Source organism: Bidens hawaiensis, unplaced genomic scaffold (assembly GCF_021521415.1).
Source record: "Bidens hawaiensis isolate Kalapana, Puna unplaced genomic scaffold, B.hawaiensis_p1.1 tig00001511_1, whole genome shotgun sequence".
In the NCBI taxonomy this organism is placed as follows: Eukaryota; Viridiplantae; Streptophyta; class Magnoliopsida; order Asterales; family Asteraceae; genus Bidens; species Bidens hawaiensis.
Genome location: NW_027491085.1, coordinates 149124 through 221212, shown reverse-complemented (window position 1 = coordinate 221212; position 72089 = coordinate 149124). Strand labels below are relative to the sequence as shown.

Here is a 72089-nt window from a genome sequence, read left to right as displayed (position 1 = left end):
GGATTGTGTTCCCTAGGGTTTGCCTATTTATACCCAGCCTTTTCTTTAACATTTCACACACAGACACTTAATCTCTTCTCCTTCTCCCTGCTGAAGACCTTCGCAGCGTAGCCGTCAACATAACTCCAGCTCTCCTTGCCTCTGTTTTTCTTTCTTTTCTTTTCTGCCCAGATCTCGGTTAGTAAATGTTTATAATTTGTTTAAGTAACTCGATGCATATTACCTATGGTTAGTTATAATCAAGACACTAAAACCAATCGTTAAACCGATAATCTTTACTTATAGGTTAACTTGCTTGTTTGGTTCTTGCTTTATTTATCTTCATCGCACCGTTTATCATGTGAGTTATCTCGTATCTAATCCCTTTTTATTTTTAATGTTTTGGGATGTTCATGTGTTTATACATACTTAGAGTCTTAAACTGTTTATGAACTTTAGTCGCGCAGTGTCCCATGTGTTGAGGATGTTTACTTGGCTGTTATTTGTATGTGTGTATCATTAACCGCTTTGTTCGGCCTATTCCGAAGTTTTCATGGATCCATTGGATGAACACGGGAGACCAATCGTTTACGGTTTTCTTTGTTTACACTTGCACAGTATGTTTTCTCGTTTTTGTGCTCAAATGGGAGCACGGATTGAACTATGAGCTATGATCTATCTTAGGCTTGATCACAATCTGATTACACCCTTGTTAAACTCTAGACATACACGTGTTGCGCGCAGTTTTACTGTATTGCATTAAACTTGATTTCTCACCAACACGCAAGTGTTTGACGTTTATTTTAACACATGTTCAGGTTTGCAGTAGCTGTTTTGGAGCTTGTGGACACGTAGGAAGTTTTCTTTTATTTTGGACCTAGATTAAAATGTATCAAGACAAGTTTATGTTGATCGAATACTTTGCTTTATAATATAATGATTTATGTTTGATTTATGTTCTTTGTTTTCCTCGCTGCGCGTGCGCGATAAAATGTGTATTAATAAATATTGACACCAATAGTGTCACGGGTAATGAAACAAAATGTGGCGCCCCGATGTATAATCCGCCTTTGGTCGGGGTGTGACAATTAGCCACCCAAGATTGATATTTATCCCTGCTAAGACAAGATTTTCAACTTCTTGGCAGGCTGCCAAGCTTCGTTCAGGAGCCAGGCTCCGTTTCTTTTGGACAACAGGCTTGACATCAGGTGGTATTTTTAGCTCATTCTCTGCAATGCTTCGAGGGATGCCGGTCATGTCTTCCGGGCACCACGCAAAGACATTATTGTAGCATATCAAGAGCTTATCAAGGTGTGAGAGTGTTTCTTTAAAAAGGCTCGTGTTTACCGGTACATTTTGTTCAGGATACTTTGGGTTTATGATCAAGCTTTGCTCTTCGTTTTCGCTTTTTGAACTTTCCCCTTCAACCGTGTAAACCTCTTGTGTGGGTTGAAGGGTTGCAATTCCCCTGTCGGTTGGGAACTTCACAACACCTTGACCAACTGAGACAGCCATGTTGAACGCACATTGTCCTGGCCTTCCTATGATTACATTATAGTTGGAAGCTCTCAATCCCCGCTTCTCCCATATTGATTGCTATGCTGATAACCACAAAAGTGAGTGGTTTGGTTCCCTTCATCTTGCCTTCACTAAAACAGACATCAAGGGTTAGTTGGCCTAAAGGCTTCAAGGGTACATCGGCGATACCTTTTATAGAAGACCCGGAGGGTTGAAGCCTTAAACGTTCCTCGCTACTCAGACGATTGAAGAACCTTTCATACATGATCTCTGTGGCCGCCCCTGTGTCGATGTAGGCTTTGCTTGTTTTGAGTGTTCCCACGTTTGCCTCTACCACCAAAGGGTTTGAGAGTAAGTTACTTTAGGGTGGTGGGAAGCAGACACATTGAAGCTCCCAAGCCTCCAAGCGTTGTCGTTTGTGGGAGACACCATCGTCTATATTCACCATTGTCACACCCCAACCTACGGCGGAAATGCCGGGGCGGACTGATTGCTCACAGCTTTTCAAAGGTTACTATCATGCAATATTTAAATGACAATATCTATTAATTGAATTCAATTATCAAATAAATCGAAATACAAACAAGTACATCATTTATACAACAGTACAAATTTTATACTTCTTGATTAAAATATTCTTCTAACTAAAGTCTTCACTAAGTCTTCACCAACATGCATATGCATATAAAATAGAATTTTGTCAACAACACATGTTGAGTGAGCAACACACCAGTTTAAGTGTACATATAGTATAGTATAAAAATAAATATTTGTAACAAGTCATATGAGAATAACAAATTAACCAAATGAGAAAGTATAACTGAGATGTCGAGAAGCACAAAGGCAAATGACTGGCGTATGATCATACTAGATTGAGATTATGTTGTACCTCTCCGAATGCGAAAGCATACAAAGCAAATAAGCACATAAACAAATAAGGTATAAGTTGTTAACACATAAGACAAAGTTGCAGTTTTGTGTATAAGTATATATGAAAAGTATATTTACGCATATGTCCCCAAAACGTGAGAAAATAAGTAAAAAATAGGGGAATGTGGTACTCACCTTAGCAAGAGATAAACTAATGCGGTAAGAACGGTCGTAAACAAGAGTCACGCTATTCGGAAGTTAACGACGAGAAATCCTAAGTAATAATAGTCGTGAAATAAATACATAATGAATAAAGAGTCTAAAACTAAATAGAGGTTCAGGATTTGATGATCTGATGGGTTCTCGCGAAAGCTACTTATTTCTTTAAATTTATTAGCAAAGCTTTATTGTTCATAATATGATTTAATTATATTAAATACATTTAAATACTCAGATAAACGTTTATAAAGATTTTTGATAAATCATATAAAGAGATTTGTTTTAAATAAATAATTTAAGCTACAAGAAAATACATTTAATTTATATATATATATATATATATATATATATATATATATATATATATATACTCACCATTAGAAAAGATTTCTTTGTTTAAAAACCTTGTAAATAATAAAGGATTAATAAATAATTTATATAAAATATGATCTTTCAAAAATACTTAAACTCATACTTTTAATATCAATTAACATGATTATAATAAATATATATGATATATTTAAACTCTTTTAAATAATAAAACTTTTAACAAATTTTCATAACTAATATACACACACATATATTTTTATATATATATATAACTTTAACTAAGATATAAAAGAAATGGCTAGTTTAAGTGTCGGTTTCGATAAAGATGTTTATCTAATAACAAATATGATTTTTTCATTATTAAGATTAATAATAATAATTAATTAAAAAAATAATAAAGAAAAAATAAAAACTAACAATCAGGGTGGCCGGGTTCGAACCCGCGACCACCTGATTTAAACCAACAGACAACACCAATTGCCCTACCGAATCATTTATGATATAATTGGAAAACAATTATTAATATCAAGCTGAAACAGAAACCCCTAAATACCCAAGAACTCAGATCTCGTTCAATTCGTTAATGTTAATTCAGTTGATGTTAGGGCTTTGGTTCGTAATCATAACTCGAACAAAACCATGATTTTTATTACCTCGTGCAATGATCAGAACATAGCTAATGATGCTCAACAGTGGACGACTAATACTTGCGACGAACGGCTAATCAAACGCGTATGAGAGACCAATTTATTAGAGGGGTTTTGATTATGAGTGTATAAATATGGTGCAGAAGGATTTAATTGAGTTATAATGATCTGTAAATATGATATCTAGAACTAGGGCATGTCGGTTAGTTAAATAAGTCAATTCGTATATGATTTGATCGATATTTCCTAATTATCTGAGTCGGTTAGGTCGTTTAAGGCAAGAAGATCAAGATACACAAATCAATTTCCAAGTTAAGGCCGATAATTGAGGTGCAAGGTATAAACTGGTCAACTGGGTTCGTTAAACGGGTCAACGGGTTCGGGTTTGGGTTTTGGGTAATAAGTTGGTGGGTTATAATTACAAAAATTGCAATGTGGTCCCTGTAGTTTGAAGGTGGAATTTATTTGGGGAAAGTTTAAGTTTGGGTCAATTTTGCCAAAATATGAAAGTTGTAAATATGTATTATATAATATAATAGTTTAATTAATCCAATAAAAGCGATAAAATTTCCCGAACACCGAAATAGGTCGGGTTTATAATAAGAATATGGATTTTGAAAAGTCCGAGTTGTTACAACAATGTTCACTTCTTTGCTTTTCCTTTCGGCCATCTTGTCTTTGACCCTTTTACCAAATGAGCCAATTCTCCAGACTTGACAGCTTCCTCAATTCTTCTCTTTAGTTGAAAGCAATCGTTTGTGTGGTGACCTTTTTCTTCAAGAAAATCACAGAACTGGGTGGAGTTTTCGTTCTTCTTACTCTTGGGCAAGGGTCGAGGAGGTCGGAAGTTGTGTTTCACCTCTTCAGTGGCAAGGATCTCCTGAGGTGTTTTGGTTAAGGCTGTGAAGTTCACAGTCTTTTCCCTGCTTGGAGGGTTCCGACCTTCAGGCCTTCGTTGATCTGAGCTTCTTGAATATTTGTCATGGGGGTTGTAGTTACCTTTCTTTCGGTTGGGGCTATTGCCTCGCCAACTAGAAGCCCTTTTTCTTTGTTCTTTGAAATCAACAGCCACTTCGCCTCGGATATGAGCTTCAGCCCGCTCAAGAGCTTCTTCAAGGGTTCTAGGTAGGCACTTGTTAAAGTCCATTGTGAGGTATTTGGAGGTGATGGCGTTCATGAAGCCTGCCACCCTCATTTTTTCGTCAGCCCCCACATATTGTAACCCTTCTTTTTTGTACCTTTCGATGAAGTCTCGAAGGCTTTCATCATCCTTCTGCTTTATCTGGAAAATGACCGTGGCATCCTTGACATACCTCCTTTGTTGTGAAAAGTGGGCCAGAAATCCTTTGCTCAAATCATCGAAGCTTCGAACGCTTTGAGCAGGAAGGTCGTTGAACAATATCCTGGCTGATCCGACAAGTGTTTGCATGAACATTAAGCAACATTCAGCGTGGGACCATTTTTCGATTCTGGCTGCCCTAGTGAAGACCTGGAGGTGGTCTTCGGGATCCTCGGTTCCATCATATGTTTTTATATGGGGTGGAATCTTGATCTTTACTTGGGAGTCATAATCGGAAATTTGTTGGGAGAAACAAGAAAGGTTGCCGGGCTTGTAAGGTTTCGCAAGGTCTTCATCTACCCTTGTATTATGACTCGTTGTTCCTTGGTGAGTACCCAGTGCTTGGTTGATGAGCTGGGTCCAAGGGAGGTGTGCCATCATTTGAGCTATCATCTGAGGCATGAGGTTGAAGCCTTGAAGGCTTTCAGGGGTTGCTGCTGCTTGGCTTGTTCCCATGGGAGTGCTCATCGTTGCATTCCGAGCCAAGGGTAGGACCGACATGGTTTGTTCCCACGTGGAGGCTGTAGGAGGGGGAACACTTGAAGCTGGTGACTGCCATATTTGGTTGAGAGTGGTCTCGTGCCCAAGGGGTTGTGAAGTATACAAAGGGAAAGCCGTTGGGCTTGGCCTTGCATAGGTATAAGGAGATGGGTTAAAAGTTTGGCAGGTTACACTTGGACCAGCCTCTAAACTAGAAGCAGCAGGTCGTGAGCCGGTTAAAGGGGAAGGCGGACGTCCAAGTGACAGTGAGGGTTCTTCGTCGCCATACTCCAGTTTTAGTCTTATCCCTTTTCTCTTTCTTGGCTCACGTGTTGGTTAAGAAGATGTCTTAGTTGCAAAAAATGCCGTGATACACCTTCCATTGTCAAGTCGACACGTTCTGGGGTGTTCGTGACTCCTGCATGAGGAGAAGGAACCCCAGATCGTGAAGGAGTCGGAGTTCGAAAAAGTGACAACTCGAGGAACAAAGGTCACGTCGAGGTTCCTCCCGGAGTGGAGAAAATCAAGGTTGTCGCCGGAGTTTATTGACCAGCGCTTGGTGTCGGTGTTCTTGACACTTGGTTAACTTTTTCGGGAGATTCACCTTCTGCCATAATGATTTTAGTGAAAATGGAGCTACACTACTGGTCTTTAAGATAAAGTAAGCGGCGTAGCCCCACGGCAGGCGCCAACTTGTTGCTACAACAAAGATAAGACCATTGATAGTGAATGGACTGGTTAGGCTAAAATGCTTCAAGGGCTCAGGTTAGCCTAACGCAGGTCGTGGTGTCCCTCTACGTTTGCAAAACGTAGAAGGAGGTTCACTAGTTAGTTGTTTGTTGTTATGGCTCACCGAAGATCAAGAACCGTGATGTTAGGAATCGGTTCCTGGATGAAGCTATGATATTTGTGAAGTAAGAAAGAAATAAGCAAAGTGTATATTTCTTAAGAGAGAAGAGAAGATTAGGGAGATGATGTTATCTGCTCAAATATGGTGTGTTCTTGTTTGTGACTAAACATCTCTTATATAGGTGAAGAGATATAAGCCTTTTAGTCAAGTTAACTAAACTAGTTAGCCTCTTGTTTGCATAGAGAGTTGACCTCTATGGGCGGGAAGGTTTGGACCGATGGTCCATAGATAAAGTAATAATACTTTATCTGAATATGTCCTTTGCTCAGAGGGGACAAGGATGTGAACAGTGATGTGACATCGTACTGTAGCACGTGGGTACTTATTTACATAAGTTTGGGCGAGAATTTAAGCTTTTAACATTTTAACCCTTTTAGCGTTAATATGTTCCAGCCATTTTATTATTTCCTTGAGCTACCCCCGTCATCAATCATCATTGTCTCCTTCTGTAAAACTATGTGTAATGATAATGTTCCTTTTATCATTATCATTTTAGACATATAAATGCTTTATTGTAAAAACCTAATGCCCGTATAAAGCTCTAATGCTTCACCGAATGATGCAAGAAGATTATTCACCCATATAATACCTCATTACACCTCGTTACAATTTACACATGGCTTTACTGGTTTTCTCTCAATATATATCAACACGAAGGTTACTTGAAATCAATCTTTTTTCTTCATTTAATTTAATTCCTAATCTAGTCAATAAAGTTAAAAGGAAGATATCAATTCCCTCCCATTCTTTTGGCAATCACACCAAACCCAAACCTACAAATTGTCAGAAATATAAAAATGACAATTCAAAATATTCCTTTTTCAAGTAAAACATTTTGAGCACTTCATTAATTAATTAAGTTCTAGTTTACGTATATAGAGGAAACTACAATCCTTTTGCCCTTCAAATAAAATATCTCACGTGACATGTTTTTTGGAATTTTTATTTACTGAATTATTAAAATCCGATACAAATGTTTACTAACACCGATTTACACACACACGTGAACCAAACCGTAAATTCAACTAGTTTTTGTCATTTGTATTTAATTAAAACTCATTATAAATTAACATGTGATCCAAAGTTTGTTTCTCTTTTTAATTATACTGATTTGCATATATATTTTTTTTTGTATCAATAAAAAGATATAATTTACTATAAAACGATTACAATAAAGTGGCAGGCAAACGGGCAACAAGTTGCGCCGCAACCCCCTTTTGAACAGCAAAGCCAATCCTGCTAAAAACGAAGCTTTGGGACCTAGAAGCTGAAGAGGTTCCGTGTACGACGCGCTGAACCCTACTCAAAAATTTCACAGCCTCTGGAGCCAGAAAACCAAATGTATCAAAGGCAAATGGTAGAAAGACATGTTGATTATCTAAAAAAGCTTTCTCGTGTTTAACAACTTTGCCCGATTCAGCCTTCAACGCAGCCTGACCCACAGCATATTATTATGTATAAAGTATAAGCATGATTAACATTTCGTTCATACAAGAACCACTGTTAATCGACGTATGAACCTTGTTAGTTCACAACTAAAACTACACATCTAAAAGCTCTTTGAGCACTCCATTTTAAGTTGTTTAAATGGAAAACCACAATAAGTTCATTAAATTAATACACGATAGATTAATAAACATTCAATTTATGGATTAATTAAATAATAATGAAATTTATAATACTTTTTTATTGATTCTAACCAAATATCAATTGTTCAAATACTTCGACACATATAAAACCTAAGGCTTTTGAGTACGAGCTAGTATTTAAATGATCATCGTCAAGTGACAGATAATCTAAATAGCCAATTTTTGGGGTAATTCCCAAAATTGTCCTTTTGAAAGGGAGATTCTCAAAATAGCTCATTTAAAGAGAGTGATTCTCAAAATAGTCCATACAAACATATCTTTAATGTGACATTGGTAATCGTGACGTGAGATTTGTTAACCACTCATATTCTGACACATGTAAAGGTAATGGTGAAAGTTACTCCCAAATCTGTCTGCGCCGATAGTTTTTTAGCCAAAATTTTTTTTCCTGAAAAACCATGGTTTTCGAATTAAAGTTATCGGCCCCGTGAGTTTTCAAAAAAGACGAAATTTGCGTTTTTTTTAAATATATCGCCTCTGACGCATTTCAGGTGAATTCTGTCTTCTACGTGAAACTTTGAAAAAAAAAAGATACCATTGTAGTGAAGTTAGTTATGTCATGATTTTCAAAAAAGTTAAAAAAACGATAAATTTGCAAAAAATTTCAAAAAACGATAATTTATCTCTGAATTTTATCTCCTCCGTTGATTTTCATTAAAGTTTTATAAATCCGGATAATGTGTATAACCTTGTTATATTATGAAACAGGTTCTTCCATTTCAACAAAAATATATTGTAAAATAATGAAATTTAAGAGAGGTGATAGGATTGAAGTTGTTGATATGGGTTCCGGGTTCGTCGGTTCGTTTTATGATGGCAACATACTGTCATGGGTTGGGAAGAAGACCTATATCGTTCAAAAGTTGTCGGATCTGACACATGGGCCCATTTCTCAAGAAAAAGTTTAGTTTCACTTCAAAACTCATTAGATCTAACAACGTGGGCCTCCCGAAAAAGATAACCTACATATTAAAACCATCGAAGAAGATTAGTTTCATATCAAAACTCAACGAAAAAGATTAGTTTCATATCAAAACTTATCGAATCTAACAACTCTAATTCCAATGTAAAAAAACACAAGTTTCATATCAAAATTTACCATTTTTTGACAACTATTATTTTTATGCAAAAAAAAAATAATTTTCATCTAAAAACCGTCGAATTTAAATACTTTGTATAAAAATCTATCTTTTCTGACAACTATTCTTTTTATGCAAAAAAGGATGAAATTCACCTGAAATGCGTCGGAGGCGATGAATTTCAAAAAAACGTGGAAATCGATAGCTTTAAAAACTCACGGGGCTAGTAACTTTAATTCGAAAACCATGGTTTTTCAGAAAAATATTTTGGCTAGAAAACTATCGGCGCAGACAGATTGGGAGTAACTTTCACGTTACCTTTACACGTGTCAGAATATGAGTGGTTAACAAATCTCACGTCACGATTACCAATGTCACGTTAGAGATAAGTTCACATGGACTATTTTGAGAATCTCTCTATTCAAATGGACTATTTTAGGAATCTCTCTCTTTAAAATGAATATTTTGGGTATTACCCGTCAATTTTTAGATAGGGAAGTCCTAAATAACCTAAATTTTGAAATATTTCATAAATGTTTATCCAAAACATTGAAAAGGATAAGTTTTCAATCAAATTCGACTTCATCGACGGGTATTGTTTGAGCCAATCAAAACTAGTCAGATGTTCCAAATATGTTAGCGCAGACAAGTTTTGTACCAAACCCTTCGTTTTTTAAATCTCTTAAGCAATGTTTGCACCAAATCTGTCTTGTGAAAACTTCTCTCCCTCAACACCCACAACTTCTCCACCATTTCTCTTCAAGCTCCTCCCGCGACACAAAGTTTTTCAATCACCTGCAACTTTCGGCGACACCATTTTTTCCGGCACTATTTAAACTCAGATTCATACGCACCAGGACGTACTCTCAACGTTTTATACGGATCTGACGTAATTAGACTGGTTGAAACAAATGTAACCACAAATTCAGTAGCACCATACTCAATGTTTTAGAGAGAATTACCAAACTAGCCATTTTTTTACCATAATTTTCCATAAATAGCCCAAGACCAAACAAAATACCCTAAATATCCAAAAATTTTACGCCGGATCCGACGGAAACTGTTTCTAATTCGACAAAATTGTGGACCTTCGTCAACGTATTAATAGATCCGGCGGAATTTCGTAAACTTCCGTCAGATCCCGCGGAATTTTAGCTGGTTCGACAGAATTCTTCACCTTCTACCTCTTAAACGCTAAATCTCCATAACCAACATCCATCTCCATATTTCTTGTTACTCCATCAAATCAAGCAAATCAACAGTGTTAGTCACTTAGTTTTCGAGGAGAACACAACCATAGTGTTTAGTTTCTCTCTTGAACTGAAAATCAAAAACCCCCCGAATTGAAAAGCAAGGTTCGTCGGACAAATTAAACAGTCAGATCTGACGGAAGCATGAACTAAACCATCAGATCAGACTGTTTTTTATTACGACGTTTTTTTTTCATTAATCCGTCGAACAAACCGTAAACCGTCGGATCCGACGGAATAGTATGCCACATGGCTTGTCGGGATAGGGTAAAATTCTGTCAGATCATAAATGGTTTCCGTCATATCCGACATGAATTATTGGCTAGTTTAGGTATTTTGTTTGGTCTTAGGCTAATTCTAGAAAACCATGGTAAAAAATTCCTAGTTTGGAAATTTCCCAATGTATTATGGTGTTCGCCGGAAGTTACATGAGGTCGGAAAAAACGGTGTCACCAAAGGAGCTTAAAGAGAAATGGTGGAGAGTTGGTTTGGTGCAAACCTTGTCTTTTACGGATTTTAAAACGACATGTTTAGTTCAAAAGTTGTCCGAGCCAACATGTTTGGAACGCGTGGTTGGTTTTAATTATCTCAAACGAAGCCCATCGGCAAAGACGGATTTGACGAAAAACTTGTCTTTCCCAATGGTTTTGAAAAAACGTTTACAAAATAATTTGATAATTTTCTTTTATAAATACTCAATTACAATCATTTAGTAGCCAGCCAAACACCAACAAAATATATTTGTCAATGTATTTTTCGGCTAGTGGACAGGGCGTTGGGGACGTGGTCACCAATTCACAACTCACAAGGCAACTTTATCAACATCCAAATTTATTATATTATAATAGTATCGTCACCGTCTGCAAGTGGACGATTCTTCAAACCAAAGCAAAATATATACCTGGTGAAATATGATTGAACCCTCCTAACCTTTCTAACTTAATTTAATCTACCATTGTTAGGCTGAGGGGTGTGGAGCGCTAGGAAGGGCGCAAGAGGCCATACGCTCGCGCCCCGGGGCGCGAGCACCACACCACCGAGGCGCGAGAGGGGCGCGAGAGGGGCGCGAGAGCGGAAAACGAGGCAGGCGCAAGCAGGGTAGCGGGAGCTGGTGAGCGTGAGGGGACTTGGGGAATGGTGAAAGAGCTGTTGGATTTGTAAAATGAGCCGTTGGCTCTTAATTTAATAAAAAACACGCCGGAAAACTTCATGTGCGCCGGAATATTAGAGGGCCGGAGATGACGAAGGCACATGTGAAAGATGTAATTTGTTTCAAATAGTTAAGGGGTATGGCAAAACTGGTCCCTGATCTATTTTAAAATTTCAGTATTATAATATATTGTCATCTATAATCTTAACATACTGTATTTTCTTTTTTTTTTTACATATAGTAAATACTAATTTCTAATCTTGACATACAGTAAATATTAATTAAACCAAAAAAGTGTTAACCTTCAAATTAATGTGTGTTTTTTTAAATAATTTCTTGTTTTTTTAATAATACGTTTTTTTAATACATTTATAAAAAAATAAAAAAATAAACCGCTCGCGCCCCCTCTCGCGCCCCTCCACACCATGGCCCGGGGCGCTATCACCACTACCAACACCCATCTTATCAAGTTTCTCTCTCTGCCATACGTCACAATATTATTGGCTGGCGCCCCCACTCACGCCCCCTCTCGCGCCCCCCACACCCCTCAGCCTTACTCAATACTCATAAGTCATTTTATCGTTCTACTTTTATACCATTATTATACGAATTTATTTTCGTTTACATTATTTTATTAGTATATTTTGTATTAATTAATATTTTTTTATAATATATGCTTGACCCTCATATTTATTTATCGAACTTAAATAGGCTCACCAGTCTCATAGTATTGGAATGATTCTAAACGAATTCCATTAACTACGAGAACTCAAGAAACCACTTTTAAACAAATTTAATTTAATATTATATATATGTGACATAATAAACAATAAAAGTTTGTACTTAGCGGGATTAAAATATGTAACCATGCCATATCACACACAATAGATATGTATTATGTGAATCCATAATTACTTTCTGACATACAAAACAATAGAAAAAAATTTGTTAACTGGATTAAACATGTAAACTAGATAAGTAAATTCGTAAGGTTACACATGTAATCTTGTGAGCTTAGCTCAAAACATTTACTAAACTAGTCTTAGCTTAGAATACACTTTGAATAACTAAACCTTTCGAATAAGTGAACCTTTTGACCAAATGAAGTTTTCAAGGTTTTCAACCTTCTCACATTCACATGGCAGTCTCCATGGGTCAAAATTTTAACATAAAACACAAAGAAGGCGATAGAAATTAAGTAAAACTAGCTTCATAAACCATCAAACTAAGCCCCAAAATACATAAGAGTGAGTCAAATTACAACATAAGAAAGTGATAATCCTAATGATCAAACTATCATTAACCAAAATATGAAAGATTCTACCTTTCTAGCAAACTACCTCTATTCTTCTACAAAAGAGACCATCTTGCACTTGCATTGAAAATAAGCTAGAAATTAGACGGTGATGACCGCGGTGGAGTCGCCCAAAACATGTCCTGATGCATTTGACCATTTGGCAATAGTTTAGGGGGCTGATTGTAAACTGGCATTGAAGAAGATGGAATGTTTTCCCCTTGAGGAGCACCCCCTCCAGATTGGGGACTAGTTCCAGCATTCACCCCTGAATTTTGCTGAATTTGCATTTCACCCCCTTCCTCTTCGTCCTCCAACGGCAGCCTCTCGTAAGTCGCGTTAGTAAACGTGGCCGCAATAACCATCACCGGCCCAGACGCGACTAATTGCCCAACCACCAATCCACCCACCACCTGCCCTTGACCCCCAGCTAAATACACCGTCAGCCCAGTGGCCCCAGGCGGGGACGGGGGCGGGAGAAACGCCCCAGACAAGGACAGTATTTCAAACCGTCCTTGCAAACTCAAAACCCCGTCTGGGGCCGCGGGCTGACGGAGTGTCACATTAGTAACAATCCCCGTTCCACTCAGCACCGACACCCCACGGTGTCGGCGCTGAGCGAACGTGGCGATACATTCGGAAACATCACTCCCACTAGTGATTTCCAACACATGGCTCCGGAGAGCATTAGGGTTCTCCTTAGTTATCACAATCGGGGGCTTCGGCTTGTTTTTCGAGCCGGGCGGCCTTCCACGAGGCCGCCTGCCCCCACCCGAGCTCGTAGGATCGGGACCCTCCAAAGAAACCCCTCCCACAATATTATTATTATTATGCTCTTGTTCACCAAACTCTTCATCTTCTTCATCGTTAGGGTTTGCACCATTTCCGGTGATATCCAACGCCGTCTTCTCATCCTCCAGCACTGGCGTATGCCTTAAATGAATCCCAGCAGTCTGGCCCACATTCCCAGCCCACCATCGGTTCGCCATGTTCAAAACTTTGGTTAAATCAAACCCAAATAATAATAATAACAATTTGCATGAAAACCCTAGATCTGTAAGTAAGCAAAAAAGGTAAAGATTCAAATATTTGAAAGCTGCTATATTAAACCAGGTACAGGTATAGATGTACAGAGCAAAGGTGATAATAGGAGCATAGAGTAGCAGTCTAGGTACAAGTTTGAAGAATGTATAGGTGATGATGGTTTTTTAGAAGAGAGTGTGAGTGGGGTGTACGTTTAGCAGGGAAGGGCAGAGAGGCGTACGATAAGGGAGAGCAGTAGTATTTGGAATATAGAAAGAAAGTTAGATTTAGATTTAGATTTAGATTTAGATTTAGATTATCTATCTTGTGTTGTGGTGGTCTCTAGAATGAGCCAATAGTGTGTTGTCGAACACGAAGTACAGCTGTTGCTGCTATATCATAAATAAATAATAATAAATTATTTAATGTTAAAACATTTTTTTTTGTTTCTTGGCTAAAGGTTGACTGGCAGGTTATTTCATTTTTGACCAAACATTTGCATTTTGTTACCTTTGTTTCACACACTAACGTGAGAATGAGATCTAAATGTTTATTAGAGCAATTGAAATGGGTGGGTGAAACACCCTCTTTCGGTCATGTATGCGTCACGTTAGTTTTCATGTACTCATTTCACATGCACATATTTCACTGTAAATGGATTGTGTGAAATAAAGGGTGAAACCATTATTATATTAATTTTTTTAATATTTTTATAAAATTAAATTTTTTGAAATAACACATTAAGAGCTACATTAAATAAATAAAAATAAACTAAATAAAAAAGTGCATAAAATAAAAACTACATTACTTATTAAAAAACCTACATTACTTGTTAAAAAAAACTCCTAAACCCACTCGTTTTTCTCGACTATCTCCTTTTGTTTTTTTCTCATACCACCTCCTTTTGAAGCCCGTTAACGTGTCAAGGTCGACAGCCATGATCTCCATCTCCTCCTTCTCGATCCTCCGCCTCCCCCTCTCATCCTCCCTAAGGTTGAACACTCGCATCTGTTCAACCATTAGTTTGCCAACTTCCTCGGCTCCGGAAGCAGACCCCGACGCAGACCCCGAAGCAGTGGATTTTGCTTTCTTCCTTCCAATCGGGCGCTGAATGTGGTCCTCGTCGGCCAAGTCGTCTAGGTTTACATGAGTCCTAAACCTTTCGTCGGATGCGCCGGGACGGGCGTCAATGTCGGCGTCGGTCGAGGATCGTTTGTTTGACCCCGACGCCCTCTCGTCTAATCGTAGTTGCTGCCACTTCGGAGAGGCGGTCAAAACCTCCCATAACTCCAAAGGGATATTTCCGGTGTGGCCATCGTCTTGGTAGCGAGCGACCACTTTCTTATGAAGATCGACGTCGCTCGTGCCACTTTTTGCGTTTCTGGCACACTCCTCGTACACGCCGATGTACTTGTTCACCTTCTTGTTGATGTGAGTCCATTTCCCCATGATTTTATCCCTCTTTCGGTAGTCGGGACCCTTTCCCATAGCTTCAAAAAACTTCACCTCGACCCGATCCCATAAATCATCGATAGTTTGTTCGTTACCTATTAATAAGAAAGTAAAAAAAAATAAACATTTTTAAAAAAAATACACATATAAACATTTTAAAACTATTTAAAATAAATACCAACGATCGGATGCTCGGAGACGTCAACCCACGCCTGCGCCAAAGCAAGCTCTTCCTGCACCGACCACTTTTGAATCGATCGAGCCGCCTCGGTCATCGGCGTTTGCTTCTTGTGAGTTTTACGACGTACGGATTTCTTGCGTTGGGCGGTTTCGGGTATTTCATTATCCGCCACATGTGGTTGGGTTTCCGGAACTGAATCCGGGTCCCCAAAATTGACCGGCGGGGTTTGAGTTTGGGTTGGGATGTTTTGGAATAGAGGTGGTTGGGGAATACTTTGTTGTTGTGTGTTGGCGTTTGGTGCGGGAATATGACCGAAATATTGGGAGAGCCACAACGCGTATTACTCCGGAGTTAGACGAGGCATGTTGGGATCCATGAAAATTTTTTTTATAAAAGTTGAGAAAGTTTATAAAAAGTAGAGAGAAATGTGTGAGTTTGGTATCTTTTTTGTATAAAATAGTGGGGTATTTATAGATAAAAAAAACTACTTTTTAATTATATAGCCTCCAATGGCTATATAGCCGTTTGAAATTAAGTGGGCCCCCTTCAACAATGCCGTGAAAGAAGTGACAATGGTATGGTCGTGCCCCCTTCACAGAGGAAGGGGTGGTGTTTCACGCCCTCACGGCGCCAAAAGCCCTCTCACGGTGCCACGTGAGAGACATTTCCATTGCTCTGACCAAATTAAAGTTTAGGTTTTAAAATTATTAAATTATTTTAAAAGCTGGTTGTGTTCAATATATTATAATTATACTAAAGAGAGCATAGAAAAGGACCGGCTTAAAATAAGTAAAACTTCACTTTTTGGTACGTTTTAAGATTATAATTTATCATTTTTTTCTGGCCCACTAAATAAATTATTGTTTTTGGTACCTAGTATTTGGTTACGAGGTAATGTTTTATATTATTAGGCTGAGGGGTGTGGGGCTTCAACGGGGGCGCTAGAGCCCCTCCGCTCGCGCCCCCAGGCGCTAACACCACACCACCGGGGCGCTAGCGGGGGCGCTAGCGCGAAAAAACATGCAGGCGTGATGGGGTTAGCGGCAGAAGAGAGAGATAAAGGTGTCTTGGTAATGGAAAAGAGCCGTTGGGCTCTTATTTAATTAAAAAAAATTATTTTTTCCTATATAATACCCCATTTCATCCCATTTTTATACCACAACTTCAAACCTTCACCAAAAATCAATTCATCTTCTCAACTTTTTTTAAAAAAAAAATGTCGTGGTACTCGTCTGATTCCGACTCCTCCGAAGAGGATGATTTGCTTCTTCATGTAGGGGGAGTTTTGACCGCAACCGTGGTGGATCTCTTGCAAAATCAAGCCCATCAACCTCGAGTCCCGAGAATTAGAGCACCACCTCGTGATCGTGATCGATCGGGTGCTAACGATACTTTGATTAGACATTATTTTAGCCCTCAACCGGTATACGAGGAGTCGGATTTTCGAACTCATTTCCGAATGAGCAGACAATTGTTCATGCGTATAGCAAGTGATTTAGAGGCACGGTATCCCTTTTTTCAACAAAGGGAGGATGCTAGGGGTCTCCCCGGTTTTACCCCTCTTCAAAAATGCACGGCTGCTATCCGTCAATTAGCGTACGGCATCTCGTCGGACGCTTTAGATGAGTATTTACAGATGTCGAAAAGGGTTGCACGCGAATCCCTTCATTTTTTCTGCCAATGTAAAAAACATTAATTTTAGTTTTTATTAAATATTTATTACATTTTGTAATATATATTATATGTTTATAGATTATTTTATATACGTATGAGTCATATCGATTTACTCTCGGAGATATCTGCGTAAACCTACAATGTATGACATCCAACGCATATACGAGGTGCACGCAGAAAAACATGGTTTTCCTAGGATGCTAGGTAGCATCGATTGTACGCATGTTGGATGGGCTATGTGTCAAACGGCCTGGCGAGGTCAGTTCCACCGTGGTGATCATGAAGGGCCGACCCTTATACTTGAGGCGGGGTGTCACAGGATCTTTGGTTTTGGCATGCTTTTTTTGGTGTTGTTGGGTCAACTAACGACCTTAATGTTATCGATCAGTCACATTTGATCAACGACCTTATCGACGGGGTTGAACCACCTCAATCTTTTGTTGCAAATGGAGAACTCTTCAAGTACGGGTACTATCTGGTCGATGGTATTTACAACGAATGGGCTTTGTTAGTTCAAGCTTTTACAGATCCAATCGCCGACAAACGGAAGTATTTGACGAAGAAGCAAGAGTCTGCTAGAAAAGATATTGAAAGAGCTTTTGGAGCTCTGAAAAAACAATATTATGTACTGGCGAACCCGATACGTTATTGGACTCGGGAGAGGATAACGGACGTCGTCTACACGTGTCTGATCCTACACAACATGACGTTAGAAGACGAGGGCAAAGCTATCTGCCAAAACTACCAAGGTGACATTCCGCCACAACCGTCCACAATCAGTGATCAACAAAGACTTCATAACATTGCAAATATCAAGAGCCGTGAGATACACGGGAATCTTCGACATGAGTTGGTTGAATATTTGTGGGCGAGGCGACCCGATGATCTTGTATTAGATTAGTGTTATTATTAAGTATTATCGTTTGTTTAATTTTTAGTATGTTTTTTTTTGTAATTTGAATTTTAGATATTAATGTGTTTTTTCTATTAATGTGTGTTTTTTTAATAATTTATGAGTTTTTTTAATAATACGTTGTTTGAATATATTTATAAAAAAATTAAAAAAAAAATTTCGCTGGAGCCCCTGTTGGAGCCCCTCCACACCAGGGGCCAGGGCTCCAACGGGGGCTCCAACAACCTCCTTATCCAGTTTCTCTCTCTGCCACACGTCATAATATTATTGGTTGGAGCCCCCACTAAAGCCCCCAGTAGAACCCCCCCACCCCTCAGCCTTAGGTAAATAGCAAATAAAAAATGTAAAGGTACCCCCATCTTTTTAACTTGGATTACCGTTGATAGATTGCAAACGTCAATCATCTATCTATTTAAATAAATAAAGAATCTCTATGCATACTATTTAACAAACTACTACTATTTTACATAGCCATATAAAATGACTTCTTTACTTTTTATTTTAATATAAAAAGGCTAATATGTTATTAGCCATTCTTCTGACTAAAGACTGTTTCTACCTTTCCTGCTCATGATTCTTTATGAGAGACTTAGCTTTCAGTTTTATGTAGGCAAGAATAGAAAAGCACATACAAAATAAAAGGAGTTTCTATTCTACAACATTTTTATCTTTCTTTTTACGTTTTTTTGGCTCTTAGCTACTGATTAGGAGGTTCCAGTCTTGGTTTTTATTATATATATTCGGCCTTTAAAAAAAAGTACTTTGGGTTGTGATGCTAGCACAACTTGAATCTTCACTTGCTAAGTGCGAAGCAGTGTGATAAAACACCCATTTTCATTGTTATCCACTTTCATTATCGCTTAGAGAACGCAAAGAGAGTTGTAGTTTCGAAACACCTCATTATTGTTATTATTTTTTGTTTCTTATGTTCAATGCAAAAAAGGATATTGAATGGAGTTTTTTAAAGTGTTCAATTTTACAAAATTACTCAAATTCTTTGTACAACCACAATAACCATGTTTAGTGGTTGCATCTATCATTAGTATTTCGTTTTTTAGCTGGGTATGGGTTGCTTGTAATATTTGCTTCTTTTTGTTTTGGTTTAGCTTATAAAGGTAGATTTTTGTTTCATCGATTTCAAATTTGTGGACGGGTTTTACGGACATAATATTGGATATGTCCTTAAAGCATTCACAACGCATATCTGTTGTCCACCTCTTTTCCTATCTCATCCTCCCTTATCACAAAATCCGTCCGGAATTCAACACAACCTCCACCCTCTCTCTTCCTTTTAGCCTCTTTCGCTCTTCTAGCTAACCAGGTAAAATATTTAAACTTTTACACACTTTAATAACCTGATTGGAATAAAAAAAACTTTATAAATGACCTCGTCATAATAAATTAATTATCTATGTTGATACATATTTCACCCTCACTTGTTTACCATATCAGCTTTCGGTTGATTTTCTATTAAATTATAAAACTTTGTGATTTGTCGAGGAATCATTATTCTACTTTAAAAACTCATCGTTTATGTAAAAAAAGGAAAAAAAAACAGCTTATTGGTGAAAATGTTTACACACGTTTCAAACCGGCCCATTAGTGAATAATAAAAATAAAGGCCACCTCAAAGCCCAAATAGATTTTAGGCTTTGCAAAAAGCAACAATCTTATGGGCCACCTCAAAACCCAACTCCCTCTCTAGGGAGAAGTTACCAAAAATTATCTATCTGAAAAAGAGAGACTGTATTTTCGGCGAACCAACAAGAATCTCAACACACCCTATTTATGTATGTATTTGATCGTGTTTGTGGGTTAGCATGCCTAACTAATAAAATTGCCACAAACTTGAACTTAAAAATCATTTAAGATCAGTGGCGGACCATGAAGTTTTTTCAGGGGGGGGGGGATGTCTAAGGATCTTATAAGTGCTGCTATATAATATTTTTTTTCAATTTGTACCATGTTAATCCGGTGACAATGAAAATATAAAACCAAATTAAAGTTCACATACAAGTTAAAAACGTATCAATAGTCATTAAAAATGGCATAAATGTTTATTTTTTCTCTCCAAATCACTTAGTCTGACTAAGGTTACAAGTTTACCGTTTTTAAGGGGGCAATCAAGATTTTTACCAAAAAATTACATTACAAATATTTTTTTAAGGAACTACATACTTTAGTCCGCCAACCCCACTTAAACACTGTATTTATAATTCTTATTCTTATTATAAACCCCCAAACAAAATCAAATTAACAGCAACAACAATAATAATAATGGCTGCAATTCCATACAAAATAATAATAATAATAATGTTGAAGATGATGAAACAATGAAAACAATGCAAGATTTCTCTGGATACCCCAACCCTTCTCCTCACCATTTTCAATCCATTTCAGTCGATTCTTTAAAGGGAAAATTCCTAATAGCCCATTTAAAGAATATGTTTTCAAAATTATCCTTAATAATTCAAGTTTCCAACTTTGTCCCTTTGTTATCTCGTCGCCGACGACATGATGGCGTACACCAACGATGCGTTACTGAAACAAATAGGATAACGACACGTGGCCGGAATAGGTCGTCGACGATGCGTTAGTGGATAACGCATCGCTGCTACCCTACGTTAGCAACATAACGCATCGCTGCTACCCTACGTTACGTATAACATAGGGTTGACGATGTGTTATGTTGCTAACGTAGGGTAGCGGCAATGCGTTATGTTGCTGCTTCCTTGTTATGACAACACAAGGGTTCCACGATGCGTTAGTGATAACGCATCGCTGCTACCCTACGTTAGCAACATAACGCATCACCGCTACCCTACGTTAGCAACATAACACATCGTCAACACAAATTCCGGCGACGTGTCGTTATCCTATTTGTTTCAGTAACGCATCGTCGGTGTTCGATATCATGTCGTCGGCGACGAGATAACAAAGGGACAAAGTTGGAAACTTGAATTAGTGGTGATACTTGGAAACACATTCTATGAATGAGCCATTTTGGGAATTTTCGCTTCTTTAAATCTTCAAAAACAGGTTGCTTATTATTATTATTATTATTATTATTATTATTATTATTATTTTGCTTCAATTTCTGGTTCAATCAGTTACTTATATGTTGAAAATGTCCACACAATAGCTGGATATTATTATTATTATTATTATTATTATTATTATTATTATTATTTTTACTACAAAGTTATAAACCTTATCCTGAAATTGGATTTTAGGTTCAACGTACTGTTGATAATTTATAACCAAATAAGCAGCAGCAGCATGAGTCATATATATGATATGTTTGTTTGATGTCTTACTTTGGATGGTTGATTGATCAACTCTCAAGTTTCTCCATTCATCGCCTCCTTCCCTTACAAGAATCTTGTGTAGTCATAATGATGTAGTCGCAACAAGGTATGTATAATGTATGTATGTATGCATGTACTTACTTAATCATGATAATAACAATAATAATTATGAGGTAATTGTTATACTCTTTGCATACTGTTTCTGGAAAGAAAATGTTTTTTTAATCATAAGTCGTCATTTTTGCAGGTTTATCAAAAACTTGATGGGAGGCGCCGGTGGTCTTTCTGTGAGGGAGGACAACATATTTGGTCGCTGGTGTGTTTTTGTTTCGTATGTATACCTTTAGTTTGTGGAGCCTGTCATTTTAGTTTCTAAAGTTAAGTTTTGATAGTATGCAAGTGAACCGGATGCACCTGCGGTTTCAACGGGATCTCACATTGATGCTCTGGGAAATATGACGGAGTCGTTGGTGTGTTGGGTGCAATTGAAGCCATAAATGTACTAAAGAGGTACTTGTAACAAATTATTATACATTTTGAAAAATTTGAGTTTGTATTGATTTGGGTTGTTACTTATTTTAAGTTGTTACGTTTTTTAATGTACAGATCTGGATTTAAACCTAAAAGATCATGGAAGTAATAATGTTTACCTGCCTACATGATATGGAATCAGCTGTTTGGGAAGGTAGGTCTCTATGTCCATTTCACTGTGACAACTAGGGCTGGCAAAACATATCTAAACGGGTCAGACACAGACACAATTAACATAGGTACACGATTCCAACATGACACGATCAACTAATCGTGTCATTTCCTCAAACACGAACGTGTTCAGCCTGCATAATAAACATGTAACACGACACGGGTCTGTTTAACACGAGAAGCATAACTTGTTCTGTAACATGACATGACCCAATAAGAATATAAATTCTGCGACGCAGCTAACAAAATGTCAAAAAGCTAGGTTTTGTACTTTTGTTTGTAGTATATATTTTATATTAATATATTTAATTATTTTAAAAGGTTATATAATTAGATACTTAAATGGTTTTAACCGGGTTAGGCAGGTTTTAACCTGTTTGGACACGATTTTAATCGGTTCATAAAACAAATCGACACGAAACCTGTATAACCCAAACCCAAACATGTTTAACTCCATGTCGTAAACATCTTGTTAACAAGTCCATGTGGTTATGCAGACGATAAGGATTTTTCCAACGTGTTTTTAGATGAAAAATGCTATTCAGCCTTTGTAGAGCTGCACATAGAACAAGGTCCTATTTTGGAAAACGAAGGTATTTCTATCGGTATTGTGAGCGCTATTGCAGCACCAGCAAGCATCAAAGTTGATTTTGGAGGAAACGGAGGACATGCGGGCGCCGTCTTAATGCCACAAAGGTAATAAACATAACTTTCATAGAAAATCAAATAATGACTAAATGGAATGATTTGGAACAGAAATGATTTGATGCGGGACTGGCTGCTGCTGAGTTGGCATTAGCCGTTGGGACAGTTGGTTACCCCTTTCTTCTCTTATATAATGGCCCTTGCGGTTTGGCCAAAGTAACTAACATGTAACGTTTTCAAGTAACAAATTTGGGGTCTAAGGCTAACTTCCGTTTAGTTTGGGTAGATTATCCTTTTGAGGAACTATTTGAGTTTTTTTAAGACCATGCGTAGTTGAGCTTTATGGCCGGCGTTTTAGGTTATAACGCCGGGGGCACATCCCCCCCCCCCCCCCGCGTTTTGGTTTATTTTTTTTTCCGGCGTTTTGTAGATAACGCGATGGAAGGCACAAAAATTTTAAAAAAAAATTCTTCTTCGTTGGTGGCAGGAATGATGGATCCGGTGGTGGGAATAATGGATCTCGTGGTTTTCATGGTGGCTGGAATAATGGATCCGGTGGGTTTCATGGTGGCCGGAATGATTGGATCCGGTGGTGGGTTTTCATGGTGGCCGGAATAATGGATCCGGTGGGTTTCATGGTGGCCGGAATGATTGGATCCGGTGGTGGGTTTTCATGGTGGCCGGAATAATTTCAGGATCCTTGGAGAGAACCGCAATGGCAGGAGATTGTTCCTCTTTCGTTTCGGCGATTGGTTTCGGATGGGAGGCATCGAGAATAGGAATAGGAATAGGAATAGGAATAATCGAAGTTTTATATAATTTACTATAAAACGATTACAATAAAGTGGCAGGCAAACGGGCAACAAGCTGCGCCGCAACCCCCTTTTGAACAGCAAAGCCAATCCTGCTAAAAACGAAGCTTTGAGACCTAGAAGCTGAAGAGGTTCCGTGTACGACACGCTGAACCCTACTAAAAAATTTCACAGCCTCTGGATCCAGAAAACCAAATGTATCAAAGGCAAATGGTAGAAAGACATGTTGATTATCTAAACAAGCTTTCTCGTGTTTAACAACTTTGCCCGATTCAGCCTTCAACGCAGCCTGACCCACAACAAACCCACGGTCCCTGAGCCCAACAAGAGGAGACACTCCTGTAAGATCCACACAAGCGTGTTTCCCCCTTGCCCACCCGAACACAAGAATATCAGCTGGTCGTAAAGTAGACCTCCCTTCAATAGGATCCGTGAGAAAGTTAACAGGGGCCTCCTTTTTAGCAGAAATCCCTGCCCGTTTAAGAACATCACACAGAACATCCCTAACCAGATCATGTCTGTATTTAAAGCCAGGCAATTCTTTGCAATGCACCGCATGGTCACCAAAAGAATCCAAACAGACCTTGCGACAAATTGGGCAAGGTTCATCCGTCGGGAACATAGGGATCATTAACCGGTACTTAAGGATAGCCCGATACTCCAAACCCGACATACGTTGGCCTAATCCTTCAATGGGGATAGCCGTTAGAAAATCCTGAGCCCGAGGAGCCCGAAGGCATTCAAACACTGCCTTTTGGCGAGGGGATAGATCAAACTTCACTTCTAAACTCTTGACGATTTCACTAAATAAGGCACTCGCCACAACATGTTGGGCTTTAGGGGGGGCGGTGTCCTTATTAGAGAACCCGCTAAGATCAAAATCTGGAAGTGAAGTACGTAAACGATCCATCGCACACCCATAATCAGAGTCCAACCTATGAATATCACAACCCCGAAGAATATGGTCTTGCAAACACCACGACTGTGCTCTCGAAGCCACAAAAGCATATGTAGATACATCCTCGGCCGAACAGAGACCCAACCCCCCATAACGGATCGGAAGTGACGCCAACCTCCATTGGAGATCCCCAAAGAACGGACCTCCACAAACCACGATGTCCTCAATCGCCCTTCGAAGACCATTGTCAAATATAGAAACAGCTTCCCCCACATACATAGGTTGGCATGTTCTCAAACCGAACAAAAGCTTGGCGACTCCCATACATGAGCGAAGCAAAAGAAGCTCGCATTGAGGATCCCGAAGTCTTGGGAGACAGCTCATCAGTTCCACAGCGCTAGATGCCCTTTTCATAGCCAAACTGCTGATAAACCCCGCATCCTGGCTTACAGCACCACCAAGGAGTTTCACGCCAAGCACCGGCCTTCCAATCCCGCAAGGGAACAACCCCTCCTGTGCCTTCACCCCATTGCATGTTGGCCAAAATAACTTTGTTTTCTTAACGTTTAATTCAAGACCCAAACGAGGCCCCTCGGACCTGATAATATCTAATGCTTTGGCTACCTCTCTAGTATCCCCGATAATCGTGCCATCATCCAAGTACCAAGCATGAAAGAGAAGCTTGCACCGATCTCTGATTTGGTGAACAAGTGGGTGCAAAGCTAAGGCAAAAAGGAGAGGCCCAAGAGGGTCCCCCTGTTGAACCCCAGTGGTGGATTTAATGAAAGTATCACCCACATATAACCTAGCCGACTGCCCATATAAAAAATCCACCCAAAGAGAAATGGAAGGACATCGACTCCGAACCTCATGTAGAAGGGTCGTCCTATCTACTAAGTTGAAGGCATTGGAGAAATCAACAGTAAGCATAGCCAATGACCCATCCGAATGAAACTGATTTAGAAACCTGTTCGCGCTTTGAAGCACGGCCTCTGCCCCACTGGGGACTCCCACCCCAAATTGAAAGTCACCGAGGTATTTAACAATCTCCTTCCCGACACCCCTCATAGCCACCTTAGAGACCAACCGCCTCCAAATGGCCCCAACGGCAATAGGTCTAATCCCATTGTCCGGTTTAAGCAACGGCGTAAGTGGGGCAGACGCAACAAACTCTGCCAACACCTTAAGACACCTTCCCCCCAAAAATAAATTAACCACCGCAGAGATAGCCTTGAGTAAAACATCCGCAATCGGAGACCCCTCTCCGCACAACGCATCTAAAATGTGTTGGGCTCGCAAACCGTCCCGCCCACACGAAGTCCCTTTAGGGAAAGACTTAATGCACCCAAGCACACTATCAACGTCCACGACAAGGGGAGACTCAGAAAGCAAGGAAGCAGGCATAATCGGAGGTGCCATGATGGGATGCTTAGACAACAAAGCGTTCAAAGTATCCTTACCGAAAGGTGCAACCCCTGAAGAGCATAATACCTTGACCGCAGCAGTAAAATGCCCGTCCGCAACTTTTCGCAAACATTGTTTAACATTGGCGCCCAACCCGGCGTTGTCAGACTCGGGTACAAACGCATCACCACCCGGGGCATCTCCTAGGGGTTGGTTAAAAAGCGATATAAGGAGCTCAAAGAAACCGTCACGGTCACCCCAAGCGGATAGCGACCGTTGAATAATTCGGCATTGCTCAGACTTTCTATTGCCAGACCTGCGTTGCTGACGATTAGAAGGTCTGAAAACTCGTAAGGTGCAACGTGGTAACAACAACAGTTTCACCCACGCCTCAACAGACTCTGGCATAGCCGCCACCTTACCCAGAGCACCCACTAAGGCTTGGGAAAAAGCCATACGACAACTATGAGGAATGTTTTTAACAGTCGTAATAGGAAGAGTGAAGACACGCTCAAGGAGAGCTACATCCACCTCCACCCTTCCCACTGCGACAACTTCCCTCCCAACATGTGGCTTCACAATCCCCACTATATATTCCTCCACATCTCCCGTGACACACTTGTACCAGACCGACCCGTCATCATGATGGCACCCCCGACGGAGAGCATGTGACTCCATACACGCTCCACACATCCACCTACGCGAGACCTTTAAAGCCTCACCAACCGAAATAAACAAATCCAAATTTGTCGAGATCGCCTCCCGTAAGGTCTCTTTCTTGTCATCCGATGACAAATGAAGCCGCTTAATATGTGCGGCCAATCGAACCCCCTTGGACCCCGGTAATCCATCCGGGCAACAGTGGAAGCCTCTAAACGGACACGGCCAAACAACCTCTTCAGTAGCCCCGGTCATACCACCCCCGACCCACAAAACACCCCGGTAGCCAAGTACCACACCAAGAAAAATAATAATAAAACAGAACTCGAGTTGAGTTTGAGGAATGAACACCCGAACCAAAGAGGAAGGAGGAGAGCAACCACCCGTTGCCCTCCCCTCCTCAAAACACCAAAAACAAAGATTATTTCATTGAGGCGTTTTGTCAAACACCTGGCGGGCAAACTATTTTCTTCAAAATTTTAGTTGATGATTCCTTTTTAAATGTACAAAGTGAAAATGGGATTTGATGAAGTATGGATGATTGAGTGTGCTATAAGCTAAAATAAAAAAAATGTATGGTTGAAGATATTGGGTAACCAGACGAGTATCGTATATAAATAATATATAAACTTTACTTCAAGCTCAAAAACCTAATGTGAAAACAAACATATTAAACGACGACGTATATTAATATTAATACTATTAGAGATATATGTATATAAGAATATTATTATTACTTTTGAAATCGGATACAGTGTGAGAACCGGAAACTGTGGTAACCAGACGAGTATCGACGCTGGTGGCGATGAATACGGTGGTCCGATTGGCATCTCCGTCGTTGTTTCCGGCAGCCGGAGCCATAGTTTCCGGCTTATTTTGTAATAATATTAATATTTGGCTGCTCAGTGCTCATAATGATCGGAGGAGCGGTGGCAATGGTGGAATCAGTGGCGTCCATAATGATCAGTGATGATGATGATGCGTTGAAAGGTGATATGATGAATAATGATGGTTAGTTGATGTATTGATTATATCGATCATCATTTCAGTTATATCAATCCATTTTTTCGGTGGTGGGTTTTCATGGTGGCCGGTAGGGGTGTGCATAATTAGGTCCGACCCGAAAGAACCCGAACAACCGACCCGAAATAACCCGATCCCGACCCGACCCGAATTAAAGGCTCATAAAATCGGTCCTCCATATATTGAACAAATCGGGGTCGGGTCGGGTCTTTAGCCCATGAAGACCGGAAAAACCCGAAGACCGATATTGATATATATTTCTAAAAAAATTGCATTATAGAGCACGGCTCACCGCATTTTATTCAACTCAAAATCTGGCCCATAATTGCATAACCCTAAAAAAACATACAAGTGATTAACCAGTGGCTGCAAATGAGAGGCAGATTAACCGAGGTCGATTAACCAGTGGCTGCAAATGTCTTATAATAACTTTGTTGACTGTGGATGTCTTAAAACTACTGAATTAGTTCATTAGTGTTCTTCTTTATAAAATTAAGTGATTAAGTCCAAGTCTAATGACATTATTTATGTTTTCATGCTGTGTTTAAAAATTAGTTGACGTATAACAATTAGTCAACGCGAGGTAGATTAACCGAGGTCGATTAACCAGTGGCTGCAAATGTCTTATAATAACTTTGTTGACTGTGGATGTGTTAAAATTACTGAATTAGTTCATTAGTTCAGGAAACAACAATAATTAAACGAATGTTCATTGAGACATTTCATCAAACAGTTGGAGGGTGTAGTGAATCTAACAATAAGTTAAGCCAATATTGATCAATTAAACACCAAAATTGAGAAATCAAACTGTTCTAATCAGTCATAGAAGATGAATCTTGAAGAACATTCAACATATACTTTAAATTAAAAAAAAAATTGTAATCTTGCATGAAGGATTGAAGGTAAATGTACCTGATGAAGACTATGTTTATGGATCGATACTTGCAATTGAATCCATCATTGCCTTGATTCATACATAACTAATTCAAATATTGAAGATTAACTGTCGGGTTCGGTCGTATATGCGAAGCACCGATTAACCGTTTGGTTGACTGATACCCGATAATTCCCATAGGTTCAGGCGTCGATTTTTTATTCTCAGTTGGGTCGGTCCTCGGGTCGGGTCGGTCTTCAGTCGGGTCGGGACGGATTACTCACTTTGCACACCCCTGGTGGCCGGAATAATTGTATCCGGTAGGTTTCATGGTGGCCGGAATAATTGGATCCGGTGGTGGGTGCAAAAAAGTGTAAACGTGACTAGACGCCACGTGTCGCATAACGCCCAGAGGTGAGACATTATGACTACACCTTCTTTTTGCAGAAAATCATAACTCTGACTGGACGCAACGTGACCTATAATACCTGAGTGAGGGGCATTATAACTACACATGGTCTAAGGACTATTTGGGTCAAATAAGGGGCCCACCATTATTTTACACACATATATTAATATTAAAATTAGGTATTTAATTACTCCATCCATCCCATTTTAAATGTCATGAACCTAAAACACACAAATTAAAAAATGTTTGATCATTTTGTTTTATGAGCTATAAGATGACAATAATGTCCTTTAAGTTATTATGACAAAAAAACCATTTTTCGTCGTTGACTAAAAAATCCACTACTATTTTGCTCTATTTTTCATTGAATTATTTGTAAAAGTGGCGCCAATTTTTGCCTCCACTTTTTCATGAAATCAATTATGGAGTATTTAAATAATGTTGCCTTCTACTCCATTTAGAACTTCCACATTTTCAAAAATTTTGTTTATTCCATCTAGACATGGAACACCCAACCAACTCACATAAAAAGCCAAACTTGACCAATGATCAACGACAAAGCATTTACCAAATGTTATTGCAACAAAGTGTCAATGGAGAATTAAAAGGTGAAACTACACGGGATGTGGCGACACTCTTCTCTGTATCTACCCGAACTATAAGTCGCATTTTGCACGACGTTAAATTTCAACTTCAACATGGAGTATTTTGTTTCTTACACAAAAATGTTAGGTTTGACAAAGTGTTTTGAGTTAATTACACACACAATCCCTCAAAAGGGTAGTTTGGTCATTTTATCTAAAGTTAACAGAAATTTAAACGGCTTTAGTTACGGTACCGTCGCAAACCTAATCGAATTTACGACAACTTGTAGCCGCGAGGAGAGAGTTTTACCAACTTTCTAATTTATTTTTTCTTAAATGTTAATTTTTGTTATTTGGACATACACGAATGTAGGCTTTAGTAATGGTACCATCACGAACCTAACTAATAGACCATATTTGTGACGACTTGCATCCACAACGAGCAGGTTTTACCAACCGAATACATATAGTTTTAAATTGTTATAAGTTATACAAGTACCAATGGCGTTTACGTTGTGTTGTTAGTGTAACACACCTAACCAATACGCGACGGGTTTTGATGCCTGTTTTTGTATAATAAATAAATCGCATGCATGCGTCTTTGAAGATATACTGGAGGTGCATCCGGGAGCAATCAACGGCATCCCCCGCAAATCACACATTGAAATAGGTATAATATCTTGTTAACGTTTTGTATTATGTTAAAAATGTAAGTTAAGAACATCTATCTTACAGACACACGTGACATTGATGAAAAACGAAGAAACACGATTATTGAAAAGATCCATGAGTCGGCTGTGTGCATATCGAAGTGGCAAGGGGTGGAGCTTTTGGAGTTTAAAATTGTGAACCAGGACCCGCCCGCCCTCTCCGATGAATCTGTGATCAAAGCAATGGAATCCGCCGCTAGAGATTTGGGTCTCACAAAAAAATGATCAGTAGAGCTTATCATGATTCTCTTTTTATGGCTAGGTTTGTTACTACAAAATTTCGTTAATTGTTTTATAAACCTTTAAGTTAATTAATGTGGTTTGAAATTTATTTATGTAGAAAAGCACCAATGGGAGTGATATTTATTCCATGTTATAAAGGTACAGCCAGCCATAAATATATCATCATTTTCTTTTTTTCTTTTTTTTTTGAATTTTATGTGTTTATTTATTTTGCAGGCTACAGTCATAAACCAAAGGAGTACGCCTCGCCTGAAGATATAGCAAACGGAGTGAAGGTGTTGGCGCTGACACTCGCCAAATTGTCCCTTAACTCTTAATTTGTACGAGTAAATGTTTCAAACCAAACAAACGCAGTTAGACACAAAAGTCTATTCTATATTTGGTCAATGATTTAAACTAAATAATCCTTTGTGGGAAATGTATTGTTTTTTGGGTGAGTTTATGTTGTTTTCTATTGTGATAGTCAGTGTTATGTGTAAAAAAGTGTATATATGTGTTGTACATTGGCTTGTGAGTTAGCGTGCGTGTTTGGAGGCAGCTGAGTTGTCGGTAGTAACTGTCTTGCACAAATGGGATCTCGGTTACTACTGTTAACAGTTATAACTAGGGGTGGCAATCTTGACCCAAACTCTTTCAAATGAGTCAATTTGAGTTAATTTAAAAGTTAAATGAGTTGGTTTGGGTAAAAGGTTTTAACTAAATTGGTCAAAATGAGTCATTTGAAATTCCATTCTTTTATTTTCATGTCAAAATGGGTCGACAAGTTCAAAGAAATGGGTCGATGTGGGTTAGTGTTCTAAGGAAATGTGATAGGTTTCGGATCAGAACGGGTTTTCGTACAAGACAACTTTTTGCACGAAACGGGTTTCAGATTGGAACGGGTTCGGTTCATGTTTCAAGCCAACATGAGTTTTCACCCATGACGTGTTGAGTTTTGGTTTCTCTTGTTTCTTTTTGGTCGATTCCGAACTCGTTTTTGTTCGTTTTTTCAGTTTTTTTTTTGTTCGGTCTGAATTCTTATAGTTTCGTTTTGATTGATTTTTCCGATTTCGATTGATGTGGTCCGGTTTTGGTTTTTTTTTCTTTGTTTAATTTTCGTCGATTCTTTCGGTTTCGGTTCGATTCTAGGTGTTTTTTTTATGGAACGAGGACAGCGTAGGAAACATTTTAGTGTTTTTATTTATTTGTTTATGATTTACATTTTGAGTTATAATTTTTTTATTATTATTTTTGAATATTTTTTTGAGGGTTTTTGATTTTAATAGAAAACCCCTCAAAAAAAATTCAAAAAAAATAATAAAAAAAATAACTTAAAATATAAATAAAAACCGAAAAATCTAAAAAAACTAAAATGTTTCCGCCGTTATTCTCGTTCAGAAAAAAAAAAAAAAAACTCAAAACCCGGTTCGACCCTAACCTATTTCGACCGAAACCAAAACAACCTTTTTTTAATTGACCCGTTTTGACCCAAACTCATTATGACCCATACTCGCTTTGACCCATGACTCGTTCGACCCAACCCAACCCATTTGCCACCTCTAGTTATAACCATGAACTGTAACTACAACATGTTGTGATAGTTCGTCTGTTATGTGGTTCGACAGAAATAAACGAGCGGAGGTCATACCTAATAAACAGGGAAACAATATTACCCCATTATGTGTAGATTAGTGGCGGTTTCAGCCTATTCAGGTTCAAACGAACGCATGGAAAGCTAGAGATAGATCTAATATTACGCGAGTTCTATATGCCCTATTTTAACTGTTTTGATGTGTTTCGGGTTGATTCATGTACTAAGTGGTAAAATGGTTTTGCAAAAAAGAATGATAGTAAAGAGTTGCTTGTAAAAATCACAACAAGACGCCAATCAATCGCTAGTCGCTACTCCACCACTGTCCGACTAGATACCACTGTCCAACTAGTGCCTAGCAATTTCTACAACACTATTGTCTTGGCTCTTTTGTTTATCAGATTTACAAACACAATCACTAAGAAAAGAAACATTGATTTAAAAGCCTAGATGCATAAACTTAACTTGTATATGCTTGAATTTCAACAACAATTTCATACTTCAATTAGAGTAGTTTAACATAAATCCAAAAAACAAATTAACAGCAGCAGGGTAATACCAAAATCTGCTATAAATTATGACTCGTAATTTATAAATTCCTTGATTATAATTCATTCCACAATCCCCAAAATATAGTATAGCATAGCTCTTAAAAAGTAGTAGTAAATAACAATCACACAACTGTAAATATAATAACCTTAAAACAGAAAACAAGTTATCACCAGTAACAACACATTTACGCAAACTTATTGCGTCGTAACGTACCATTTGTAAGTACCAACGAGACCATCCCGAAGCGAAATCTTCGGTTCCCAACCCAGCTTAGCAAGCGCCGAACTATCCATAAGCTTCCTCGGAGTCCCATCCGGCTTCGAGCTATCCCAAACAAGCTCTCCTTCAAACCCGACGACCTCTTTAACCAACTCCGCAAGCTCCTTAATCGACACCTCCTTCCCACTTCCCACATTCACGTGCTCTAAATCCGAAAAAAATTCTCCAACAGAAAGACAACCGCATCCGCCAGGTCATCAACATGCAAAAACTCACGCAGCGGTGACCCTGTACCCCACACCACGACTTCTTTAGCCCCGGAAACTTTAGCCTCGTGAAACCTTCTCATTAAAGCGGGCAACACGTGCGAATTCTCGGGGTGGAAATTGTCATTGGGACCGTATAAGTTTGCGGGCATGGCGGAAATGGCGTCCCACTTGTATTGCAGGCGATACGCCTGGCACATCTTGATTCCGGCTATTTTGGCAACAGCGTACCACTCGTGGTGGGCTCTAGCGGGCCGGTTAGTAAAGGGGATTCAGGTATGGGTTGGGGGGCGTGTTTGGGGTAGATGCAAGAAGAGCCTAGAAAGAGGAGCTTTTTGACGCCGTAACGGTAGGCGGAGTCGATGACATTGGTCTGAATCTGGAGGTTGATGGTGATGAAGTCTGCAGGGTAGGTGTTGTTGGCGTGGATGCCGCCGACCTTGGCTGCAGCGAGGATCACATATTGGGGCTTCTCGATGGAAAAGAAGGTTTTGACGGCGGACTGGTTTGTTAAGTCAAGCTCGGAGTGGGAGCGGAGGATGAGGTTGGTGTAGCCGAGGGAGCGCAGGCGGCGTACAACAGCAGAGCCGACGAGTCCGCGGTGGCCGGCCACAAAGACCTTGGCGGATTTGTCCGGTTTAGGGGCATCAGTGACTGTCATTTTGCAATCTGAAGAAAGAAAACCTACCTACCTCTGTGTTAAGCAACGCAAACTGATATTAATATAGAAATCAAATGTATATATAGATGGGGTGTTAATAAATGAAAGGTAATTTAGGTTTCAGCAGCAGCAGAATATTATTAACTGTTAAGAGTATTGATTGGTTCAACAATGAAATCTCAAGTCACTACAGCCCTAATTGAATAAGATGTAAAATCAAAAGAAAGTGAGATTAAGTTTATAATACCTGATAAAAGAAGAACAGGCACTGTATGCTTGGGGTCTGTGTTTGTGATAGAATAAAATGGACTTACCGGTTGGTTGGTTATAAGAAACTTGACCGACAGTAGAAGAAGAAGGAATCAGATTTAGATTTGAAACACAAGCCCAAGGCTTTGTGGTAAGCGCAGACAGACTGGCAGTGTGTGTCTTACAATTATTATTATGGTGATAAATAAACAAATAAATGTTATTACTATAAAATTTTTTTGCTTATAGTATTCGTCATTCCTGGTAATCTGGTATTTACGCTCATGGGTCATAACGAGTTAAGGTCAGTACAGGTCGATACAAAAAATGGTTAATTTGGTTTGGTTCAGGTCGAAAGAGGCCAGATCAAAACAAGCTTGGGTCAAAACGATTTTGGGCTGGAACGGGTTTCGCGTCAAAACGGGCTGGGTTAAAAAGTGGTTTACTTGAAATTACTGTACATTTTATTTTTTGCTTCTTGATTTCGTCACAGATTACACGGATGGCATTGTTTATGCGTACCATATTGCTTGCGTGTTGGCGTTGTGTGACACGCTTAGCGACACTAGTTACACGTCTGATGCACGTTAAGCGCATACCATTATCAGGTAATGCACGTACTGTTGCAACTTGTGAGGAACGTACTGACACTGGTAACATTCGTGCATATCCTGTTGCATCATACGGACACCTACCTAGTTTATTTTGAACAAGTAGATCACAGTACCACTTTAATTGTCATGGCTTAACATAAACATAACAATTGTCAAGGTTATAACCTTGTACATTGTAAAATTTATTTACCTTTGGCTTTACCCATAGAATTTACTTGAGCATAAAAGACTCATGACTCTACATGTCACCCTACTTAGCCACTTATTAAGTCCCTTCCTACCACTCATACATGATACATACATACATACACACTACACTCTGTTATAACCATGAAAAATACTATTGAAGAGGTAGGTCCCAGCAGAGCCCAGTTGTACCCGCAAGACTCACCTTGAAGAGGGACGTCGGCGCAAGGACCAACTGGTTCCGCAGGACCAACCATGCTCAGAGATGAAGACCTTACGCGCAGTACGCCAGCTGTTCCCGCAGGAAAAGCCTCCCAATGGTGAAGTACCCCGCCTATTCCCGCAGCTGCGGATACAAGCCATCAGGGAAGGCTACCCGCACTAATAGCAAGGCTACACGCACAAGGCACTAACTCTCAATAATTCAGTAATGTCACCTGAAGGAATGAGCAAGGCGGTAATACTCCCGCCCAAATGAGCCAGTCCGTACGCTTCTGGAAGGTCTTTTGTACTATACCTGCCAAGGTATGGACAAAATAGACAAGATCTGACCAGAGCAGCCTATGAACCAATCACAGGGTGACAGCTCACCGACAACAGTACGAGGAGGAGCACGCTCTAGTACAAAATGTCACTATCAGCCGCTGCCTACTCACCAACCCTTGTCGTGGCACGTGCGTAGCCTGCAGTGGGTGGAAAAGGAATAGTACACAGCCGGCGGAAAAGGAATAGTACATAGCCGGTGGAAAAGGAATAGTACACAGCCGGCCATGTCAATATCAGCCGCTGCCTACCCACCAGCCACCAGCATGGCACGTGCGTAGCCCACAGTTGGTAGAAAAGGAATATTATACAGCTGGCTGTACCTGCTTGGAAACCTACCTTCGGCTATAAATACTCCAACACATTGGAACGGTATTATCATCTTATCTTCACTAGCTATTTCTCTCAATATACAATTATATTCAGAGCAATCTAGTCTGATTCTCACGCCGGAGGGTGGTCACAAGGAGGAACCCCCCCCCTTCTCAGTGACGAGCTCACGGTATCTGTTTTGCAGGTCATCTGAAGAATAACCATCTTTGCCGGACCTAACTCTCGTGGGAAACATCTACTTAACCCCCAGATTATCCGTAATCTGCCCGGGGTCGCTTAGTGTTTCTTCATTGGCGCCATCCGTGGGACCTTTATATTCTAGACTTAGTGAAATCCTTTATATTCTTAAACACGACGACTATAACAAAACACAAGATAAATTAAAGAAAAAGTAAAGAAATTAAAGAATAAAATTTCATCTCATATTGGTGGAAGAAAGAAAGGGAGAGGTTTCCACCATGGTATAAGTAGAAATGTAAGTTCTTGTTTCACATCGCTAAATTATAAAACTAGTGAGCTCTTTATAAGAAAGAAAACTCATATATTAATATTCTTAAAAGACAAAGCACACCCACTGGTTCTAGTGGAGGGTGCGAAGCACCCGTCGCGCATGGGGACGGGGACAGGCTCGGGCGAAGCGCGATGTGGCGCTTTGATGCCAAGGGCCGCCTTAGTATTTTTGTGAAAAATTAAAATTTTTAATAATCCTCTCATCGCGGTAAACGATAGACTATTAAAGTAACACATCGCGATACACGACGTTGAGGTTACACAGACAAGACACATAACGTGCCACATGGCATGCCACGTAGCCTACCTAGGGTTGACTCGGCACTGCTATAAGACTTATCGCGATACGCGATGACCTTTTGTTTATGACCATCGCAATACGCGACAGGTTCCAAAAATAGCTATAAATTGATTGGAAATGAGACGTGGACCCTGCCAAAATAGAAGAAGTATAATTTCTATGACACCTTATTAACCATGAAGGTATTCACGTGGAACCTGTCAAAATAGAAGCTATTACTAATCTGGAAATTCCTAAAACTTCTACAGATTTCGAAGTTTCTTAGGATTAGCAGGGTATTATAGACGTTTCATTCATAATTTTTCCCGAATAGCAGTTTCGTTAACCAAGTTAACGTGTAAGAATGTCAAGTTTGAATGGGAACCTAAGCAAGAAGAAGCTTTTGTAACTTTGAAGCAAAAGTTAACAAATGCCCCAATACTTGCACTACAAGAAGAAACGGAAGATTCACAGTTTGTTGTGATGTTTCTAAATCAGGATTGTGATGTTTACTAATTATGCAACGTGAAAAAAATACTGCTTACGCATATAGACAACTAAATAAGCATAAAGAGAATTACACAGTTTAGAGTTGGGAGCAATAATTTTTGCCATAAAGATCTAGAGACACTATCTATATGGTAATAAGTTTACTGTATTCACATATTATAAAAGTTTAAAATATATATTTGGGCAAAGGGAGCTTAACATGAGGCAAAGACGTTAGATGGAAATTCTTAACAACTATAATTGTGAAATCCAATATCGTGAAGGTAAGACTAAAGTAGTAGCCGATGCATTAAGCAGAAAATAGCATGAGAAACCTGAAAGATTGCGAGCTCTAAGGTTAGAACTTCAAATCAATTTAATTGACGAGGTAAAGAATGCTCAGAAATAAGCAATAGAAGAAAAATAATATTGCTAATGAGAAAAGAAATGGTACCATTGATCTACTTGTCAAAGGAAATGATGAAATTCTTCGAATGAGGAACAAGATATGGATACCAATCATAGGAGGATCACGATAAAAGATTCTCGAAGAGTCCCATAAATCCAAATGCACAATTCTCGAAGAATCCCATCATAGGAGGATTACGAGAAAAGATTTCAGTAGTAAAACCCGAACCGGACCAGATTTGTACCTGGTATTACCCGAAAACCCGAACCGGTTCCATACCCGGAACCGGGTTTTTCCAATACCCGAAACCGAGTATTTCAAACCCGATGTATACCCGAAAAATACCCCTAAAAGTGCAACATTTTTAAAAAATCCAATCTGTACCCGAAAAATACACGAAAAAACCCGAAAAATAAGGTTTTTTCAATACTCAAAAACAGGGTATTCAAATACCCGGTTTAGAATGCCCGGTTTAATACCCTACCCGAACCCGATGCATAGGGTATGGTTTATAGAGACAATACCCGGACCCGGACCCACCCCGACCCGTTATTACCAATACCTTATTTCCAATACCCGGTCATGCCCGAACTTGATTGCATACCCAAACCCGGGTATTTGGAAACCCGATTTGTGCACCTCTACTTTCCACTTCAACAAGTAGTGTAATTTATGGCGTAGGGGTCAGGATATCCCACTATGGACGCCTTAAGTGACATCTAAGGAAAAAAAATACTAGTAACTAAACTAATGTTTATTATTTATTTAATAGGTTTGTATGCTTTAAAAAATTCATTCAATATAAATGCTTAGAAAGTTTAAAGATATATTTTATAATCAAATATCAAGTTAGTTGAAAAGAGAAAAAAAAGATAATATCCACCCACTTGACCAGCTGCAGTTAACCGTCTTAAGACTCTAAGTACTAGTTGTAATGGTCTCTCCATATTTACAATTTCTGATCCTTATTTGGACACTTTTATACTTCCACTTGCGAATCTCACAACATTGTCTCTTTGTCCCCTGCACAACATGCCACTTGCTATTATGGTCCCTCAAAATAAATACCTTTAAAACATTTCACAAAACCATGAATCATGATACTTTTCACAATATAACAAACACAAAAAATATTTACCTCAATCCAATAATATGGGTCCATCTTCGATGCAAGGACTACAACTTTCTCAATTTTGCTAGGATAATCTTTGTTTTTGCATATCTTGACCGTCATATCTCTTGTATAAGTGGTAACAGTATCATTTCCCACCTCTTGAACCTGACTAATGTAATACATAGCCGGAAGTTCACACGGGTTGGTCGGGAAGGGTCGGGTATTAAACGTGAAAGGCCCACCTTTAAAGCTATCCCATGTGAGGAATGTTTGCATTGGCATCATGAGCTCTACTGCTGTCAATAGAGTCGGGTATATCTGAACCGTGTATCCCCAGGAGACGGATAGGGACCAGGTCTTGTAGTAGCAAAATGACTGTTGCACCACTCGGAGTGGGTCGTGACGGTACGTTTGGATGAGGGCATTCAATGACTCGTACTTTGTTCTGTTTGGTAAAAGTGGATTAATATAGTCAAGGTGGTGGAGTGATACCAATGGTGTCATGGGGTGTGCTGCTAGTAGACCATACGCATCTCCTCTAATATCCATCTATGATAAACATTAAGGGTTAAAATTTAAGAACCGTCTTTATAGTAAAATAAATAAAACACTTTTATTGAATTAATTACAAAATCTCAAAGGAAAGCAATGGGTTACAAAACTTTACATCTAGAATAAAATTGAAATTGCAAGAACGAGACGAAAATAGGTTTTGGTTGAAAATTCATGTTCTACACATGTCTTCTAGTAGAACTTGTTTGTTTTCTAGAGCACAACAAAAGTAGCATTCAAAATAGTACGTTGAACTAGAAAAGTATACAATTAAATGATAGCTTGGAATAACTTTTGTGAATTTGTTAATCTTGATATTTTTATTTTTAGGATATATTAATATTTATAGTGAAACCCAATTGGACTAGCTCTATCAAGAACTAAGCCAAAAAAAAAAAACAAATTATATTAAATGTCTTCAATGCTAATTATTTTGTTTAAAAGAATTTGACTGAAATTGATTATTTCTCATGTTTAAACTCATCTAGTAGCACCTGCGTAAACTAGGAGCGGTAGCAATCAATCAAGCACAATTGAGGAGCAAAGCACACACGGGTGGTAGACTGGTAGCCAATCTGGAGCTTAGTGACTACTTTGAACAATCCTTCCAAAATACACAGACGACTCTAAGTGCCTAGTGCGCAATCAAAATGCAACATTGTGCCTATTACTTACGCCACACATGCATGTGTACGAGCACCCTTTAGGATCCCCAATAGTTCTTTTGTCTAAGAAAACACTAAGGAAGGTTCTCACTTATATATCACTCTATATGGGACAAGTCCCCCTTATTCCACTATTTTACCTTCAAATTTTCGCAGCTTTATCGGTTTTACACACCTACTTTGAATATTGATATCTCATTCACCTTAGCTTTGTTTCGGATGATGTTTAGTTTGATTCGAAGCTCTCATACAGTATAATACATACTCAAAAGTTAAAACTTATAGTAATAGATTTTAGATATAGAATATTTCCTTCTCGGATCTTATCTTGAAGACCATGTCTCCTACCCAATTGAAGTCGGTCATAATCACATTCTTTATACAAAGCTTTTGATAGGCTGAAACCTCTTTGAATATAGAGAAGAAGGTACTGTATCCACAAACATGGCAAGTAGCCCCTTTGCTAACATACCACTCTTGGGGTTGGTTTCTATAGTGTTGACCTCCACAAGAGTCAATAAATTTGTTATCATTGCCACTAGAGGCATATCATTATCAACTACGTGTATCGCCCACGCCTTGGTTGCTAGCATTGTTAAGACCAACTTCTCAATCATTGTTTTCATTTGAAAAGTCTCAATAAGGGTTATCTCCTGGTGTGGATACACTGAAGTAAACTAATAACTCTTTGACTTGTCTTGGAGTCAATCATTTTGTCAAGAAACGGCCAGCATGTTTCTTTGTTTCGGAGACCGGAATCCTCCATTTTGTACGTTTTCTTTAAAAACTAAAAACTCTCATTATTCTTATAAAATCTTTACCGCACATTGTACAACACGCCCGCTAAAACCATTTGTCACACCATTACGACATATGAAATCAAGTGCTTCCAAGCATCTACCAGACTCACCACTTGAGCGTCGACCTGCTTTTCCTTAAGGAGCGGATTTAGTGAGGAAGCTTGCAAGGTTTAAGATGGTCATGTAGAAGAACAACTTTTGTTTCAATGTGTCATTTAGCACATCAAGTTTTGTTGTGGCGCAACAAATTTCATAACACGACATACTAGATCACTTTAGCTCAACAACTTTAATATGACACGACAAATTCCTTTATGGCGTAGGAAATTCAATGTGTCTCGGTAGATTTTCATTAGGAACTAATTTTCTTAATTAAAAAAATAAATAATAATAAAATACTATTTTATTGAAATAAAAAGAACCAATAACCACGTAGTGAAAGTTAATATTTAATTTGTGGTATAGTGGTATGAGGCTTGAGTTCTTTAGTAGAGACCCTGACCTAAATTCGATCCACATCTGTGCCACTTATGGTGGATATAGACAATGAATGATTTGAGCTAAGCTTTACGAGGTTGTCAGTTCGAATCCCAAGCCCACCCGGGTTTTCGCCATACCGTGTATTACGCCAGAGAGTTATGCTCTTGTGGTGGTGGCACGACTGTTCAAATGGCAGCTGATGGTATGATTTCCCGGGAAATGTCCAAGCCAAAGTCTAAAACCAGTCTTGACCCGGTTAAGACAACATAGTCTGACCGAAGTAAGGCAACGAAACTCTCTAAATAAAAGTCGCGGTTCTAAATAAAATTGCAGTGAAAGTTAAACTTCAAAATATTTGTTTTGACAAATTTTTCTTAAAACACTATTTAAAAAAAATCAGCCTTGATTGACGCATTGACCATGTCCATACTATCCATTCCAAGTCTTCAACAACCGGACAAGATTCATTAGACAGTAAGACCCAGTCATCAACCATTTGTATGTCCACACCCGACGATTTAAATTGTAACCATCCATCATATTTATATAAAACAGTTAAATTTACCTGATGGAACCCACGTTCTACCGTAAGCGAAACGCCAAGCTCGGTCACACAACCCCTCACCCGTTCATCCGACCCGTAAAACCAACGGTATCGATCAAGACACGCGTCCATAATCCGCACAAGCTCCGCGGCCAACGGATAACTCACCGCGAACCCACCACCACCAAATGCTGTACCATACGAGTGCTTCACATCCTGTCCGACACTCTCCGAATTCCCACCAATGTAGTACATGTTTCGGTGATCATATTTCGATAACACGGATACCAAATTATCCGCAAAAAACACCGTATCGTCGTCTCCCATTACAAACCACCTCACATTCGGTAACCCGAGGTTAAACGACTCCAACACAATTCGGGCTATGCGAACCGCTGGGTTCGGGCCCACACTTTCCGTGACCTTAAAAGGGAGTGAATTTGGGTGAGAGAATAGTTTTGTGTCGGGTTCTTTGTCTAACCAAACGAATCCTCGGGTTATATTTGGTTGCCACCAGAGTTCGGAGTAGTGTCGACGATCCGTCCACGTGTGAACCGAACCACTGATACCAAACAGCACGTGGGAAATTTCCGTAGGCGGTTCGGATATTCCGGGATATAATTCGTGTGTTTGGGGAATATTCGGGTGGAAATGCCACTCGGGAGCGGTCGACAAGCATGAAGGTTGGCGGTGTAAGGCGGAGAGAATGATAAAGGAGGCTGAAAATAGAAGGAACACTAGGAGGATTAACTTGAACGACTTCATTATGATTGTGTTCTTGTAATGACAACAGTTTGTCATTTCGTTAATTATTTACGAAAAACCTCGGATGTTCCTCGTATTTGCGTGGTTTCGGGGCAGTTAAGTACAAAAGTGGAGGCTAGATAAGTAGATATGCGCATGGAAGAACAAGAACCTTAAAATAAGGTCACGTTTGCACAATAATGTATGGACGTCACAACATGCGTATAAAAGAATCCACAACAACAAAACTTTATATACTAACTGTCATATAGCTTTATCTATGCTATATATAATGAGGTAGCAAATGAAGACGTTTAATTTTAAGTAAATTACAATGCTTCTTAATACATAAGTTACAACCTAACAAAACATATTGAAAAGGGCAATATTGTCTTTTGAATGATATTTTCACGTGCATTTTCAATTCATTAAAGATACTTACAATATTTCCTCCTTAACTTTAATCACTTTTTGTAAATTTAAACAATACTTACAACTATGAACCTTAATCGTTTACCTATATACTCTTTTTATTTTCACTTTTAACCCAACTTCCCCACGAATTTGAACGACCATAACTTTTTTATACGTTAATATATTTTATAAAGCATTGCACCATAAAAACAAACATTTTATTATCTTTAATTTGAGTATCATATTGCTATAGTTTTTCAGTTAAAAAAAAATAACATTTTATGTATGAGTGTTTGCGGTTTGCTTCTGATGGTTTTTAAATTAAACCGTGAGCCAAAAACGTTAGTAACGTCTTTTGTTGTCGAAAACCGAACACCCCGTTGAAAAATGAAATCGGTTGGCCAAAGGTTAAAGAAAAAAATCAATCGTGAAATCAAACCAATTACCAGTTTAAAATGTTTCACGGTTTCAAACTTAACAACGAACACACATAAACTTGTAATGTGATTACCAAAGCCGTGTTTCCCGCAGCATCGCGCGGGCACCCGTCTAATATCATATTACAAACTTTCTTAAAAATTACTTATTTTCTTTTACAACAAAAGTTTACAAAGACGCTAAAAAATGTACTACATATTAAAATAATATTATATGTGTGAGAGACAACATGGTTGAGACAACATTACTTGTTCTAACGATGTCTGGAATCATGGACTTGGCACAAACGGACTTCACCCACAATGGGGGTTGTCTAGCCACATCACATTTGCATGATCCGGGCTTCCAACAAACAACATTGATTTGGGTAGGTATTTGCCTAATTGAGCCGGAGTCACTTTTGGCCATTAACCACTTTTGTAAACAAAGTTCTTTAATACCAAAGTAGCGGTAAAGAACTGTACAAGTGCGTATGATCGGTTTTGTATAAATTTATATCTAAACGTAAATAAAAATAAAAAAAATGTTAAAAACGGTTATACAATAATAGTAGCTCCAACAATAGCAATAAAATGAACAAAGAGAAGAATAAACTTAATTGCTTAAAAAAAAGACTAAAGCAAGACCCTACTAACTACTAAACAATACCAAAACCACCTAAAACTCTACTTCCTAAATAATAGGAACAAGTCCCTTTAAACCAACGCGGTATGGACGTGATGAGAACTTGGTTGGAAACGGTTCAGTTCATTACGGTACAATCAAAATATATATTTTGTGATCAAAGTTGAAACTGAAAAGGTGGGGTTAAAAGTGTGAATTCCTTTGTGATCAATTTGTTCAAGTCTGTAACTTTTGTGATAAAAGTTTGAAAGGTTACAAGTTTAGTGCAAATTGTAAATATATATAAGTTTTGTATCCAGATTTTAAGGGCTAAAAGTCTAGTGACAAAGGTTCAACAAAAGTAAAATGTAAAAGTTTCACGCTAAGATTTTAAGAGCTAAAAGTTGTGTACAAAACTAAAGAGTAAAAGTTTGTGAAAAAGGTTAAAATATATACAAACTTGTATGGCTAAAGTTTTATGCCCAATATGTAAAAGTATGAAAGATTGGTAAGTGATTGGGATCGGGATTAATGGACATTAATCGGTCCTTAGTTAATATTTTTACTATGATCATATCAACTCCTAACAAGTTTATATATTTAAAAACACCAAATTTACAATAATAAGTCGTAAAATTACCTGGTGAAACCCACGTTCTCTCGTCAGGGAAACCCCAAGCTCGGTCACACAAGCATGAACCCTTTCATCATCCCCGTATAAATAACTATACCGGCCAAGACACCCGTCGAGAGTCCGCGCTAGCTCTGCAGCCAGCGGATAACTCACGGCGAACCCACCGCCACCAAACGCCAAATCATACGAGTGCCACACGTCCTGTGCGACACTCTCTGAGATCCCACCAATGTAGTACATCTTTCGGTGATCATATTTCGATAACACCGATACCAAATTATCCGTAAAAAACACCGTATCATCGTCCCCCATCACAAACCATCTTACATCCTGTAACCCGAGCTTGAACGACTCCAACACAATTCGGGCTATGCGAGGGTTGTGCCTGGAATTATTCAACCGAGTCACATTTTCCGAGACCTTGAAGGGTATGGAATTTGTGTGAGAGAATAATTCCGGGTCAGGTTGTTGGTCCAACCAAACGTATCCTCGGGTTACGTTTGGTTGCCACCATAGCTTGGAGTAGTGGCGACGTTTCGTCCACGTGTTAACAGATCCACATATGCCAAAAAGCACGTGTGAGACATCAGTTGGCATTTCGGATGTTCCGAGGACAAAATCCTTGTCTTGGGAGGTTGGTTCATGATCAATATTCCACTGGAGAAGGCGTAAGGCGAAGAGAAGGATTAAGGAGGCCAAGAAAGATACGAGAATAAGAAGCGTTATGAATGACTTCGTTACGAATTTACTCTTCTTGTAGTGAAAAACATTTGTCATTTCTTGAATCTGGTCGAAGAAACCTCTTCGGTTGATCCTCGTACGATTGGAAGAGGATTTAAGGACAAAATTGGAGCTAGGTATCATATATATATGGAAATATAATGATGAACCTCAAAACTGTCAACAAAATGCTATGTTCTTCCATATTATGTCATATTCTGTATTGATTCATTTATTTATTAGCATTGATGTATTTACCATAATTATCTTGTTTTGTAACTGTATTTTTACTCTAGTAACTGATCGTAAATATATGAAGAAACCGGTTATACTTTTCATAAAAATAATATCACGTTTGTGCATGAATGCAATGGAGGAGGCATATATATATCATGTATGTATTTGCCTAAAGAGCCGGAGTTGCTTTAGGCTGTTAGCAAAATTCTTTAATACCAAATGAGCAAAAACAACTACTGAGTTTACGAGTTTGATGTGTAAACAAAACATTTCTAGGAAACTTTCATATTGATAAAAAAGATTGAGATAATCGTGGTTATTATATAAATTTATTTATGGAAAACATTTTAATATACACCTGATACGTTTAATTGAACATTTTAAATATACTCCTGATACCTTTAATTAAATAATGTTACATGTGAGGAATAGTTGTAATGCTTTCTACTTGTTGTCTGGTTTTGACCAAAAAGCAATCATTTGTGTGTCCAAATTAAATATTATATTTCAATATATAGTGGTCAAGTTAAGGTGACTGGAAATTGGAATGCAGTTAAAAAACTTTGCCATTATACCGTTAACTAGTATTTATACCCCCGCGTTGCGGCGGGGCGTCAACTGTTAAAGAAAACTAACCCGTTAAACACCAATTATTTGGATGAAATACTAAACAATAAACACCATATTTACTAAGCCACAAATGACTCTGAAATCTCATTAGGTTTCCATTAGTTTATCACAAACCCAAACATGTATGTGTACAATTAGACCATCTAAATCCCATGTTTGTAGGTTGTGTTGATCAACACAATGAAAAAGGTCTAGGTGTTGATATACAATTTGGTTTGGCTTCTTGAAAAACTTGTTAGCATAGACACTATCTCAGGTATATAGTTGGAAAGATCATGCTTTTGGAAGAAAATACTCTCAAACTCCATCCACTAAATGCACATAAACAAAACACTTTACTCTAAAATAATTAATCAAAACCTACACTATAGCAATTAGACATGTCTTTCAAAAGTGCACTTGTAAACATCTGCAAAGTGGAGAGAATTGATTTGATTTATTTATGAAAACCAACCTTGGCTGCCTCTATCTCTATGTCCTGCCTCCGGGTGTCAAAAGACACAGGTTGCAACATGCATATAAAAAATAAATCTGGCTTGCATAGAACTTCCTATGGCTTTGCCTGCAAAAAAAAAAAAAAGGATTTCAACGATTCAAGTTCATTGAAATTAGTCATGTGTTTCAAACGGAAGCAACAATTAGGTTTCACTTGATGCTGATATTTCTACAAATTTGGCATCAACATATAGCATCAGAAACATCAAATTAGTAACCTTGTTTTGTTTACAAACACATAAGAAGGCATTTTGGCCATATCTCATACTTTTTAATTTCAAATTAATCAATCTACGTTACAAATCCAGCACCTATCATAATATGTGTGTTTATAAAAGGTACGTACAAAAACAAAGATAACGACATACACTGTTTTGCAGAATCATGCTTTAGCCCTTCATCAAGTGCCCAGGCTTTGTACCTCTTTAGGTTATCCCTAACTTGATGTATATTTACTGTGTTTGTTGCTCTCCATTTCCACCATATATGTGTCACCGACTTTGATGTACTTCCACCACTACCGTCACCTAGGGTTCGTAAATGGAACTCGGCAACAGTGGAAATCGAAGGCACAATCACCGCAAAACATCATTTTCGTACTGCACCACCGCCATATACAACGGTTGTCGCCTCGGGTTCCTACCTGGCCCGCCAACAGTCGAAATTAAAGGACTCACGCCGGACGACATCATCATCATACACCAGCAGACGGTCCAAATCGGAGCTCGAAGACGACGATGACGGTGGTAGCAAGAGGTGATTGCGAGAGACGGTGGAAAGAGGGTTTCATAATCTGGTAAGTAAACCCTTGTACAACTTAAGCTTCACTTAGTACACACTACAACCTTTGAAGCCTGTTACAACTTGAACTTCACATGGTACAACCTATGATGCAACAAAAAGTTTCAAATTGTAATATATATATATATATATAATTTGAGTATACTATCAATTTACTTAATTTAAAGTAGCTAGTCGTTTGATGATACTAAAGCTTATATAAAAGATTGGCTTGATCATAATTCCAAGTACGAGAGAAGTCGTGATGTTAATGGATTTAATATATCATTTAATGGTAAAACGAATCTCTAGAAAGTAACTCACATATGTATACATGAACTCCGCATATTTAAGCCTTTATCAAATCACTCTAAAATAACACACTCAACTAAGCTCATTTAAAACACAACCAAATGCTACAAAGTTAATTGGCTGTCCTAACCTCGTCCGTGTAGTTTCCCTGTAACTTTAAAAAACGATTATCACCTTAACATTAGACTTCAATTAAGGGGTGTTTGGGTGAGATTTTAAAACTTGCTTATTTGCTCTCTGTTTGTTAAAAAGCAAAATGTGTTTGATAAAGCAACTCCGAAAGCTTCAAAATAGAGCTTTTCAAAAGTTGTTTTTCCTTTTCAAAAAACAAATAAGCAAAAAAAAAAACAATTTTAAAAGTTTCCCCAAACACCCCCTAAGATGGTATTTCCAAGTAGATTTTAACATGCGAAGTATTCTTATTATGTGAAGCACTTATGAGTGATTATTACTCAACAATGTTGAAGTAATTATCGCTCTGGAGTAATTTTATCATAGTGTAATAACTATTAAACCACAAGAAAACTTAGGTGTAGCCTATAATTAATTTACTCGTTATTTAAAACTATAGAGTAATAACAGTTACTTAAGAGTTAAGAGCAGTTTTTAAAAGCATATATTATTTACAAAAATGCCGCAATGTGTTTTTTTATAGGCTTCGCACCGAATAATCTAGTTGTATTTGATCCTAATCAATTTAACCTGCTTGACTAGATGACCTTCTAGGCAGTGATAGTCTCTCCGTGTTTACAATTTCTAACACGTATTTTTACACTATTATACTTCCACCTCACAATCTCACAACATTGCCTCCTTGGCCCCTGCACAATACACCACTTGTCATTGGTGCCTCTAAAAAAGCTACCATTAAAATATATATCGCAAAACCATGAATTAAGATGCCATATTACAACAGAAACAGAGACATTTACCTGCATCCAATAATTCGAGTTCATCTTCGATGCCAAAACTACAACCTTCTTAATTTTGTAAGGATAATGTTTGTTTTTGCATATATCAACTGACTTATCTCTCGTATATGTGGTCATTGTATCATTTTCTGCCTCTTGAATCCGACTAATGTAATATATACTCGGGCGTTCACATGAGTTGGTGGGCATGGGCCGGGTATTGAACGTGAAAGGCCCGTCTTTAAAGCTACTCCATGTGAAGAATGTTTGCAATGGCATCGCGAGTTCTTGGACCCTCAAGAGAGTGGGGTATATCTGGACAGTGTATCCCCATGAGACAGATATGGACCATGTGTAGTGGTAACAAAACGACTGTTGCATGGCTCGAGGTAGGTCTAACCGGTATGTCTGGATGATAGTGTCCAATGACGCGTACTTCGTTAGGTTTGGTAATAGTGGGTTTATATAGTCAAGGTGGTGGAGTGATATAAGTGGTGTCATGGGGTGTGCTGCTAGTAGACCATACGCGTCTCCTCTGATATCCATCTGTGATAACCAATAAAGGATTAACACTCATTTAATGTAGTTGAACAAAATTCGTAGTTCCACTATTGTATACGCTCTATAATAATATAATATCATTTTCTGAAAAACTTTGGCCTTAAGGTATATTCATCTTCCTGTAGAGATTTTCTAAGGGTGACTTCTAGGTAATTTTAAGAGGGTTATACTTATTTTCTTTGTTTGTGTGCTTGTTGCTTTGCTATCTGTTACTAATATAGTTAATATAGTTAGCACACAAATGTATGTTTTCCAGTAACTCTATTACTAGTATTCTCTGTCGTATTGCTTGTTTAATTTCCCATGTCACACTTCATTACATGTTACAAGCATGTTTTAAGAGGCCGTGGATAGGATAGTGAAAAGGTATGTCTTAGTCTCATCCTTTCTTGACCCTACAAGTAGCTTTTGCCGTGGGCGAGATCTTAATGGGTAAGTTTTTTGTTTTCTCAAAAACATTTGTAAAACCCGGGCATTCTTACAAGTTGCAAATAAGAAGCTTAGTGGAAATTTGAATGTTTTATAAAGACAGTGAGTATACACCGAGACGTGTAGACATGAACATGTTATTAAGCGTACCTAAGAAGACTTTAATGATGGTTCATGCAAAGTAGTTGAGAGTTAAGACTCAAGATCAAGGTTCGACAAGAATCGGATTAGTAGCCATCTTAGCGATCTATAATAACAAATGTAATATGAATCGGTTTCAGGTTGGTTAACCGGTTTGAGACTGTTTTTGGTAGAGGAAATTACAAACCGGTTCCAAATCAGTTTGGTTTCTATTTGATTTTTGGGTCATGACAGTTAAAAAGTTTTTTCCCACCTCTAGCAAAAATCACTCACATTCCCGTCTTAATAGTCCAAAGACACCAATTTATAAACATAAATAAATATTGTGATATAAGTTTTCAAGAAAACACCATTAAAAAAATTCCAAATATTAATTTAAGGAAAATTGATTTTAAATAATCTTAATTATGTCCTATTGAAATTAATAGTCTTAACTTCACACTTAGCTACACTTAGCCGGTGGCAGTCCCGACTAAAGGTTTATTTTTTTCAATGGTCAGTGACTAACAAATGGTTAAACTCTGTTAGTCTGTTGCTTACGTGGTAAGCCTAATTGGCCATTGGAAAAAAAATACACATTTAATTGAGACTGTTATTTGCCAATAAGACATAGTTAAAATTATTTAAAATCAATTTTCTTGAAAACGAAACAGATGATTATTGTCACGTAATGAGGCAACATAGATGTTTATTGACAAGTAGGCGTGCCACGTAAGCATAGACTAATGGATGGTTAAGATTGCCACCATCTAAAAAAGTGAATTTAAAACTATTATGTGACAATCACATAAAAGTTAAGATTTTTAAAACCAGCATTCTTTAGTTTAATTACGACACCCACTCCAACAAGATTATCGATTAAGGTTCATTTGACAATGATCCTTCGACACCACATGTTAGCGGGGACACATGTCATCAATCAATGTTCTTACTTTTTTTTTACGTGTCCTGTCTCCTAAATTTAAAACTATTAACTTTACAAAAATCACTCGCAAAAATTACCTGGTGAAACCCACGCTCTTTAGTCAAGCCAACTCCAAGCTCACTCACACACGCACAAACCCTTTCATCCGATCCGTACACATAACTATACCGATCAAGACACCCGTCTAGAACCCGCTCTAACTCCGCAGCCAACGGGTAACTAACCGCAAACCCACCACCACCAAACGCCATATCATACGAGTGCATCACGTCTTGTTCCACACTCTCCGAACTCGCACCAATGTAGTACATCTTTCGGTGATCATATTTCGATAAAACCGATACCAAATTATCCGCGAAAAACACTGTATCGTCGTCTCCCATCACAAACCATCTTACATCAGGTAACCCGAGGTTAAACGACTCCAACACAATCCGAGCTATCCGAACCGCCGGATTCGGGTTCGGATCCGGGTTCGAGTTTGACCCGGATACTTTCGACCCGGTCACTTTTTCCGAGATTTTAAAAGGGAGTGAATTTGGGTGAGTGAATAGTTTCGGGTCGGGTTGTTCGTCTAACCAAACGAATCCTCGGGTTATATTCGGTTGCCACCAGATTTCGGAGTAGTGTCGACGATCCGGCCACGTGTGAACCGATCCGCTAATACCAAACAGCACGTGTGAAATGTTAGTAGGCTGTTCGGATATTCCGACAATAGAATAAGAATATTCCTGTTATTGGTAGGTTGTTTCTGGAATATTCCGGTGGAGTATCCGTGACGATTGGCGGCGTAAGGCGGAGAGAACGAGAAAGGAAGCCGACAAAACTACGAGAATAAGAAACGTTAACTTAAACGACTTATTGTAATAATGAAAAACATTTGTCATGTCTTGAATCTGGTCGGAAGAACCTCGGATGTTCCTCGTACAATCGGAAGGGGTTTCGGCCGAGGAGGTTGGGTTTGAGGACAAAAGTGGAGCCTTGGTATCGTGAGTGGAAGAACAGGAACCTTAAAATAAGATCACGTACGATACATATGATGTGATGAGGACACGTGTATGTTGTTTTTTGGACTTTAATCACCTTTTTTTAAACAAGATTGATTAATACCAAATGTGCAAAACAAAAGCACTAGTTAAAAGTTAAAATAAAATATTTTGTTGAAACTTTAATATATGAAAAAAATGAATTGAATAATCGTTCTTTGACATGTAGACTATTTCAAAATACACTAGACAATTGATACCTGAACCAAATGACTTGACATGTGAGGAGCCGCTGTCAAGCTTTGGACTATTAATCTATTATTGATCAATAACTAATGCGTATTATATAGTTAATAGTTATTGATGATTATTTAAGTAATCTGAAAGGTAATTAAGTTAGGCGACTAGAAATTGAAGTACAATTGAAAGATTAACCAATCATCTAATATATCAATCAAATTAAATAGTTTGTAGGTTGAAATTCGATTCAAAATAGCATAAAATCGTCTTGAATAGTTATGGAAATATGACAGAACTTGGGGTTCAATATATGATTTCAGGTGTTTGATAGTTGTTAGAAATAACTAACAATGATGGTAAGATATTGCATGTACTTTAGTGGGTAATCCTCATAGTCTGAAACTTTTTCCTACGGGTTTGGAAAGTTTTGATGGACTGACGGCTGATTGTCTATCACCTAAGTTTGAGTTTTCTACGGGTTTGATGTTAAATTTATATGGATGTGATGTCAACACATGAATATATCACTAAAAAGAAATTTGTATGGGTTCAACCGAACACGTTCTTTAAAAGCTGCTTACACTCCTGGTAATCCGAGTCCTAGTTGGAGACTTAGAGCATCTATGAAGCCCATAATGACTTTTTAAAATAAGGCATGATGTTTGGGCCAAACATTGACATGCTAAGACGCTAAGTAGGAAGATGTTGGTTACTAGGCCCAAATGTAAAAGGCAGACGGGCTAGTGGGAAATGAAATTTATGGATTTTGATTTTGATAATGCTAGTAGGAAGTACCGAAGTGGGAACCGGGGTTATATGGTTACATGGCTGAAGCACCTATGTAATTGGCAAGCCACAACTTTTGAATAAACATTGTAGGTTGTGGTTAGGAACTCAATTTCTTTTTCATAAAATGGTAGTTGTCTACTTTGGAAACATGTTCAAAGAGAGCTGTTAATTTATTAAACTCTTAAACTTGGACCATGAGTTGTGGAGCGCCGGATCGAGCACTCTGCCAAAATTCCAACTAGGCAAGTTTTACGGTACACACCACATGTGGTGTCAAAGGGCATGAAAGACACTTTCCATGAGGGTAGCGAACGTGAATGCTTGTTTCACTTATTTTTTTAATTATTATTTACTAATCAATCATTTCACTCAAACCAATTATTTTTGTCACTTTCACTCACCCTTCCATAACACCCTGGGATGTGAAAGGTAAAAGCCCTTTGCAACCGGATCAATTACATAATTACATGTTGCGATCACTTTTCACCTTAGTCATTTCACCTGTCTCATAGCATATAGTCTTATTCTTACTCTAATTCTATAAAAGTGCCCTTGAACCCATTATGATGCCTTTTTTTTTAAGTTTTGGATTATTTTGTCTTTTCTGTTGAGATATTCATAAAGAAAATAAAAGTGTATATCTATAGATTTTTTATTTCTTTAAATAACAATTTTTTACACCTAAACAAAAGGATTTAAACGAGATTATGAGAGAAAATACTCTTCTGTTTTGTTAAATAGTATCATTGAGTTGGTTAATTACTTCAATAGACATATGTTGAAACTAAGCCAACGCAAGAGCGACTATGGACTCTCCCCGAATCTTTTAGGTTAGATAGTTCGTCATTGTTTTACATAAACCCGTGTAGATTTTGTAACAGTTTATATATATTTCTAGACATTAATATATATTTTACTTCCATGAATTTTAGATTTATTTTTGATATTATTATTTTTAATGCAAATCAAAATTACTAACGGTCTTAAAGACCCATGACCACGTCGACCAGTGGGTAAGACCCATGATCAACTATTTTACCCACAAAACGTTTTACAACAAAGTATCAATGATTCATATTAGAAGATGCTTTCTTCTAGAAGTACAAAGGTGCGCAATTATATATGAAAACATGGTCTTAAAAGGGCTAATTAGTCCTTTCCTGTTGTCTTTTTACAATTTTATTTTATGGTTAATTTTAATTGGGACTAGCTACTTAGTCTTCACACAAGTCAAATAATTCGTGTATTAATTACAATTAATTATGAATTGTTGTAGTAGGAAAGAAGCAATGTGTCCCTTGTGCTTGTAGTTTAATCAAACTTTTGGAATTTAGGGTATTTGAAGTTTTATGATTATATATAAGGAATCATATCAAGTAACCAATTCAAATGCTCCAAAATTTGGTACAATTATTGTCAATATAAAAATAATTGATAACATTGTAGCTCACCATGACTTACAAAATTAAAAGAGAAATTAATCCCGTATTTTAATGATCATATTCTTTTTGTTATATGTATCAATTGTTGGTGAATTTCGAGATAATAACTTGGATAATCTAAGAGTCATTTAACACTTTCTATTTACAACTATTTTGGTGGTTCTTTAGAAGTTTCAACTGGATAAAACTTAGATGAGATCAAGAATGAGTATGTGAAATTAAAAATGAATTTTGTGAATAACGCTCGACCAAAACAAACGGGATATATTGATTAGATTTTGGTAACTACTAAAATTCCCTTTTAATTATTTATGGTAAAACGTGGCATATTAGAAAATTTATTTTTCTAGTGAAAACTTTAATATAACAACATTAGGCGTGCTGCTCCTTCGACAATGCCACGGTCTACCACCCTTAACCTTGATACCAGAGGCGTTGAGCTCTTGGAATCTTCATTCGTTAGGAGTTTCCCCTGGCATTGTAATAAAGTAAAACAAGGGTGCACTTCGCCCCTCTAACTTATTTAATGTATATTACAATTCACATTGGTTAACAATTAATTTCAAGTACACTAAAATATTTAATACGGTTAAACAGTATAAATTTCATTAATTGTTATATTCATAGCTTAAAACTTTTCCCGTAATATTTATACATTAATTTTTAACAATAAAATGACTATAACCCATGGTTGTGTTTGTCCGACCCTTCGACATGAATTTGAAGAAGGGGTGGTCCCATATTTACCGATGCTACCCCTGCTGCCATAGTCGCCCTTGTTTGTGTGCCATCATCTTTGATATACACAAAATAAAACCAAGTTACTACCAAGTTTCCTATAATCAAATTAACAATGCAAATATTAAAGCAAAAACGAAAGTATTAAACCATTGTCAAGCTACATGCATAACGCCATCCCATAGATGCTGATCGATCTTCTGAAGTTAGTATAATGATCAATAGTCCAATATATCTTTGTAGCATACAAGTTGTGTACGTGTTTTAAAGATACGACAAAGGTTAATTGCCAAAATTAGGGTTTTGGTGTGGCTACAATAGGGCTAGTTATGGGATCTTATGTGATATGCACATAAACAAATTAAGTTACTAACAAGTTTCATATTAGCAAATTAAGATTGAATGTATCATAACAAAGAATACTTGTATCAAACTATTGTCAATCTACACACACACGAAACATTAATCAATAGCTCGATGACCAATAATCGGTTATATATATACATATATATATATTGTATAGATCAAATGCAAAACATAAGAAATATACAAATAACTAGAGTAATTATGTTAACACTTTTATAATTATTATTGCTCTATAACTTTTGAACTAAAATAACTATTATTACACTATTTTATTTTTTATAACTTAATTATTAGTTCAAAATTGTAATTATACTACCTATTTGTATGTTTAATAGGTTAATATTTTGGTATCGGATCTACCCCTATACATATAATAAATGAAAAACTTCTAAAGAAATAATTTTAACTTTTTAATTTTTTTGTAGGTTTTTTTTCCCATATTCTCCATATAGAGGAAAGTTATTATAAAAATAAGTAATTTTCTAGGAAGACTAGAAATATATCATAGTTATTGGATCATGTTAATCAATAGTTTGAGATTAAAAATTACCAATAACCGACAAAGTTTCCTAAAATTACTCTTTCATCACTATAACCGACATTGTTTCCTAGAATCATTCATTTCACCATCATTTGTAATGTTAAATGTCAAAAAATTGTTGGTATTTATCATTCTTATGAAACTACTTATTTTTATTTGAACCATTTTATATATATACATGACTTTCTAGAGGGAAATTAATGATTATAAAATATTGATCATTTTGCTTAATTTTGACTTAAAATTTTCGGTTGACGATAAGACAGAAGAACACATTAATTATCTTGAACTATGATCCAATTCGGGTCGCATTTAAATATTCTGAGTGAGCATATACTTACAGGACAACATTCAAAGCAAGACATCCATTTCAATTACTTTTATTAATTTAATTACCACAACATGTTAGCCTAATGTTTTTATTTATGTCCTTTTCTATCTAGCAATCTTCTGTACAGAATTTTGTTCATTGACTTTAACATGAAATATGACCATTGATTATTAATTTAGTTTTATGAATTATGAATCTTGAAATTTCTTTGAAGAAATTAACAAACCACCAACAAACACTAAAACAAGTTATCCCCATATATCTTAATATGTGATATAAAATCTGACCCGAAAATGATTAAATTTGAGTAATATATATATCAAAATTGAGGATGATTGTTTAATATATCTTCATTAGTTTTTACCATCTGAATAAAAAAACTAAATGAAATACTTTGAGTTTGTATTAACCTTAATGATATCCGGCCTTCATGAGCTTGAAATACATGAAGGTTCCATATATTGGGTCTAGGATAAAGATGAAGGCTTTAATTAGTTAAAGAATTGAAACAGTAACAATATTATAAGATGGAAAATTATTGAAACTGGCCTTTTAGTCTAATGTTACGGGATGATGATTAAGGTTTGAGATTTTTATGTCTCGGGTTTGAAAACTGATTCAAATGGATTTTCCCACAGTAGTAAGTTTTCTTTTTAATGACGTTCTTTGTTGGGTGATCAAACCTGCAACGCCAAAATCAATATGAATGCTAACTAATATTTCATTTCAGAAAGACTAATTCGGATATTGGAGGTAGTTCGAAACATTGATAAAAAATAGAGATGGACAAATTATATGTTTACAATATTCAATTACTCTCCCGACACTCAAAAGAGCTAAATGAGAAACTTTCACCTATCTTATTATTTTGTAAACCTATACCCTCTCTCTCTCTCTCTCTCTCTCTCTCTCACACACACACAAATACACACACAATGTCCTAGTTATATGAGTATGTATAACCAAGCCTTAAAACACAACAAAACTTATCCACTATCTTTCTCTAAATTTTCAAACAAGTTTGAAAATTATAAAGTTATAAGAGATCTATGGAGCAATACTCTCAGTATTTGATGTGGGTGAAGAACAAGAACAGTACTATCTTCAACAACTCATTCTGCCACTCATGGGAAGAAGAAGCTTTCGCGGAGGATGCTCGAAGTCCCCTTGGCGGGTTCGTATGGCCTCCAAGGTCTTATTCTTGTAGCTTCTGTAGAAGAGATTTCAGATCAGCTCAAGCCCTTGGTGGTCACATGAACGTTCACAGAAGAGAAAGAGCTAAAATGAAACAATCTTTGAACAGTGTACAACAAAACCCTAAATTCTTATTGGAGTCTACAAGCACTAGTTTCTTCACCACACCGGATTCACCTACTAGGGTTTCTTCAATAACTATATTAAGTCAAGAAAGTCCCACTCTTGCTAGCAACTCAGATGCAAAAAGTTGTGTTTGTGATGAAGTGTTGGTTCTTGGACCAGTTAAAACAAATTTGTATCTAGGGTGTGAAGATGAAGAAGTTATGAATTGCAAGAGGCAGAAGACAACGGCGGTTTCGCCACTGGTCATCAGTGTTGTGGAGGGTGATCAGGTGGATCTTGAGCTAAGGTTAGCTAGGTGAATATATTCTTTAAAAAGGATATATAGTAGTGCAATTAATCCATGCAGGCTTTGTTAGCCAGCTTAATGAATTGGAAGTTTTACATTCTTGAAGCTTTTGTTGTTTTGTTGTGTTGTTAACCACTAGATTATCCCTTTCTTCTTAATTACTTGGTTAGTTTGTTTATTAGAGTGACAAAGTTAATGAAACACCTTCTTTATTTAAACATCTTAAATCCATTACTCTTTTTAATTTGAATATTGTATGTCATCTAAAATTGATAACAAGTTTTGATTGTACATAAGTTATTTGTATGTTAAAGAAAAAGGATTTGAGTGTTTTTTTATCTACATAACAATGGAATGATTATCTGCGTTGCATGTGCTATATATTGCAATCCCAATGAAAATATTCTTTACATGTGCCTTAATTCACATGATACATCTGCGGTTGCATGCCTATGTCATCCAATCATTATTCAAAGTTTAGCAATATCTGGCTAGTATATATGTCACTTAATTAAAGAAATGGGCAGAGTTATATCAAACAATAATATGGTAACTCTATATCATGTTTCATGAATCATGAGGAGTACTATCAGAACGTAAGTCTGATAATGGGACCATGGGAGGCTTTGAAACGTATGCGAACATTAATATGATTAATGTTGCAAAGTTCTTGAATATTAGTCATTAATTAATATCATTGAGACTACCTATTGAATATGACAAACTTCTTAAAAGAGGTATATGTCTCTCATTGAGCACTTGACTTCTTGTGGACACTTAAATGACCATATAATGAGTTTCTAACACTGACATGTCATTCTCAATACCGACAAGATATCAAAATGCTAGCAGACTCGTTGAAAAGTTGAACAAATAATTCTTTGTATCATTTTCATCACAGAGTATTGAAGAAAAAACTTCATTGGCCGTACGCTCAATGAGACTATCTAGTGAATTAGATTCATTACAATCACCTTTAGATAATGTACGTGTTTATGCCTCCTCATTAAGTAAGTGAAGAAACACTAACCTGACCCCGGACAGATTACTGGTAACCTGGGGGTTAGATAGATGTTTCCCACGAGGGGTTAGACCCTGAGAAGATGGTTCTTCTGATAACCTGCAAAACAGACACCGTGAGCTTGTCACTGAGAAGGGGGGGGGGGGGGTTCCTCCTTGTGACCACCCTCCGGCGTGAGAATCAGACTAGATTTCTCTTTAAATATAAATGTATATTAAGAGATTACTAGAGCAGATATCAGGTATAATATGATGATATAAGATGATAATATGATAAGATCAGATGGTCATACCATTTGGGATATTTATAGCCGAAGGTAGGTTTCCAAGGAGGTATGGCCGGCTGCAACAGTGTTCCTGTTCCACCAACAGTAGCCTACGCACGTGCCCTGCTGGTAGTTGGTGGGTAGGCAGCGGCTGATAATGACCAGGCCTGCTGTATACCATTCCTTTTCCACCAACTGCCGGCTACGCACGTGGTATGACAGGAGTTGGTGAGTAGGCAGCGGCTAATAGTGACACAGTACAGGAGCATGCTGCTCACCATACTGTTGTCAATAAGCTGTTGTATCTTTAGTCAGATCTTTTTCCCATACCTCGTCAGGTACAGTACAGAAGATCTTCCCGTATCGTACGGACTGGCTTATTTGGGCGGGAGTATTCCCCCTCCCGCCCTTGTGCGGGATTGTTCCCGGCTTCGCTCATTCCTTCAGGTGACACTGAGTGATTGAGAGCTAAGTGCCTTGTGCGTGTAGCCTTGCTGCGCGGGTGGCCTTCCCTGATGGCTTGTATCCGAGGCTGCGGGGACAGGCGGAGTCCTTCACCATCGGGAGGCATTTCCTGCGGGACCAGCTTGCGTACTGCGCGTAAGGACGTCACGTCTCTGAGCATGGTTGGTCCTGCGGATCCAGTTGGTTTCTGCGCAGACGTCCCTCTTCAAGGTGAGTCTTGCGGGTCCAACTGGGCTCTGCTGGGACCTACCTCTTCAAGTCCCCCCAGTCCAATGTTCTTCTCATGAGTGTTTAATAAATTGAGGTGAACTTTTGGACTTAAGCAGAGGGTTTTGAAAAGGGTTTTTTAAGGTTTTCCATGGGGATTCCTCCCGCGGAAGTCCTTGTCACTTGCAGAAATGCCCGAGTTTCCTGCTTGGTCTTTGGGTATGATGCGGGTAGGCTGTAACCTCCTCGCAAGTCAGGAGCGTTGAGTCCCACTTGTGTGGATTCTCCATGAGGTTTTGGTAGTTTTGAACATAGTGATCAATTATGTTAAGACCACCAATTCCATCCTGGAGCTTCAAACAACGTAGTTCTCGACGTTCCTGCTATGCGGGGATGTTATTTCCGTTTCCGCAAGCATTGCCCAGAAGATCCTTCTTGGTTTCAATTCCCAGCGGAGCGCTATGTATGTGAAGGGTTTTGCCTTAACACTGTACCTGCGCTCGTCTTATGGTTACTTTACTTCCAAGGTATTCCTGGCGTCAATTCTCTGCGGGTGCTAGGTATGTGAAGGGTTTTGCCTTAACACTGTACCCGCACCCGTCTTATAGTTACTTGGTTGCCGAGGTACTTGGCTTCAATTCTTTGCGGGTGCTAGGTATGTGAAGGGTTTTGCCTTAACACTGTACCCGCATCCGTCTTACGGTTACTTGTTCGCCAAGGTTTTCTTGGCTTCAATTCCCTGCGGGTGCTAGGTATGTGAAGGGTTTTGCCTTAACACTGTACCCGCATCCGTCTTACGGTTACTTGTTCGCCAAGGTTTTCTTGGCTTCAATTCCCTGCGGGTGCTAGGTATGTGAAGGGTTTTGCCTTAACACTGTACCCGCATCCGTCTTACGGTTACTTGTTCGCCAAGGTTTTCTTTGCTTCAATTCCCTGCGGGTGCTAGGTATGTGAAGGGTTTTGCCTTAACACTGTACCCGCAGCCGTCTTACGGTTACTTGTTTGCCAAGGTAAGGGGTATTTTCCCGCCTACTTTTTGATCTTTTTGAATTTTGAATTTTGAAATTCGAAGAGTTGGTGGAAAGATAAGAACAGTCCAAAACTCTGAAACGTCGTGCGACGGTTTTCTTCTGACTGTGTCAGATCGTGCAGGAAGTTATGGTGACGTGACAGTACATGGTCATTCCAGACGCTTTTTCAGGCGCGTGGGCGCGATTTTTCGGGCGCGTGGCCGCGAAATTAATGGTACGCGTCCTGTCAACAGCTGTTACCAGCTTGCTCGGTGCCACATGTCACGGTTTCATTGCACCTTCAATTTCTCTCTCCTTCGCATTAAATTCACCGCATTAATTGCGATCACTATATAAAGGGGAAGAGGGTCCTTTGTAATTCACATCTTCACTTCTTCTCTTTCATCTCTAAGGCGATTTTTTGTGAATACTCTCTTATTCAGTTGAGCATTCCTCCGAAATCGTTTCTTCTTCCTCTGCAATATGTCTTCACATGATGCTGAAGCTGTAGTCGATGATAAGAGTACTGCTGGCGAGTGCCAGTGTGCTCTGCCCGGCGATCAGTACAGGTATGTTGTTAGGAAGTTCATGCTCGATCCTCTTGAGCCTGAGTTTCCTGAACCCCATCAGACCGTGTACGATGCCCCCAGTGGCAAGATCGGGGTATATGCTGCATTCTTTGTTTATGGGAACCTTAGGTTCCCATTGACAAAGTTTGTGTACCGTGTCCTGGAGAGGCACGGTGTGCACCTGACCGAGGTGCATCCGATGGCGATTGCCAAGATTCGGCACTTCGAGTGGGTGTGCCGGATTCTGGGTATTGAGCCCTATGTGGACCGCCTGATGACCTTCTATACTTGGAGGTGCATCCAGGGGTGGTACACCCTGACAACCTGGATCAAGGGTTTGAAGATTTGCGCGACCGAGCGCAGTCTCCGATCGTGGAAGCGGGAGTTCTTCTACATTTCTGCCCGCGCCGTCCCCATTGCCATGAAGTTTAAAAATGGCCAAGCAATTCTGAGCCACCACGCCACCAACTACCAGGAGGCGGAATGGTTCGCGAAGATATCCTGGGTCCAATCTCCGGTTTACCGGTTTGCGGAGTCCGGGATGGTGATGCTGGGGATGAGCCGGGTATGGAAGGAGGCGTCTCAGGTTCCCATCCTTCTCGAATACGGTTTGAACTCTACTCCTTATGGTATGTCTTGTTTTTCTTGCTGATACGAGTTTGTCTTCTAACTGTTTCTTTTCTTTCAGAGGGGAACGATTTGGAGTCGCTCCTGTACCCGCGGGAAGCTGATGGTCCCGCGCGGATGGGTACTCGTGCTCTAGACGAGAACGAGCTACCCATCCTGGAACAAACGGCGGATCGGTTTGTGGAGGTCTATCCGCTGGGCCACGAGATCCTGAGCCACCGGCGGCCAGGTAAGGCGTTATTCTATCCTCCACCCCTCAATGCTGTACCCGCTGCTGGAATTCCTGACATCCTGTCTTCTTCTGAGGAATCCGCAGATGGTCCTCCGTTGGTGCGGAAGAAGAGGGCTGCCGGCGGGAAAGGGAAGGAGAAGGTGGCCTCCACAGCTGATCCGGTGCTTCTATCTGACACCGAGTCAGATAGTGAAGAGGTGGCGGGGAACCCCGGTGGTGAGAAGACCACTGCTCCGGAGGCTACGACTGTTACCTCCGGAGAACCAATGACGACGACGGTGACCGGCATCAAGAGACCGGCTCCATCGGGTTCGTCCCCGCCCGTCCGTACGTTCAAGCTCAAGAAAATCCGTAAGTACAAACATCCTTATCTTTGTAGATTTATCACTTTATAAATTTATTGAAACACAATCTTCTTGTGCAGGCGTGGATGTTGACGCATTCCAGGGTGGAGCGCAGAGGAGTACCCCTCCGCCGATGACGGTAGGCTCGGTCAGCCTACCTGAGGCGTCGACCCAGGCGCCTGCGCCTGCTTCCGCTGGTCCAGTTGCTCACTCCTTTGAGCCGACTGTTCCAGCCGAGATGACGTCACCGCCGGCGGTGAGTGCGATTTTTACAGCATCCTTCACCGAGCCGGCGGTTACTGTTGCTGCTGACTCCGCGGCGGCGACCGCGGCGGACACCATGCCTCCGCCATCGACTGCGGCGGAAACCATGCCGCCTCCGCCATCGGCCTCGACGGCCGAACCTTCAGGTACGCGCGGGGCTTCTCGCCAATCTTTGTTACCTTCCCATCTGCCTGACCTTTTGGATGGATTTCCCTTAGGTTCAGGTGATGGGTTCGGTGGCTATCGGCCTGTAATCGACCCTACAGGTGCGTAGGGTTCTTTTGGCCTTCATATTTTTCTTCATCTTTTCCTAACTGCTTTGTTTCTTTTGCAGTGTCGGATTCCAATGAAGTGTATGTTTCGCGATGGAACATCCGCCGAGGAACAACCCTTCGTACCCCTGTGGAGTGCGTGGAATGGGCTCGTCACGCTGCTCCCCATGGTGCGTTGGGGGAAGCCATGGCTAGCTACCAGGAGGGTAGGCTAACCAATGAGCTTCGGGTACTCCAGGCCCGGATGCAGCCGCGCGTCGAGCTGCTTTGTCGTGAAAACGACAAGTTGAAAGCAGCTCGCGCCAAGGAAGTATCTCAAGCGCGGGCTCTTCGGGAGGAGAACCAAAAGTTGGCCGCAGCTGCTGCGGAGAAGGAGAAGGCCTTTAAGGCCCTCGAGGTTGAGGTTCAAGCGCGTCTCGAGGCCCGCTCCAAGGCTGCCCAAGCTGTTAACGAACAGCTTCGGCTGGCTAAGGAGACTGCGAGGAACGCAACCGAGAGGGCCACCAAGGCTGAAGCCGTTGCTGAGCCTTTACGCGTGGAGAACGAGGAGCTCAAGGCCAAATTAGAGGCTCTCCAACGTGCTCATGATGCCTTGGCGATGGAAGATGCCAAGAAGCTCCAGGAGATCTTGGACCAGAGGGGCGTGCTTGACCATACCGAGCGGGAAGCTTAAGGGTGTCGAAGAGGCTACCGCAAAGGAAGTGCTACTTGCCAACCTTAACAAAAGCGAAGCCGAACGCACCTGCACCCAAGCTCAAGCCGCCCTTCAAGAAGCTCTGGTTGCCAAGGAATGGCTTCTTCGAGAAGCGTTGTCTCAGGTATGTTTAGCTTTACGTCTTCACGCTTTCCTTTGTACATAGGGTGTTTGACACTTGTATTTTTTTTGTAGGTTGTGCATCGGGTCTTCTCAGAGACTACTTACGATGATGCCATGAGCGCAGCCCTCAACGCTTCTCATGAGGATGGGGAAAAGGCCGGCTTCCTGCTTGGTCTAGGGTTCGTTGAGAAAGGCGTCCCGCCTTCCAACTTCCCTTTGTTCGATGTGGACACCGAAGCTGCATATGACCAAGCGGTGAACCAATATGCCGCCTTTCCGCATCCGGTGGTGGAGAAGGTGAAGGAAGTCGCTGCTGCTGATGATGGACTTGCTATCCTCAAGGCTTTCCTTGAACCGCCACGCTCTACTGATGGGGCGGGTCCAAGTGGAAGTGGTCCTGAAGCTTGATTATGAAGATCCCTTCCCGCTGCTAGGATAGACTAGATTTTGTTTTGTAGGCGGGTAGTTACCCAGCCATTCTTTGTAATATATCTTTGTGAAATACAAATCTTTTTGCGTATAAGATTGTTATTTCCTTCTCTGGGTTCCTTGCTTTATAAACTTATGACTTGCATACTTAGTTTAAATTAGCAATTTTCCAAGTGTTTAGAATAAGTTAACCTGTTGAACGTGGTTGATAATGGGTTAAAGTTTTGCTTCCTCTTTCGTGATTGTGCGGGTGGAACCGTCACTTGCACTTAGTAGGATGGCTAAACTTTAACCTTCATCTGACCTGCGTGTAGGTTTTCCTCATCTTTTGAGGATAAGTTAACCTTTGAACGTGGTTGATAATAGGTGTGAAGTTTTGCTTCCTCTTTCGTGATTGTGCGGGTGGAACCGTCACTTGCACTTCGTAGGATGGCAAAACTTTACCCTTATCTGACCTGCGTGTAGTTTTTCCTCATCCTTTGAGGATAAGTTAACCTTTGAACGTGGTTGATAATAGGTGTGAAGTTTTGCTTCCTCTTTCGTGATTGTGCGGGTAGAACCGTCACTTGCGCTTAGTAGGATGGCAAAACTTTACCCTTATCTGACCTGCGTGTAGGTTTTCCTCATCTTTTGAGGATAAGTTAACCTTTGAACGTGGTTGATAATAGGTGTGAAGTTTTGCTTCCTCTTTCGTGATTGTGCGGGTGGAACCGTCACTTGCACTTAGTAGGATGGCAAAACTTTACCCTTATCTGACCTGCATGTAGGTTTTCCTCATCCTTTGAGGATAAGTTAACCTTTGAACGTGGTTGATAATAGGTGTGAAGTTTTGCTTCCTCTTTCGTGATTGTGCGGGTAGAACCGTCACTTGCACTTAGTAGGATGGCAAAACTTTACCCTTATCTGACCTGCGTGTAGGTTTTCCTCATCTTTTGAGGATAAGTTAACCTTTGAACGTGGTTGATAATAGGTGTGAAGTTTTGCTTCCTCTTTCGTGATTGTGCGGGTAGAACCGTCACTTGCACTTAGTAGGATGGCAAAACTTTACCCTTATCTGACCTGCGTGTAGGTTTTCCTCATCTTTTGAGGATAAGTTAACCTTTGAACGTGGTTGATAATAGGTGTGAAGTTTTGCTTCCTCTTTCGTGATTGTGCGGGTGGAACCGTCACTTGCACTTAGTAGGATGGCAAAACTCTACCCTTATCTGACCTGCGTGTAGGTTTTCCTCATCCTTTTAAGAATTTTGTTTTGAACCGTTCGACGCGCGGTTGTCGATAGGTTAGTGTTCAGTTTCCTTTCATGATTCATGCGGATAGACCGGCACTTTCATTTAATGGGATAATTGAACTCTTCCCCTTAAACTGACCTGCGTGAAGGTTTGTCACGTTATTGGGTTTGTGCGGGTAGGACCGCCTTCCCATGCAACGACTTCTCGTAATGTGAATGCCGTCACCAGTGTTGCATAGTTTAACCGTTCGACGCGCGGTTATTGATAGGTTATTATTCAGTTTCCTCATTTTGATTCGTGCGGATAGACCGGCACTTTCATTTTTGGGTGCTGAACTTCTCCTTCAACTGACATGCGTGAAGGTTTTGTCCTGTTATTGGGTTTGTGCGGGTAGGACCGCCTTCCCACGCAACGACTTCACGTAATTTTGCGGTGAAAGCCGGCATATTAGTGTTCAGAAAAGTAAAATCATCAGCTTCGATGTTCTAAAGAGAATCATTTCCATTAGAAGTGGCTCTTGGCCTTTTCTTTACAAATTGGAATTGATTTACATGCAAATTGTGTAAATGAGCTCCCTTCCATGTTGGGATGGGAGTGCCATCGAGCCGATACGCACCTGATTCGGGATCTCGTTCTTTACGCAGCATGTAGTCTCGACATTGAAGCTGGAACTTTTATTCGTGTTTTCCCCAGCTGAGGTTCTACACGCACCCGCCTGCTCAGCCTTTATTGCGCCACGAGGTGCGCGAGCGTCCCATCTCTGACAAATGCTTTGACCATGTCTTTTACGCCTATGCATTCTTCAGTGTTGTGGCCTTTTGTCTTGTGAAAGTCACAGTATTTGCTCCGATCAGCATCATGACGATGTCGGATTATTGGAGGCTTTGGCCACGGGAGCTCTTCAGTAGCGAATATCTCAGTGACGCTTTTGGTGAGTGGCGTCCATCTGGAGTTCCGGTGCGGATGTACGTTATCCCTTCCGCCCAATCGATGTTGCAAGCCGGATGAGGTGTCAAAGTTTACCCTTGACTGCCAAATGCCTAGCTTCCGCTTTTTATTTAGTCGGGCGGTGAGGACGTTGTCTTCTCTCGTCTTCTGAGTGTAGAGGTTTGTGCTCTGTGGGAGATCTCTACCCAGTTGCTTCTCCGTTTCCGCATAGCGTTTTGCTGCTGTCATGATGGCATCCCATGTGGACGGCATGCCATCTTTACCCGTTAGGGTGCGGATGAGCTCTGGGTCATGCGCGCCCTGGATGAAGGCAGCGCGAACAAGATCTTCGCTGAAACTTCTGTTGGAAGTCAGCCCAGTCGTAGATGTGGTTGACCGGTAGACGGTCGAACCATGCTCTAGCAGCCCCCACGAGCGTCATTTGGAACATGTAACACCACGTAGGTTCCGTCCAACTACTGACGGTTGCCCCCGCTATGAATCTGTTCAAATGATCATCGGGGTCAGATATACCATCATATGTGCCTATGCTTGATATTTGTTTGGCACTTTTTGGGGCGATTGCTTCCGCAATGTCCCTTGCAAATTTGGACGTTCCCGCATTTGCAACGTTTGGTCTGAACGTTTTGGAGAAGTCTCGTGGACTTCCACCTGTGCTTTTTGGTTTAAAGGCTTGTCCAAAATGCCTTTTCGGTTGGGATTCCGTTTCCTTACGTTTCCCTTTTGCCCTATGGCGAGGGTTCGCGTCGGAGTCGGATTCCTCCGAGTCATCCTCCAAGTATTCGAATTCGTCGGCCTGTTGTACGGAACGCAAGCGTTCGTCCAACTCAGCCTGGAATTCCTTTTGTTGTGCCTCCGCCCATGCCTTAACTTCATCGAGAGTTTGGCGGGGGAGTCTTCGTTTCTCAAACTGGGTATCGGTGGATCCCAGTAGGCGATCATTTACTACACTTGCCCCAGCTTGAGTAACTGGGGTAGTGTTCGTAAAATTTACTTCACTTGCCCCGGCTTGGATAACCGGGGTAGTGTTTGTAAAAACTGTGTTGCCGGTATTTCCCCCAGTAGCTGGGGTTGTGGTTACCGGAATTTCTCTAACCATCTTTATAGAAGTTTGAAAAACTGGAGAAAAATGTAGTTCTAGCTTTATGCACGGATGGCGCCAATGAAGAAACACTAACCTGACCCCGGGCAGATTACTGGTAACCTGGGGGTTAGATAGATGTTTCCCATGAGGGGTTAGACCCTGAGAAGATGGTTCTTCTGATAACCTGCAAAACAGACACCGTGAGCTTGTCACTGAGAAGGGGGGGGTTCCTCCTTGTGACCACCCTCCGGCGTGAGAATCAGACTAGATTGCTCTTTAAATATAAATGTATATTAAGAGATTACTAGAGCAGATATCAGGTATAATATGATGATATAAGATGATAATATGATAAGATCAGATGGTCATACCATTTGGGGTATTTATAGCCGAAGGTAGGTTTCCAATGAGGTATGGCCGGCTGCAACAGTGTTCCTGTTCCACCAACAGTAGCCTACGCACGTGCCCTGCTGGTAGTTGGTGGGTAGGCAGCGGCTGATAATGACCAGGCCTGCTGTATACCATTCCTTTTCCACCAACTGCCGGCTACGCACGTGGTATGACAGGAGTTGGTGAGTAGGCAGCGGCTAATAGTGACACAGTACAGGAGCATGCTGCTCACCATACTGTTGTCAATAAGCTGTCGTATCTTTAGTCAGATCTTTTTCCCATACCTCGTCAGGTACAGTACAGAAGATCTTCCCGTATCGTACGGACTGGCTTATTTGGGCGGGAGTATTCCCCCTCCCGCCCTTGTGCGGGATTGTTCCCGGCTTCGCTCATTCCTTCAGGTGACACTGAGTGATTGAGAGCTAAGTGCCTTGTGCGTGTAGCCTTGCTGCGCGGGTGGCCTTCCCTGATGGCTTGTATCCGAGGCTGCGGGGACAGGCGGAGTCCTTCACCATCGGGAGACATTTCCTGCGGGACCAGCTTGCGTACTGCGCGTAAGGACGTCACGTCTCTGAGCATGGTTGGTCCTGCGGATCCAGTTGGTTTCTGCGCAGACGTCCCTCTTCAAGGTGAGTCTTGCGGGTCCAACTGGGCTCTGCTGGGACCTACCTCTTCAGTAAGTGAAAGGAAAAACTAGTTCCACTTACATAATTTACTAAGCATGTTCATATAAAAACTTGTTATATGCCTTTTGATCCATGTTTTGTATCTATGAGAATTGCCCATTCTTTGAGGTTATGCAACCATAAAACATAAATACGTACCAACTCGACAGTCGTTGCTGGACCACCACCGAGGGTTTGGTTGTGTAAGGGACGGAAAGGATTATGAAACGAACCAACATTTTGTTTGCTGATTAGAACGAATGTGAGGGGTGTAATTGTATAAATATATATATCATTACCAACAGAAGTCCGTTGGTGATTTCACAAGACAAAATCTGAACCAATTTTGTAAGGTTAACTATTTATACACGAGCGACTATTGTTTTTAGAAGACTTTACGATTTCCAAATGATGAGCCATCGGCAACTAGTAGTCTAGTACCGAAAAAATCAGGAATTAAACCTGAAAAAATCTTTCATATTTCGTTACACCTTTAAGTTAAAATGGATTTTGAAAGTAATCCTCGTAATTCGTTGGTGTTTCCAACGTATTGCCGCGAACGGATATTTTCCGTTGGTATAGTTTTCTAGCAATGATATATACATAAATGGAATTGTGAAACTAATATTAATAATCACAATATCTGAATTATTCCGGTTAGTTGGAGGCCTGACTAGTAGTACGTTTAAATAATATTTTGAAGATATAATTAAGAAACTTTTTATAATTTTGATTACTATATAAACAATCACAACTCTCCCCAATACATCCAAAAACACATCTACCATGCACCAACTCTGAATGATCGATCCACTACAGTACGATTAACGTAGAGATCCCAATAATTTTCAATTCAATAAAATACTAATATAACTTTTAATGGGTTCTTAAATAAATAACAAAAGGATTTCACGTCATTTTCATTATTTACGCGTCTTTAATTCAAGCGTTGATTACTTGAAGCACAAAATTTATGAGGCAAATAGGAAATAAATAAACTCAATTTTTGTGTATTGGCTGATAATAATTTCAACTTTAAAAAGTATTATCAGCGGTTCCAAGTTTTAATTATTTTTGCCTCAGTGGACCTCTGTTAAAAAAATTTAGGGTCGTTAAGTTTTTTTCCGAGTTTCAAACTGATGGTTTAGGGCTTTTGATAGAAAGAACGATACGAGCCGACTGATATAAAACTTATCTTGAAACGTTGATCCAAGCGACGAAACAATGTTTCAATTCAGGTGTTTTAATTTTCAATTAACAAAAACAAGTCATTTGAATCGAGATAAGTTTTACATCAGTCGAATCGTATTGTTCTTTCGATCAAAAGGTGTAAAACAAAATGGGGAAAAACTTAACGACATTAATTTTTTTAAGGGATGTCAATTGAGACAAACATAGTTGAAAGTTGAGACCACCTATAGTGATTTTTAAAGTTTGGATTAATACATAAAATTAAGTTGAGATTATTTATTTTCAATTTGCCAGTTTATTATTCCCTAAAAGAATATAATACCTGATCTAATAACATTTTTAGGAAAAAAACAGACTGGAATTGTAGATCTACAATTTTTTTAACAGCAAGAAGAAACATCACAAGTGACAATTACATTTACACTAGTCCGGTGTCCGCGCTATGCAGCGGAGTACGTGCGCAAACCCGATGACGGTGCGTTCGTAACTCGAAATTGGACGCGTACCACATGCAAAGTCATTACGTGTGTACCTGATAGTTGAACACGTATAACCAGCACCTGAATGCATGTTACATGCATTAAACATGCTTAATCGACATCATGTATGTAACTCACGTTGATTACTTGTGAGTTACGTGGTGTTGGGCGCTTGCCAAGGTTGTGTAACGTTCGTTACGTTGTGTTGGACACGTGTTTATCAAGTTTGGTACGTTTAAACAATGTCATCACGTAACTGATGCCTAAAATGTACAACAATTTCAAATAAATCAAATTTCAAACCAACCTGTTTTGACCCGAAACCCATATGGACCAGACACCGTTTTAACCCGAAACCCGTTTCGACCCGATACCCTTTTGACATGACCCCTTTCGACCTAAACTCATCCCGACCCGAACCAAATTAACCAGCTTTTGTATTGACATGTTCCGACTCTAATTCGTTTTGACCGATGGTTCAAACCACCCGACCTGACCCATTGTTGTTACAAACCGGTAATAACGTAAATGTTAATTTTTTGAAATTAATAAATTCTAGCAATATCATACTCAAATTAAAGAGAATAAAATGTTCGTTTTTATAGAATAATTTTCTTAAAAAGAGATTAACGTGTAAAAAAGTTATGAACGTTTAAAAGTCGTGGAGGTAGTTTGTTTTAAATAAGGGGTTAATGTGTAATTATTCTAAAAATTAACAAAATTTAATTAAATTTGGAGGACTAAAATTGAAACTATTATGTAAAAACCTAAAGTAAACTGTACTTGTGCTATAAAGACAACATTGCCCTTAAAATTTCTTAAATCTATGCATAGTAGGTTGTACAATAAGCAACAAGTTAGGCACCTCTTAAAATTTAAGAAGTCCATAACTCATGTTTTATATATAGTAGAGATAAGAATGACCGTATTCGAGAATTGCTTAAAATTTCGGTGTCCGTGAGAGTTAAAATGGGTTTCAAAAGTTACGTTTTTAATTATATGATTGTATTTCCAAATTCTAATATGGACCAAAGCTAAATTAAAAAAAAGTAATAAACAAGTACTAATGGTTCATATAAACACAAATGAATTTTTCTCTCTAAAATAACAAACAAAAGAAACACACCACGCATGAAAATTTAACTCATAATCTTTGGTTCCATGAACTAGTGAATCAATTAAATCAATGAACCAATGAATCAATTTTTATGTTTTTGTTTTAAAACAAAATTATTTTATAAAATATATATAATTATTTTGTACTATTATAGGTAGCTCAGGAAACTGTGCTTGGTTCAGTCGCCCTCATCGCCTTTCCTTCAGGTATACCCTAAAGAAAAGTAAAGTATTTATAATCTAATCGTCCAACCCGAGTTACTATTTCAATAATGATCCAATGGTACGAGAATTGACAATATTAATTCTAACATGAATTCCTTCTAATTCATTAATTTTCCTGATGTATAGAGTATAGACTAGTTTTTGGACTTCGAAATGACCCACCAAGTCGAAAGCACAAATGCTTCCAAAATATTATTTTTTTTCTATTATGAAAATTCGAGTTATCCAATAAAGAGATCAACTTGCTCAGTTACGTGTGATTGGGCAATGTTCCAAATCAAAGATGTGCTGAAGCATGAATGGTGGTTAGCCGATTCTACATGCCTAAAAACATATACACGCAAATGTTATGTAAATCGATACCTTTTGTTACAAAGATCTACTTTAGTCGGTTGACAATATATTCAATAACAATCTCTACAACATTATAGATAATGACTTTCCTCGTAACTCATTTGCTCCGTCTTGTGGGCAGGTTTGCCTTTCCGTTTTCTGTCATGACAATGACTAAACGGAACCACTCAACCGGTATAACAAATAAAGACATACACAACAATAACACGGCCCTGAACTAATGATTGTTATACTTGACTCTGTTAAACAACCAATCTATTTAAATGCAATAAAAATACAAACTGTAAACCAAAAACATGAACTTTAAACTGAAATAACAAAACCTGACAAACACGATTGTCTTCGCGTAGAAATCACTGTATCTTTGAACTATTCGTAAATAGTAAAGACATATGTTATGTATTGTTAATATATATTTCGATTATTATATAAGACAAAATAACCATAATTAAATGACTATGACCAGTTGCATATTGAAATAACAATATTATTATCAATTAAAAATATGTTATTCAAACACAAACATTCATAGTTTGAATAACTAAACGAAAAGTCGACGATAAGTAGATTTAAAATGATTAACCTACCAATATGCATAGTTTATCTTT

The 72089-nt window shown here is 39.1% G+C and overlaps 5 protein-coding genes and 3 pseudogenes across 6 annotated transcripts; 2 read left to right on the top strand and 6 right to left on the bottom strand.

Annotated features, from left to right (window-relative positions):
- Positions 1 to 12614: 12614 nt before the first annotated feature.
- On the bottom strand, positions 12615 to 14173 carry LOC143582283 (AT-hook motif nuclear-localized protein 20 pseudogene; annotated as a pseudogene).
- Positions 14174 to 14562: 389 nt separating this feature from the next.
- Positions 14563 to 15464, bottom strand: LOC143581394 (glutathione S-transferase T3-like). The gene is made up of 2 exons (XM_077064197.1): positions 15368 to 15464; positions 14563 to 15284 (listed from the first exon to the last, which is right to left on the bottom strand). The coding sequence occupies exons 1-2, from the start codon at positions 15462 to 15464 to the stop codon at positions 14563 to 14565; spliced, it is 819 nt and encodes a 272-aa protein (XP_076920312.1).
- A 937-nt stretch (positions 15465 to 16401) lies between these two features.
- Positions 16402 to 30546, top strand: LOC143581385 (ureidoglycolate hydrolase-like; annotated as a pseudogene).
- A 1941-nt stretch (positions 30547 to 32487) lies between these two features.
- LOC143580461 (putative GDP-L-fucose synthase 2 pseudogene) lies at positions 32488 to 33573 on the bottom strand (annotated as a pseudogene).
- Positions 33574 to 37939: 4366 nt separating this feature from the next.
- Positions 37940 to 42184, bottom strand: LOC143582258 (uncharacterized). 2 transcript variants are annotated; one of them, XM_077064874.1, is made up of 4 exons: positions 41287 to 42184; positions 38249 to 38773; positions 38028 to 38133; positions 37940 to 37996 (listed from the first exon to the last, which is right to left on the bottom strand). In XM_077064874.1, the coding sequence occupies exons 1-3, from the start codon at positions 42064 to 42066 to the stop codon at positions 38029 to 38031; spliced, it is 1410 nt and encodes a 469-aa protein (XP_076920989.1). In that variant the 5' UTR covers positions 42067 to 42184; the 3' UTR covers positions 37940 to 37996; position 38028. The 2 variants fall into 2 exon arrangements, with proteins under 2 accessions (XP_076920989.1, XP_076920981.1); XM_077064866.1 differs by having other exon boundaries at positions 37995 to 38133.
- A 1851-nt stretch (positions 42185 to 44035) lies between these two features.
- On the bottom strand, positions 44036 to 44695 carry LOC143581372 (uncharacterized). Its single transcript, XM_077064189.1, has 2 exons — positions 44105 to 44695; positions 44036 to 44047 (listed from the first exon to the last, which is right to left on the bottom strand). The coding sequence occupies exons 1-2, from the start codon at positions 44693 to 44695 to the stop codon at positions 44036 to 44038; spliced, it is 603 nt and encodes a 200-aa protein (XP_076920304.1).
- Positions 44696 to 47975: 3280 nt separating this feature from the next.
- LOC143582273 (uncharacterized) lies at positions 47976 to 51402 on the bottom strand. The gene is made up of 3 exons (XM_077064883.1): positions 50317 to 51402; positions 48205 to 48729; positions 47976 to 48093 (listed from the first exon to the last, which is right to left on the bottom strand). Exons 1-3 carry the CDS (start codon positions 50620 to 50622, stop codon positions 47995 to 47997), a joined length of 930 nt encoding a protein of 309 aa, XP_076920998.1. The 5' UTR covers positions 50623 to 51402; the 3' UTR covers positions 47976 to 47994.
- A 5319-nt stretch (positions 51403 to 56721) lies between these two features.
- Positions 56722 to 57291, top strand: LOC143581362 (uncharacterized). Its single transcript, XM_077064185.1, has one exon. The coding sequence runs from the start codon at positions 56722 to 56724 to the stop codon at positions 57289 to 57291; it is 570 nt and encodes a 189-aa protein (XP_076920300.1).
- The last annotated feature ends 14798 nt before the right edge of the window (positions 57292 to 72089 follow it).

Coding starts and splice junctions, on each gene's coding strand:
- LOC143582273 (XM_077064883.1), bottom strand. CDS start 50,622: ATGGGAGACGACGATACAGTGTTTTTCGCGGATAATTTGGTATCGGTT. Junction 48,730..50,316: donor AAGAGCGTGGGTTTCACCAG/GTAATTTTTGCG, acceptor TGGTTATCACAG/ATGGATATCAGAGGAGACGC. Junction 48,094..48,204: donor ACTCGAATTATTGGATGCAG/GTAAATGTCTCT, acceptor TGTATTGTGCAG/GGGCCAAGGAGGCAATGTTG.
- LOC143581362 (XM_077064185.1), top strand. CDS start 56,722: ATGGAGCAATACTCTCAGTATTTGATGTGGGTGAAGAACAAGAACAGT.
- LOC143581372 (XM_077064189.1), bottom strand. CDS start 44,695: ATGCCAACTGATGTCTCACACGTGCTTTTTGGCATATGTGGATCTGTT.
- LOC143582258 (XM_077064874.1), bottom strand. CDS start 42,066: ATGACAAACTGTTGTCATTACAAGAACACAATCATAATGAAGTCGTTC. Junction 38,774..41,286: donor TAGAACGTGGGTTCCATCAG/GTAAATTTAACT, acceptor TGTTTATCATAG/ATGGATATTAGAGGAGATGC. Junction 38,134..38,248: donor ACCCATATTATTGGATTGAG/GTAAATATTTTT, acceptor CATGTTGTGCAG/GGGACAAAGAGACAATGTTG.
- LOC143581394 (XM_077064197.1), bottom strand. CDS start 15,464: ATGACCGAGGCGGCTCGATCGATTCAAAAGTGGTCGGTGCAGGAAGAG. Junction 15,285..15,367: donor CTCCGAGCATCCGATCGTTG/GTATTTATTTTA, acceptor TCTTATTAATAG/GTAACGAACAAACTATCGAT.